Source organism: Chiloscyllium punctatum, chromosome 24 (assembly GCF_047496795.1).
Source record: "Chiloscyllium punctatum isolate Juve2018m chromosome 24, sChiPun1.3, whole genome shotgun sequence".
In the NCBI taxonomy this organism is placed as follows: domain Eukaryota; kingdom Metazoa; phylum Chordata; class Chondrichthyes; order Orectolobiformes; family Hemiscylliidae; genus Chiloscyllium; species Chiloscyllium punctatum.
In genome coordinates this window covers 37,626,075-37,677,786 of record NC_092762.1, presented here as the reverse complement: position 1 = coordinate 37,677,786, position 51,712 = coordinate 37,626,075, and the positions used below count along the sequence as shown (strand labels likewise).

The window sequence follows — 51,712 nt, the reverse complement described above, 5'->3', positions numbered from 1 at the left end:
TCACTTCCACCCTGAATTTCCAGTAATCCACAAAAATAGCACTATTTACACTGCACCACTCCTCAGTCAGCATTTATTTGCTTTATTCTAATATTCCTACCCTCACTAGCTTGTAGCACCAGGAGTAATCCAATATTACTACCCTCCAGGACCTCCTGCTGGACCCTCTCCTTTTGAGAATATTCTGCACCCTCCCTGGTACCAGGGAGGCAACACAACATTCTGACATCTCTCTACCTGGCTGCAGAAACCTCTCTGCACCTCTGACTCGAGTTCCCTGTAATAATCAATCGCTTGGAACCTGCTGTACCCCTCATTACATTAGAGCCGATCTTGATACCAGAAACCTGGCTGTTCATGTGACATTCCAGAATCCATCACCCCCTTTTATATTGTTTCACAAAATGGACTTGAGGTTGGGATCACCAGCCTCCTACACTACCTGTCTCCCCTTACTACCTTTCCTGGTGTAACCCAGCTACCTGACTGATCTGTGGCTTTTCTCCCTATATCTGCCATCCATCAATCCCTAGCTTGTGTAAATTCCTCATGCCCTTAACTGCAAATCCATGGGATCGGAGACTTTGCAACCCAAGGCACATCCTTTTCCTACCTTCCATATCGGGTTAGCAATATCTCGTTGTGAACCATAATTGTATCAAATTATACATGTCTGATTGGTAAATAGCTTATCCCTTTGCCTGTAACAGGCATTGGTTGAAAAAGGTACCACCACAATCAGCATTTGCTTGTACATCTTAAGTCATATTTGCCATGAGATGGTTCTGCTTTTGGACAATATTTAATAAATCCTGACTGTGCTATAAGAGGCAAACCAATTTAAGATTTAATTAGGCTTGCAGAATGAATCACCTCCACAACAGGCCTTGCTCAATACAGGCAAAGGAGAAATTCTGATCATTCCACTTTGAACCTTTGCCAAATAAGAAGCTGCCTGTTATGATCAGACCCACCGGTGAAGTTCCCAACTAATGACATTGTCAGCCAGGCTGTTCCAAAATTATTAACCCTCTACATGAAGAGGGGAACAACTGTCTTCCTTTATCTACTCATCTATTCTGCTGAGTTGAGTACAACATTATTCGTTTTTAAAAAGAAAAGCCCTTCCCTCATGGGTACGTTTCTCTCTAAAACAAAATGAACATTTCTTTTTAAAAGGTGTCCATTTAAATAGATTTTTGTGTATTAAGTTTATTAATAACTCAATGTGAGAGCTAGTAATAAAACAAGTAATTAAATTCAACTGGGTGATCTTCCAAAAAACAAATCTGCATTAGTCTCTGAATTGTTCAGAATGGACAGTTGACTGCTATAGGGAATGTTTTGTTTTACATTAATTACATACAGTGTGGAAACAGGCCCTTCAGCCTAACAAGGCCACACTGACCTGCAAACCACCCAGGTCCAGTCCCCTACACCTAACAATTTAACATAGCCAATTCACCTCACCTGCACATTTTTGGACTGTGTTAAGAGACCCACACAGACACTCCGAGAATTGCAAACTCCACACAGTCAGTCGCCTGAGGCAGGAATTGAACACAGGTCTCTCGCACTGTGAGGCAGCAGTACTAACCACTGTGCCACCGGGTTGGTGGGTGAATAGGTGGCTTCATAATCCTATGTTTTTGCAGATTGATTCTGTAGTTGTGACACAATCCAATGTGATGAATCCGTACTCCGTGAAACAGAGTCCTTTGTTCTCCATCATTTTATGGGATTTGTAGCTCTCAGGATCTTTAATTGAAATTCGATAACTAGGGGATAGTTCTTGGCTTGGGGCCATGTGACTGAGTAAGTCAAACCACTGAGGTATCAAAATGAAACTGAACAGACCACTTGATAATTACGTGACACTAGAAATGACACCAGATAAACTCTGCAAAAAAACAAAATGTGGATACTGGAAATTGGAACTAAATTATAAACTCAGCCCATTTAAACCTGCAAAGTCTTCCTTATCTCAGGGCTAGTGTCAACAGTGGGAGACTGGGCGCCTCCTAGCAGAGTGCTTCAGGGAACATCTCCGAGATACCCGCACCAATCAACCAAACCGCCCCGTGGCCCAACATTTCAACTCCCCCTCCCACTCTGCCGAGGACATGGAGGTCCTGGGCCTCTTTCAATGCCGCTCCCTCACCACCAGACGCCTGGAGGAAGATCGCCTCATCTTCTGCCTTGAAACACTTCCACCCCAGGGCATCAATGTGGACTTCAACAGCTTCCTCATTTCCCCTTCCCCCACCTCATCCTAGTTTCAAACTTCCAGTTCAGCACTGTCCCCTTGATTTGTCCGGACTTGTCTGACCTGCCTAGCTCCTTTTCCACCTATCCACTCCACCCTCCCCTCCCTGACCTATCACCTTCATCCCCTCACCCACTCACCCATTGTACTCTATGCTACTCTCTCCCCACCCCCACCCTCCTCTAGCTTATCTCTCCACGCTTCAGGCTCACTGCCTTTATTCCTGATGAAGGGCTTTTGCCCGAAATGTCGATTTTGCTGCTCGGATGCTGCCTGAACTGCTGTGCTCTTCCAGCACCACTGATCCAGAATTTGGTTTCCAGCATCTGCAGTTATTGTTTTTAACTCAACACTGGGAGAGTTGTCTCATAGTCAAGTAACAGCCTGATATACTCTTGGAATCATACCTTACAATGTTCTGGACATTACTGGGTACATCTTGTCTTGCTGGCAGAACAGGCCTAGCAAAGGTTGTAACACAATGGCATAGAGTCAGGAGGAAGCTATCCTGGGATTCCTCTGCATTGACTCCAGGTCCCACAAAGTCTCAGGGCATCAAGTCCTGAGCAAGGAACCTCCTTCTGATTACCATGTACTGTGCCCCACACCGAGGCTGCTGAAATCACATTCTTCTGTCTTCAACACCATTTGGGAAAAATCAGTGATGTTGGCACAGGTATACAATGTACTCTGAGTGAGCAATATCAGGAGGAGGAGGGTGGGGCTGGGGGAAGGTAGCTGAGGATGAGAAAGGTAGATGAAGTTGAGGGAGAAGGTGATAGGTCAGAAAGGAGGGTGGAGTCGGCAGGTGGGAAGGAAGAGGGACAGGATCAGCGTTACTGATCGAGTCCTAAAGGTTATCACTGCTAGACTGGGTCTGTAGCAGGTAGAGAGGGAAAAACTGTGTTTGAGATGAGATTGTCTTCTCATTAGACGCCAGGACTATGCCCTCCAGCACAGAGACCAAGGTGGCTATGTAGGTCACTCCCAGGAAAGAGGGTGGTGGCAGCAAATCTACCTGATGGATCTTACACCAAGATGAGCTATGGTGAGGACTCAGCTTACAGGACCACGCTCTGCAGTTGAGTTGAGCAGAAAAGTGGCACACTGTTGGTGCATCACCAGGTAGCATTCCTCCATCAAAAAAAATAACAGGAAGTCAGAAAAAAGCATTATTTTGTAGCAATTGTAAATAGTATGGTGTCTTGGAAATGAATGTTTTCTTTGTGGTGTGGCTTTAAGTCCAGTGAATGTTAATACTTAAGAACGTTGATGAAAAATTCTAATTCTGCTCCAGAGTGAGACCAAACAACCAATTTGTCAATACAAAAACAGATGGTATCATTATCTAATGTCACTTGCAAAATGAATGTGGGAATGAAAAAGTAGAAAAGGTCATAAGGAGTCCTCGATATGTGTCCAAATGCATTTTAAGTAAGAGGTTCTTGACCATTGGGGGCTCAGTAATGTATACTTTCCAACCAACCATTTGTATGCTGCCTGACATGCTGCGCTTTTCCAGCAGCACATTTTCAACCTACCCTGCGCTCCCTCAATAGCCAGAATGCCCTTCCTCAAATCTGGAGACCAAAACTGCACATAATACTCCAGGTGCAGTCTCACAAGGGCCCTGTACATCTGCAGAAGGATATCTTTGCTCCTATACCCAATTCCTCTTGTTCAGAAGGCCAGCATTCCATCAGCTTTCTTCATTGCCTGCTGTACCTACATGCTTGCTTTCATTGACTGATGTACAAGAACACCTAGATCTCATTGTACTTCCCCTTTACCTAACTTGACTCCATTTAGATAGTAATCTGTCTTCCTGTTCTTGCCACCAAAGAGGATAACCACACACTTATCCACATTAAACTGCATCTGCCATGTATCTGTCCACTCACCTCGCCTGTCCAATCACCTTGTATTCTCATAATATCCTTCTCACATTTCACTGTGCCACCCAGCTTTGTGTCATCAGCTATTTTGCAAACAATACTTTTCGTGCCTTCATCTATATCATTAATATATATTGTAAACAGCTGCGTTCAGCACCGATCCTTGTGGTACCCCACTGCTCACCGCCTGCCTTTCCAAAAGGGACCCAGTTATCGCTACTCTTTGCTTCCTCTCAGCCAGCCAATTTTCAATCCAAGTCAGTATTTTGCCCCCAATACCATGTGCCCGAATTTTATCCTATTAGCCTTACTAATCACCCATGTGGGACTTTATCAAAGGCTTTCTGAAAGTTCAGGTACACTACATCCACTGGCTCTCCTTTGTCCATCTTCATCGTTACATCCTCAAAAAATTCCAGAAGATTAGTCAAGCACGATTTCCCCTTTGTAAATCCATGTTGACTCTGACGTATCCTGTTACTGGGTTCCAAATGAGATGTAATTTCATCTTTTATAATTGGCTACAGCATCTTTTCCACCACTGATATCAGGCTAACAGGTCTATAATTCCCTGTTTTCTCTCTCCCTCCTTTCTTGAAAGGTGGGACAACACTAGCCACCCTCCAATCTGCAGGCACTGATCCTGAATCTATACAACATTGGAAAATGCATCCACAATTTCTCAAGCCACTTCTTTAATTACCTTGGGATGTAGACCATCAGGTCCCAGGGACTTATCAGCCTTCAGACCTAACAGTCTATCCAACACTACTTCCTGCCTAATATAAATTCTCTTCAGTTCATCCATTACCCTAGGTCCTTCAGCCACAATTACATCTGGGAGATTGCTTGTGTCTTCCCCAGTGAAGACAGATCCAAAGTACCTATTCAACTCTTCTGCCATTTCCTGTTCCCCATAATAAATTCACCCGTTTCTGTCTTCAAGGGCCCAGTGCTAACCACTGTGCCACCGTGCTGCCCACAATTTATCCTTACCACAAAATTTCTTCCCTGTCAAGGGCTATTGAGATCAGGTTGTTCAATGGAGGGAGACAGATTTTTAATCTGTAAATGATGGGGAAAGGAAGGAAAGTGGGGTTGAGGATATAGATTAGCCATTACAGACTGACTAGTCTACTTGTACCCTTAGGTCTTTTGTTCTTCATGTGTAAGACATGAAACGTTTGAGAAACATATGGATTAGTGTTACAGACTCACCAGTAACACCACAGTGTACAAAGAAAAATCAGGGATAAACTCCCACATGAAAATTCAAAGCTGACGTGTGAACCTGAAAAGCAGAGTCTTGACGAGAATAAAGCATCATGTTTCCAGTGTGAAGTACCATCATTCCAGAGGATAAAGCAATCTGTGGAAACAGTGAGCATAGAAAATTTGCACTGTCCAGGAAAAAAAAACTTGCTGATATATCCTTCCCAAGGAGGGGTTGATAGATTCGTAAAACCATAATGGATAGAAGCAAAATCAGGCCATTTAGCCCATCGATCTGCTTCACCATTCGATTGGAGCTAATATATACTCCATTCTTTTGCCTTCTCTCTGTAACCCTTTATCAAGGACCAGAGAGCGGTCCATCTTTCCTAGAACTTGAGTCAGTGATTCCGTCCATTTGTCCCTGAGACTGAGTGAGTGCTCCCTCACTCAGTCAAAAGCAGCCTTATTGTCGAGGGCCGTCCCTCTCCCATTCCCTCTGGAATTCAGCTCTTTTATCCATGTTTGAACCAAGGCTGTCATGAGGTCAGGAGCTGAGTGACCCTGGTGGGAGAGTAGCATGGGGAAACGTTAGCTCAATACCAAAGGACAAATTCTGAAGAGGGACCCTCCCAATGGACCTGTTTCCCCCATCTTTAATTTGCCTTTCACTGTCCACAGGTGAAGTTCAAATTGATAGACCTGGTGTTGAAAACCTGAATTAAATTATGCATTATCTGAAATATCAAGTTTAAAGAGTAGTAGGAACGGTTTGCCTAAACGAATGAGCAAATCAAATCACACAACCCACATAGTGTGGGAACAGGCCCAACAAGTTCACTACCCTAACTAATGCACCTAACCTAGACATCCCTGAACATATGGGCAATTTCACATGTCGCATTTACCTAACCTGCACATCTTTGGACAGTGGGAGAAAGCCCACCCAGAGATGGGAGAATATGTAAATCCCACACAGCCGAGGCTGGAATCGAACCCCAGTACCTTGGGCTGTGAGGCTATAGGACTAACCACCGAGTGACGGTGCCTCATGAAATGTTTAATAAACCGTATGTTCCCAGGCCACTCACAGATTGCAATAACCGGGACAGAAAGAATCGATTTATTGGGATGGGGAACCCCCCCGTGGGGCAGGGAGCTGCTGCACTGCGATTGGTTTCCTCACCAATTAGCGGCTATAAAGCGGGTTGGTGCTCAGGGGCGGGCACAGATTCAGGCAGCGCGATGGGACATTGGTTGGTTTGGTGTCTGTACCTTTGGGCCGCTCGGCCCTTCCTGGTCTCTGCTGTGTGTCCTCCGGAGCCGGGCTGGAGGCTGCCGTGTGGCCTGGCCACTATCAACAGCACTGAGTGCATCAAGCAGGGCTGCTGCTTTCAGTCCCCGAGTCTCAGTGGGCAATCCTGTTTCTACAACCTGAGAGACAGCCCAGGTAAGGAGCCCAGCCTCCTCCCGGAGAGGAGCCCACCCCGAATGGCCGAGTGTGGGGTTCGGGAGTTGAGGGGGACACTTCAACCTAATACTGAAGAAATAATCCGGGTTCTACTATTTTTGTTCTTCGATGTGGAGTTGTCTTGTTTGCCTTCTGCCCCTGCTCTCTACTGGGGGGGGGGGGGGGGGGGAAGAGTGCAGGGAAGAGTGGAAATACTGTTGGGGGCTAGCTTCTTATTCAAGTTAATCTTTCTTTACATCTGTTTTACTCTTGCATTCTGTTCCCTATATATTTATCATGGTTTGACTGGATAGTGTGCTGTCATATCTTACATGTGACAACAGTTTTTAAATTTAGGACTTGAACCTGTGATCTCTTGAGGGAACTTCAAGGGAGAAACTAACTAGTTGATGAAGAAATAATTGAAGATTTTGTTACTGTCCTGTTATACAATAGAGAATAGTGGGTATATAAACACCTCACTACAAATATCCCCTCAGCCTGTTCTGAGGAATTGACTTCAGCTCTGAAGACTGGACCTGTTTTTCTTGCTCTGCTTAAGGGTGTGGTTTTTTTGCCCCTAAAAACCATGGTTCTGAGCTAATTTATGGAGATTTCCAGGTTGATAAGATTAATGGTTCAAAGTAATTGTGGACTGTCTTTTTTTCTCCATTTACAGGAGTATATTCTAGTCATTGTAAATTTTGTTTTTGGCTTGACAAGGTGTGCGAAGGTGGTAATCTCCTCTGAATGTCATCTGGTTCCTCTCTAGAATGAAAGATCAAATTAGCTTTGATGTTAACATGTAGTAATACCTCACTACCTTGAGTGAATAACAAATGTTGCTTTATTCCCAGTAAGTCTTGCATGAAAGTAACTTTGTGAGCATGTTTTATGTGGCCAGCCAGTGATATCCATGTCCCATGAATGAATAACTGACTCCCTTTGGTGAGGTTTTTAAACAAATACTAAATCTGAAATCAGAAATAGACTGATGGAAAAACCTGCTGCTTGAGGAGCAATACTTGATTCCAGATCAATCAAGGAACCCTGAACTATGAAGATGCTCTCATGACTTGGCCTATTCCTGCTGAAGGGCTTTTGCCTGAAACACTTTTCCTGCTCCTCCGATGCTGTCTGACCTGCTATGCTTTTCCAGCACCACTCTAATCTAGACTCTGGTTTCCAGCATCTGCAATTGTTTTACCTAGTTGAATCTTATCTCTATCAACTTGAGGATTGGTGCTGGGTCCACTAGTTTGCTTTGCTTAATATAAATGATTTTGGCTTTAACTGAGGTATAGTTAATAAGCTTGCAGATAAAACTAAAGCTAGAAGTGTAGTGGACAACAAAGCAAGCTTACTTCTGATTTATAGTGGCCCATCTGATCAAGATCCTGATGGACTGGGGAGTGGCAGATGGAGTTGCATTCAGATAAAGGAGGGGCTGCATTTCTGTGACTATACAGGACATTGGTTAGGCCACTGTTGGAATATTGTGTGCGATTCTGGTCTCCATCCTATTGGAAGTTTCTGACACTGAGTGTTCAGAAAATACTTATCCTGTTGCCAGGATTGGAGGGTTTGAGCTATAGGTGGAGGCTGTTTTCCCTGGAGCATCAGTGGCTGAGGGGTGACCTTTTTAGAAGTCTCTAAAATAGGAGGGGCATGGATAAGAGACGAAGTCTCTCCTGTGGGGTTGGGGGAGTCCAGAACCAGAAGGCATAGATTTAGTGAGGTGGGGAAGGATGAGACCTACAGGGCAACATCTTTACACAAGGTGTTAAATGTATGGAATGAGCTGCCAGAGGAAGTGGTACAGTTGCAACCTTTTAAAGGAATCTGTATAGCTACATGAATAGGAAGGGTCTGGAGGGATATGGGCTGGGTGCTGGCAGGTGGGACTAACTGGTATGGGATATCTTGTCAGAATGTTCAAATTGGAGTGAAGGGTCTGTTTGTGCTGTATGTATGACTCCACATGGTGTGCTGTGCCCAGTTGTCTACAATATTTCATTTTAGATGGAGTCATACAGCATGGCAACAGACCCTTCAGCCCAAATTGTCCAACCTGACATTGCAATCTGGCCTGTATCCCTCTAAACCCTTTCATCATACTGCCATTCAGATGGTGTTAAATGTTGTGGAGGTGGGTACAGCTATTACTTCTCCTCTAGCTTGCACAATGCCCTCTGCATGAAAAAGCTACCTCCAGTCCCTTTTGAAGCCTTTCCCCTCAGCTTAGACCTAGGCCCTCTTGTTCTAGACATCAACCCAGGTACAAAGACCTTGACTAATCACCTTATTGATGCCCCTCTGAGATTATAAATGTAAAGTCTCCCTCTTTTTGAAGTAATACCCTTCAGAATCTCTTTGGAGTCGTTTGAAGACTAACAAATCCTTTCTACAGAAGTGACTAGAATTGTATGCATGTTCCAATCCTATACAGTCAAACATGGCATCCTAACTCCATACACAATGTTGTCTGAAGGCAAGCCTACCAAATGCCACCCTGTCTACCTGTGATGCATTTCAAGGAACTGTGTACCTGCACCCTAGGTCTGTTTGACAATACTCTACTGCCTTACTGTGCAAGGCAAACAAGGGCAGGACTTGCAAAAATGCAGCATCAGCTTGTTAAATTAAACAGCACTTGTCTATCCTTGGTCAATGAGATCCAGGTTCTGTTGTATTGAGGGGAATCTTCACTGTCCATGGCACTCTTCTGGTGTCAAACCCAGGTCTCCTGTATGCATGTCTGGATTAATTATATCAATGACAAAAAGCAGTGGGCCCTGCACTGATCACCACCTTGTCTGAAAAACATACCCTCTGTATCTACTTTCATACCAATTTGGTATACAATTGGCTAGCTGCACTGATCCCATGTAATCTAGCCTTGCTAACCAGTCTATCATGCAGCCTCGAGCTGATTCTTTGCTGAGGCTGCACAGACAACATTTGTCATTCTTTAATCTTTGCCACCTCTTCAAAAAAAGCTTAGTCAACATGACTGAAATTCTCACTATCCACAATAGTCATTCTTTCCAGAGATCTACATTTAATCACGTAGAATCCCCTTAACATATTGCTGTCCTGTTTGGCTCCATTCAGATTCCCTTTCTCTGACCCTGATTTCCCTTCAGTCTAGTTCCTAACTAGTTTGGTTTCACCAGCACGGCGACTGTAGAGCCCCTGTACACTGACCTTTCTGCAGTCCAATAAGGATTTTTTATTCAGTGAGTGAGACTACCAGCTTGAATTAGAACAGATTTATTGTCCTGACCTGTTGTATTCCACTGCAGTGTGCACAGCAGATGGCCAGTTCATTGTAGCAATCACCAGGAACCTGACCCGTCCTGCCCTCAACCTGTCATCTCTGTACGTGAAAGATGGACATGAAGCTGAGTGCAGGCCTAAGCTCGTCACAGCAGAACTTGTAGCCTTCCACTTCCCAATTACCTCTTGTGGCTCGATCCAGCGGGTGAGTATTGGAGGCTCCAGCATTCTGTCCCTTCTGAACGGGCCAGCTCCTTATTAAATAGTGTCTTCCCTTGTAGAAGGAGAATGGGAGCTTTGTGTATGAAACAGATGTCTTGGGGAAGAGGATGATTCAGAGGGGGCCACTGGGCTCAATAACCCGGGACAGCACCTTCAGGTGAGTGGGCAGTGGGATTTGTTGGTCTGGAAAGGGAAGTGTTACTGACTACAACTCCACTGCCTATTTCTGTCTCTCGACAGGCTGCACCTCCAGTGCAAGTACAAGGGGGAGCATGAGGCAGGCTTACAAATCAATGTCTCGGTTTACACCCTCCCTCCACCACTAGCTGCTTCTGAAGATGGGATCCTGAGGCTGGAGCTGCGAATAGCAACAGGTAGTGCTGCCCTGGTAATAGGAGCACTGGGAATTGTATCCCTTCAGGGGAGTGACTGTGTTTTGGTTTGTTCTCCTTTTATTTTGTCTGTTAGATGGCAGCTACAGCTGGTGGTACAGGGACAGTGACTACCCCATTCAGAGAATCCTTCAGGAGTCTGTGTTTGTTGAGGTTCGTGTGAAGGATCGCACTGACCCAATGATAGTCCTGAGACTGCGGGACTGCTGGGCAACTCCTGTGCCAGCCCCTGACCATGAGGTGCAGTGGAGTCTCCTGGTGGATGGGTAAGTAAATGGATAGGGTAATGGCTTTAGTTGATCAGACACAAGCATCATGCTACTCCCTGTCAGGGTTACTGGGTAAATGTTTCTATGTCCTCAGTCAAAGCCATTACACTAAAGCAATTGATCCAGTGAGTCATGAACTAATCTCCAACTATCAGCCTGCTTAATAGTGGCTGAATTGCAGTAGATCAGGGGCAGTTCAGTGGTTAGCACTGCTGTGTCTCAGCACCAGCATCCCAGGTTTGATTCCAGCCTCGGGTGACTGTCTGCATGGAGTTTGCACGATCTCCCCATGTCTCTGGGTTTTCTCTCAAATCCAAAGATGCGAAGGTCCGGTGAATTGGCCATGCTAAATTGCCCGTAGTATTAGGGGCATTAGTCAGCAGGAAATGGGTCTGTGTGGATTGGTTGGGCTTAAGGACCTGTTTCCACACTGTAGGGGATCTAATCAGCAACAGCAAAACTTTGCACTGAGTTGGGTCACGTTGTTAAAAACTAGTAATTGCTAATGTTCTCCTAGAATGAACATAGTGGAAGAACAGCTCAACTTGCTGTCTAGTCCAATAAAGTCCAACAATGGACACTGGAGAAACTGTCTGTAGCCTGAGATCCTTTGCAGTTCCTTGTAGTTTGTAATTGGACTCTGTCCTAGTAATGATCCTGACCCCACCCTGAATAGGTGTAACTTGGATGCAGACCACCATCCAAGTACGAAGGACACCACCATTGCCACTTAAAGGCTCTTGGAGCTGGTTAAGCCTGTGCATGAGTGCTCTGGAAAGACGAGTCAAATGTACTTTGGGGTCACTTGGAGCACTCCCTTCACATCTTATCACCTGACTTGTGCATCAGGGCATAAGTTGTCACAATTCTTAGTTCAGAATTTCCATTTAAAACTTCTTGATATCCCACATTCTTCACCCAGGAAGAACCAACTGGATTAGAACAAGGGAAAACTCTGCCTTTCAAAAGCTTCACTCTAGTCTTGGTTACTGCTGACTAATATTACCAAGATGGTATTGCAGTGGATCCCTCACTCCTGTCAGTGACTGAACCTTCCTGTTTCAGGTGTCCCTATGAAGGTGATGACTATCTGACCCTCCTACACCCAGTCGGTCTCTCTTCTGGCCTGCAGTTCCCAACCCATCACAAGCGGTTTGAAGTGAAGACGTTTGTTTTCTTGGATGGAGTGTCTGAGCAGCCCCTCTCTGGACAGGTAACCAAATGGAAAGAATGAGGCCGAGCTCATGAAATCCTCTTGCTGTCTCTGTACTACAACCTGGGCTATTGATCTATGGGAAGCTCCCATAACATCTCTCCTTCCTTTCTAGGTTTACTTGCACTGCAGTGCTGAGGTTTGCTCATCCTCTGCTCAGGACGACTGTACAACCATATGTGGTCCAAGTGAGTTCCTTGTTTTTTATTTGAGGACAAATGGTGTTTGGCCTTTGAGAATGTGGTGAGCTATGGTTCAAGATGACCTGTAGATGTCATATGACCTGAAGATGCCCCCATAAAGCTTATGAAAATTCCCAGTGCAGGGGTGTAATATGGGAAAAGGGCCTCTTTCTAAAACAAAAGCATGAATTGGTCATCTAAGCTAGCACAGTGGATGTTGGGATTCAGTTCATTAAATCCCTTGACTCCTCCATTTTCAGGTGACTGTGCAATAGCTAAATTTGAGTTGGGGAAATGGTGGCAGGTAATGTCACTGGCCTAGCAATTCAGAACTCCAGGCTAATGTTCTAATCTCAACAGTGATGAAACTGGATGTCAAGGAGGAGCTAGAATAAAAAGCTCCCTAATGGTGACCATCTAACTGCTGTCAACTTTTTTCAAAAAAGCTCTTGAGAAGGATGTCTCTCCTTGCGTGACCTGATGTTTGTTTGACTCTAGACCACTGGGATTAGTGATAAATTCAGGCCCAGCCTCAGATGCCCACATCCTCTGAACTGTCCATTTTTACAAAAGGATGTCATGTCAAGTGGGTAAGAATTAGTCAAGCACTGCAGAATGAGCTATCCTCCTTTAGCAGGAGTAGAAGTGACTTTTGTCAAGGAATAACAGCAGTGAGAGGATCTGTGTCTTATGGACCATGGTTGGTTTGCAGGTAGAGCAACTATTTGAATGAATGTACAGGAGCTTTCCCAACAGTTCTTCAAACCACACCTAAACAAACAATCTAGTCTAGGTGATCCTCTTTCTAGACACTATAGAAACAGGTCAAACTTCCTATTGACTCCTCGGAGTCAATGAGTGACCAAAAATAGTTGCGTCTCTCCTGAAAAGTTAGAATGAGATGATCATAGTGACTCCAAGGCTGGGTGGGGTCTGAAAAGGAGGCCGCTGAAGGATTCTTTCAGACAAGAGCTAGGTTCAGTTTAACAATGAGTTCTGAAGGTGAAGATTTCCTCCACGTTCAGTTCTGGGCATGATGGACTCCAGCAGCTCACATCACTGTTTTTCCCACCTAGGGATGGGTAATAAATGCTGACCAGTCAGCAATATCCATGTACTAGAAGTGACTCCACTCTGTTCAATCCAAACAGGCACCATGTTGCCAAATGGTAGAATAGGTTGAGGGGCTGCTGAATGCTTCAGAGGGACTGAACAGGAGGACAATGTTCAGCTTAGAATTTTGAGTAACTTGCTTGTTAAGGAGTTTCTAATAAGAGGCCTGATCCTGCTATATGTAAAAAGAAATGTAATCCATCTGAGCACTGACTTGTCCCCTTCAATACCCATAAGTAAACAGGCCTGCATTTAATGGTTGCAAAAATAGGAATGCATGCTACTGATCTGAGGAATCCCATTGGAGATGTAACTGTCTGGCAAGAACTCGTTCCTTCCCAAAGGGGAACATGAGCTTGAACAAGCTCCCAGCATGGAATTATGAATAAAAGCTAGCTTTGCGTATTAATGTTTACTAAATTAAACCTCCAGTTAGAACAAATTGGTGCTGAACACAAACCAGTACTTAATATTCCCTAACACCAATGTTGATTTAACAATGGTTATGTACACTTCAAGTCTGCCACTTTGTCATAATTACTAAAAGGTTTTCTCGATATCAATGGTTGAATTTCTTGTTTGGAGTCCTGTGCAGTCTGACTGAAATCAGCAACTTAAACCCTGCCAGTATCTGTTTTTTCACTAAATTCCAACTTTGAAGGGGGTAGGCAAGCATTTGCTAATTGCTACCTGTTGCAGAGCTGGATGATGTAGATGTTTCTCCACAGCCACGTTTCTGATCTTGGAGCAAGCTCTCATACTAACTCCCCTAGCTTGGGTCAGAACAGTCTAATCTTTGTCTCCAACAGGGCAGCGCAGGAGTACCCATGACCATGAGGGGACAGTAGTGAGTGCACCTGGCCCGATCCTCCTGGGAGGGAGCAGTTACATTGCAAAGAATCCACTTGAAGCAAATGGTGAGTGAAGCCTCTGCAATATGTCACCTGTGACCTCCAGCAAAAGAAACCATCCTCTGATCTCATTTTGTTTCTTCTCCTCTCTCCATAGATGTTGCTGGGACCCCTTGGGTTCTTCATGGAGCAGCTATTGGCTTCCTGATGGTGTCTCTATCCCTGCTGGTAGTGATGGTTGCAATGTACATGAGACCAAGAGCTGCTGCTGTTTTGCCATGTGATGAATTGTAAACCCTGAACAGAAATAAATCTGATGGGGAAATGTGTTAGGAGTCCTTTATGAACTGTCAAAGCAATCAGCAAATCCTGTTGGTGAGGGATGGGCTGAAACTATATCTGTTAGATATAGCAACATTCGATTCCAGTTTTAATTCTAAACATTAAACACCTTCCGTCAGCTTGGATTAGTTATTTGAATGGAGTTTTCCAAACTTACTTGCATCCAGCTTGATGATTTTCAGCTTGTATTTGAATGTGTTGCATTGTCAGGCCTACTCTGCCACTTGATATCATTTCTTGCTTGTCCTGAACCCTTCAGCCACTCCTCAGAATCTATCCACAATAACAGTTCCATTTCAGTTTAATCTTAAATTGCTAAATTACCCAAATGTGCTTCCTTTTACCCCCCCACCTCCAACACCTTAACCTACCCTTAACTTTCTGATTCACTTTCACACCAATCTTCTCTTCCCCTTCTTTTTTTTTCCCCCACCCACCTCAGTGTATACGGCCATCATGATTGTTATGTAGGAGTCTCATTTGAGATTGATCTTGCCCCCTTCCAAGCCTAGTGTATATGTGGAGGTGTTGGACAAGGTAAGTCATATGACACCAAATGTCTAGTCCAACAAGTTTACTTTAATCACTAAGCTTTTGAAGCACTGATTCTTCCAGCAGGAAGTCCAACTTCTGACCATGTCTCATGTAGCCTGAAAAGCCTTTTTAGCACTTTCCTATTAGCATAGACTAGCTTTGGGCTCACTCCTTAAGGACTCCCTACCTAGGCTACTCTTTATCCATTCTGCTCTGCAGCCTTTGTGTAAAATGAAGTCACTTGGGCTTCATTGCTCCTTGTAAAGTGCTCGCTATTGCTTTCTGCTCCACCTTACCAACAGAATACTGGTGGAAGTGGTCCATGCACCACTCAGTAACTCACCTCTATCTCACATGCATATCCTGGGTTTTACGTCTTCCTTCATCTCCTTACACAGGTCACTTCCACCCTGAATTTTCAGTAATCCAAAAAAAACCACTATTTACACTGCACCACTCCTCAGCCAGCATTTATTTGCTTTATTCTAATATTCCTACCCTCACTAGCTTGTAGCACCAGGAGTAATCCAATATTACGACCCTCCAGGACCTCCTGCTGGACCCTCCTCCCTTTGAGAATATTCTGCACCCTCCATGGCACCAGGGAGGCAACACAACATTCTGACATCTCTCTACCTGGCTGCAGAAACCTCTCTGCACCTCTGACTCGAGTTCCCTGTAATAATCAATCGCTTGGAACCTGTTATACCCCTCATTACATTAGAGCCGATCTTGATACCAGAAACTTGGCTGTTCATGTGACATTCCAGAGTCCAACACCCCCTTTTATATTGTTTCACAAAATGGACTTGAGGTTGGGATCACCAGCCTCCTACACTACCTGTCTCCCCTTACTACCTTTCCTGGTGTAACCCAGCTACCTGACTGATCTGTGGCTTTTCTCCCTTCTTATAACTGTCATCCATCAATCCCTAGCTTGTGTAAATTCCTCATGCCCTTAACTGCAAATCCATGGGATCTGAGCCTTTGCAACCCAAGGCACATCCTGCAGACATAATCAGTAATGTGGAAACTCTCTCCCTAATCTCCCATCTTACAGGAAGAGCACATCCCTGTACTTTGCTCACAAGCTAGACTGAAATAGCACCATATTACTCTTTTTTTTTTTTAGAAAAAAATCACTGTTTTTCAAGTTAACTTAGTACTTCTAGTTTTGACTTTTAAAACTTAATCAATAGACAGATCTCAACATATAATCAAAACCCCACTGTCTACTACTGTAGACCTGCAGCAAGGTTACACTTCAACTAGGAATTTCTGTTCCTCCAAGGTCAGCAGTTAATTTCACTGTTTATTTTTCCTAGATGTGCTCAGTTGTCCAGAGATATTGAACTCCAACTGCAAAGGCAGTAACTATGGAGATTCACTGCTGTCAGTTACTGTCTCTGACCATGTGGCCATGATCTTTTTGTCTGAATTCCTCTCGTGTAAACCCCTGCTGTGTTTCTCTTTTTCATTAAAGTTCCAAAACAATGCAACAGTAATTCCTCGTAGAATCTGAGGAACTCTCCCAACACCGTTTGGATGTAGAACTGGCTCAAAGGTAGAAGACCAAGGAGGGTGGTGGAGGGTTGTTTTTAGACTGGAGGCCTGTGCCCAGTAGAGTGCCACAAGGATCAATGCTGAATCCTCCACTTTTAGTCATTGACGTAAATGATTTGGATGTAAGCATAAGACTTGGTTAGTAAGCTCGCTGGTGACACAAAAAGTGGAAGTTAGTGTTCAGCCACAGGCCAGTGGGGTTGGTTCATGTGAGTGGCTGTCCTGACCTGCCAGCCTGTAGCTGAACACTTTAATTCCCCCTTCCACTCTGCCAAGGACATGCAGGCCCAGGGCCACCTCCACTGCCAAAGGCTGGGGGAAGAATGCCTATCTTCCATCTTGGGATCCTCTGATTCCATGTGGATTTCACCAGTTTTCTCATTCCCTTAACACCGCCCTCTTGACCTATCCCACCTGTCTGCTCCACCCTCCTCTCCAACCTATCTCCTTCTCCCCTAACTTCATCTACCTATCACATCCTTAGTTACCTCTGCACCCCTCCCCCCCGATGCCACCCTCCTCCCATTTATCTCCCAGCCTGCTTGGGCCACTCCCTCATTCCTGATGAAGAGTTTGTGCTTGAAACGTTGACTCTCCTGCTCCTCTGATGTGCTTTTCCAGTACTACACTCTTCAACTCTGATCTCCAGCATCACCAGTCCGCCCTTTCTTCCTGAGAATTATCAATGTCCATCAGCGAGTGGCTTTGCGGCAGCAGTGAAGAAGGTTACCTTGGATTACAACAGGATCTTGACCAGATCAGCCAATGGGCTGTGAAGTGGCAGATGGAGTCTAATTCAGATAAATGCAAGGTGCTGCATTTGGGAAAGCAAATCTTAGCAGGACTTATACACTTAATGGTAAGGTCCTAGGGAGTGTTGCTGAACAAAGAGACCTTGGAGTGCAGGTTCATAGCTCCTTGAAAGTGGAGTCACAGGTAGATAGGACAGTGAAGAAGGCATTTGGTATGCTTTCCTTTATTGGTCAGAGTATTGAGTATTCAAGTTGGGAGGTCATGTTGCAGCTGTTCAGGACATTGGTTAGGCCACTTTTGGAATATTGTGTGCAATTCTGGTCTCCTTCCTAGCAGAAAGATGTTGTGAAACTTGAAAGGGTTCAGAAAAGATTTACAAGGATGTTGTCAGGGTTGGAGGAGTTGAGCTGCTGGGCTGTTTTCCCTGGAGCATTAGAGGCTGAGGGGTGACCTTAATAGTGGTTTACGAAATTGAGGGATAAATAGACAAAGTCTTTTCCCTGGGGTGGGGGAGTCCAGAACTAGAGGGCATGGTTTAGGATGAGAGGGGAAAGACGCACGCACACGCCAAAGGGAGGGGTGGAGACTGGTACAACTTCAGCATTTAAAAGGCATTTGGATGGGTATATGAATAGCAAGGGTTTGGAGGGATATGGGCCGGGTGCTGGCAAGTGGGACTTGATTGGGATATCTGGTTGGCATGGATGCGTTGGACCGAAGGGTCTGTTTCCATGCTGTACATCTCGATGTCCTAGAATACCTCAAAAAAAGCAGCTCTTCAAGCCACAATTTTTTTCCTACCTTCCATATCGAGTTAGCAATATCTCGTTGTGAACCATAATTGTATCAAATTATACATGTCAGATTGGTAAGTAGCTTATCCCTTTGACTGTAACAGGCATTGGTTGAAAAAGGTACCACCACAATCAGCATTTGCTTGTACATCTTAAGTCATATTTGCCATGAGATGGTTCTGCTTTTGGACAATATTTAATAAATCCTGACTGTGCTATAAGAGGCAAACCAATTTAAGATTTAATTAGGCTTGCAGAATGATTCACTTACATAACAGGCCTTGCTCAATACAGGCAAAGGAGAAATTCTGATCATTCCACTTTGAACCTTTGCCAAATAAGAAGCTGCCTGTTATGATCAGACCCACCGGTGAAGTTCCCAACTAATGACATTGTCAGCCAGGCTGTTCCAAAATTATTAACCCTCTACATGAAGAGGGGAAAAACTGTCTTCCTTTATCTACTCATCTATTCTGCTGAGTTGAGTACAACATTATTTGTTTTTAAAAAGAAAAGCCCTTCCCTCATGGGTACGTTTCTCTCTAAAACAAAATGAACATTTCTTTTAAAAGGTGTCCATTTAAATAGATTTTTGTGAATTAAGTTTATTAATAACTCAATGTGAGAGCTAGTAATAAAACAAGTAATTAAATTCAAGGAGGTGATCTTCAAAAAAAAAATCTGCATTAGTCTCTGAATTGTTCAGAATGGACAGTTGATTGCTGTAGGGAATGTTTTGTTTTACATTAGATTACTTACAGTGTGGAAACAGGCCCTTCGGCCTAACAAGTCCACACTGACCTGCAAACCACCCAGGTCCATTCCCCTACACCTAACAATTTAACATAGCCAGTTCAACTCACCTGCACATTTTTGGACTGTGGTAAGAGACCCACACAGACACTGGGAGAATGTGCAAACTCCATACAGTCAGTCGCCTGAGGTAGGAATTGAACACAGGTCTCTAGCACTGTGAGGCAGCGGTACTAACCACTGTGCCACCGGGTTGGTGGGTGAATAGGTGGCTTCATAATCCTATGTTTTTGCAGATTGATTCTGTAGTTGTGACACAATCCAATGTGATGAATCAGTACTCAGTTAAACAGAGTCCTTTGTTCTCCATCATTTTATGGGATTTGTAGCTCACAGGATCTTTAATTGAAATTTGATAACTAGGGGATAGTTCTTGGGGCCATGTGACTGAGTAAGTCATTCGGTTGTTTCAAACCACTGAGGTATCAAAATGAAACTGAACAGACCACTTACTAATAATGTGACACTAGAAATGACACCAGATAAACTCTGCAAAAAAACTAAATGTGGATACTGGAAATTGGAACTAAATTATAAACTCAACCCATTTAAACCTGCAAAGTCTTCCTTATCTCAGGGCTAGTGTCAACAGTGGGAGAGTTGTCTCATAGTCAAGTAACAGCCTGATATACTCTTGGAATCATACCTTACAATGTTCTGGACATTACTGGGTACATCTTGTCTTGCTGGCAGAACAGGCCTAGCAAAGGTTGTAACACAATGGCATCGAGTCAGGAGGAAGCTATCCTGGGACTCCTCTGCATTGACTCCAGGTCCCGCAAAGTCTCAGGGCATCAAGTCAAACATGAACAAGGAACCTCCTACTGATTACCATGTACTGTGCCCCACACCTAGGCTGCTGAAATCACATTCTTCTGTCTTCGACACCATTTGGGAAAAATCAGTGATGTTGGCACATTTACTTTCTAAATGGTGAGAAAATTAATAAAGCCAAAGCACAAAGGGATCTGGGAGTGCTAGTCGAGGATTCTCTAAAGGGAAACATGCAGGTTGAGTCCATGATTAAGAAAGCGAATGCAATGTTGTCTCTTATCTCAAGAGGGTTGGAATATAAAAGCAGAGATGTACTACTAAGACTGTTTAAAGCTCTGGTTAGGCCCCATTTGGAGTACTGTGTCCAGTTTTGGTCCCCACACCTCAGGAAGGACATACTGGCACTGGAACGTGTCCAGCGGAGATTCACACAGATGATCCCTGGAATGACAGGTCTAGCATATGAGGAACGGCTGAGGATACTGGGATTGTATTTGTTGGAGTTTAGAAGATTAAGGGGAGACTTAATAGAGACGTACAAAATAATAAATGGCTTGGAAAAGGTGGATGCTAGGAAATTGTTTCCGTTAGACGAGGAGACTAGGACCCGTGGACACAGCCTTAGAATTAGAGGGGGTCATTTCAGAACAGAAATGCGGAGACATTTCTTCAGCCAGAGAGTGGTGGGCCTGTGGAATTCATTGCCACGGAGTGCAGTGGAAGCCGGGACGCTAAATGTCTTCAAGGCCGAGATTGATAGATTCTTGTTGTCTAGAGGAATTAAGGGCTACGGGGAGAACGCTGGTAAGTGGAGCGGAAATACGCATCAGCCATGATTGAATGGCGGAGTGGACTCGATGGGCCGAATGGCCTTACTTCCACTCCTATGTCTTATGGTCTTATGGAAAAACTGTGTTTGAGATGAGATTGTCTTCTCATTAGATGCCAGGACTATGCCCTCCAGCACAGAGACCAAGGTGGCTATGTCGGTCACTCCCAGGAAAGGGGGTGGTGGCAGCAAATCTACCTGATGGATCTTACACCAAAATGAGCTGTGGTGAGGGCTCAGCTTACAATAACCTGCTGCTTCAGGACCACGCTCTGCAGTTGAGTTGAGCAGAAAAGTGGCACACTGTTGGTGCATCCCCAGGTACCATTCCTGCATCAAAACAAATAACAGGAAGTGGGGAAACAGCATTATCTTATAGCAATTGTAAATAGTATGGTGTCTTGGAAATGAATGTTTTCTTTGTGGTGTGGCTTTAAGTCCAGTGGATGTTAATAATTGAGAATGTTGATGAAAAATTCTAATTCTGCTCCAGAGTGAGACCAAACAACCAATTAGTCAATACAAAAACAGAAGGTATCATTATCTAATGTCACTTGCAAAATGAATGTGGGAATGAAAAAGTAGAAAAGGTCATAAGGAGTCCTCGATATGTGTCCAAATGCGTTTTAAGTAAGAGGGTCTTGACCATTGGGGGCTCAGGAATGCATACTTTCCAATCAACCATTTGGATGCTGCCTGACCTGCTGCGCTTTTCCAGCAACACATTTTCAACCTACCCTGCACTCCCTCAATAGCCAGAATGCCCTTTCTCAAATCTGGAGACCAAAACTGCACATAATACTCCAGGTGCAGTCTCACAAGGGCCCTGTACATCTGCAGAAGGATATCTTTGCTCCTATACCCAATTCCTCTTGTTCTGAAGGTCAGCATTCCATTAGCTTTCTTCATTGCCTGCTGTACCTGCATGCTTGCTTTCATTGACTGATGTACAAGAACACTTAGATCTCATTGTCCTTCCCCTTTACCTGACTTGACTCCATTTAGATAGTAATCTGTCTTCCTGTTCTTGCCACCAAAGAGGATAACCACACATTTATCCACGTTAAACTGCATCTGCCATGTATCTGTCCACTCACCTAGCCTGTCCAATCCTCATAACATCCTTCTCACATTTCACCGTGCCACCCAGCTTTGTGTCATCAGCTATTTTGCAAACAATACTTTTCGTGCCTTCATCTATATCATTAATATATATTGTAAACAGCTGCGGTCAGCACCGATCCTTGTGGTACCCCACTGCTCACCGCCTGCCATTCCAAAAGGGACCCAGTTATCGCTACTCTTTGCTTCCTGTCAGCCAGCCAATTTTCAATCCAAGTCAGTATTTTGCCCCCAATACCATGTGCCCTAATTTTATCCTATTAGCCTTACTAATCACCCATGTGGGACTTTATCAAAGGCTTTCTGAAAGTTCAGGTACACTATATCCACTGGCTCTCCTTTGTCCATCTTCATCGTTACATCCTCAAAAAATTCCAGAAGATTAGTCAAGCACGATTTCCCCTTCGTAAATCCATGTTGACTCTGACATATCCTGTTACTGGGTTCCAAATGAGTTGTAATGTCATCTTTTATAATTGGCTACAGCATCTTTTCCACCACTGACATCAGGCTAACAGGTCTATAATTCCCTGTTTTCTCTCTCCCTCCTTTCTTGAAAAGTGGGACAACACTAGCCACCCTCCAATCTGCAGGAACTGATCCTGAATCTATAGAACATTGGAAAATGCATCCACAATTTCTCAAGCCACTTCTTTAATTACCCTGGGATGTAGACCATCAGGTCCCAGGGACTTATCAGCCTTCAGACCTAACAGTCTATCCAACACTACTTCCTGCCTAATATAAATTCTCTTCAGTTCATCCATTACCCTAGGTCCTTCAGCCACAATTACATCTGGGAGATTGCTTGTGTCTTCCCCAGTGAAGACAGATCCAAAGTACCTATTCAACTCTTCTGCCATTTCCTGTTCCCCATAATAAATTCACCCGTTTCTGTCTTCAAGGGCCCAATTTTAGTCTTAAACATTGTTTTCTTTTCACATACCTTAAACAGCTTTTACTATCCTCCTTTATATTTCTGGCCAGTTTGCCTTCGTAACTCTTTTTTTTCCATGTATTGCCTTTTTAGTTATCCTCTGTTGCTTTTTGAAAGTTTCCCAGTCCTCCAGCTTCCCGCTCACCTTTGCTATGTTATTCTTCTTCTCTTTTATCTTTATACAGTCCATAACTTCCCTCGTCAACCTTGGCTGCCCCTGCCTCCCCATAGGGTCTTTCTTCCTCTTTGGAATGAACTGATCCTGCACCTTAGGCATTATATCCAGAAATACCTGCCATTGTTGTTCCACTGCCATCCTTGCTAAGGTATTGAACCATTGATCTTTGGCCAGCTCCTCCCTCACAGCTCCATAGTTCCCTTTGTTCAACTGCAATACTGACACTTCTGATTCTCCCTTCTTCCTCTCAAATTGCAGATTAAGACTTCTCATATTATGGTCACTACCTCCCAATGGCTCCTTTACTTCAAGGTCCCTGATCAAATCCGGTTCGTTGCACAACACCAGATCCAGAATTGCTTTCTCCCTGGTAGGCTCCAGTACAAGCTGTTCTAAGAATCCATCTTGGAGGCACTCCACAAACTCCCTTCCTTGGGGTCCAGTACCTTCCTGATTCTCCTAGTCTACCTGCATGTTGAAATCCCCCATAACAACTGTAGCAATACCTTTGCAACAGGCCAATTTCAACTCCTTATTCAACTTACACTCTACATCTGGACTACTGTCTGGGGGCTTGTAGATAAGGGTTTTTCTACCCTTCGAATTTCTCAGCTCTATCCATACTGACTCTACATCTCCTGATTCTATATCCCCCTTTGCAAGGGACTGAATATCATTCCTCACCAACAGGGCCACCCCACCCCTTCGACCCGTCAGTCTGTCCTTTTGATAGCACGTGTAGCCTTGAATATTTATTTCCCAGGCCCTGTCCACTTGAAGCCACGTCTCAGTTATCCTCGCAACATTGTGCCTGCTAATTTCCAATTGAGCCTCAAGCTCAACCACCTTATTTCTTATGCTTCATGCATTCATATATAACATTTTAAATTTGTTACTCCCCACACTCTTCCTTTCAATCCCTGTTTCACATGGCCATACTATAGGATCCCTTCTTGAGTCTTCGACTCCATTGGTTCTGTTGTCTTCTCTTATTCTCACATTCCCTTTAACTTCCTTCTTGAACTTCCAGTTTATCTCCCCCTCCCCCCCTCGCCCTCCCCCTCGCCCCCCCCCCCCCACTACCTCTGTTGCGGTGGCAGATCTGCCTGCCAGAATCATGGTCTCCCACCTATTAAGGTGCGACCTGTCCCTCTTGTATAATTTATCCTTACCACAAAATTTCTTCCCTGTCAAGGGCTATTCAGATCAGGTTGTTCAATGGAGGGAGACAGATTTTTAATCTGTAAATGATGGGGAAAGGCAGGAAAGTGGAGTTGAAGATATAGATTAGCCATTACAGACTGACTAGTCTACTTGTACCCTTAGGCCTTTTGTTCTTCATGTGTAAGACATGAAATGTTTGAAAAACATATGGATTAGTGTTACAGACTCACCAGTAACACCACAGTGTACAAAGAAAAATCAGGGATAAACTCCCACATGAAAATTCAAAGCTGACGTGTGAACCTGAAAAGCAGAGTCTTGACTAGAATAAAGCATGATGTTTCCAGTGTGAAGTACCATCATTCCAGAGGATAAAGCAATCTGTGGAAACAGTGAGCATAGAAAATTTGCACTGTCCAGGAAAAAAACTTGCTGATATATCCTTCCCAAGGAGGGGTTGATAGATTCGTAAAACCATAATGGATAGAAGCAGAATCAGGCCATTTAGCCCATCGATCTGCTTCACCATTTGATTGTAGCTAATATGTACTCCATTCTTTTGCCTTCTCTCTGTAACCCTTTATCAAGGACCAGAGAGCGGTCCATCTTTCCCAGAACTTGAGTCAGTGATTCCGTCCATTTGTCCCTGAGACTGAGTGAGTGCTCCCTCACTCAGTCAAAAGCAGCCTTATTGTCGAGGGCCGTCCCTCTCCCCTTCCCTCTGGAATTCAGCTCTTTTATCCATGTTTGAACCAAGGCTGTCATGAGGTCACGATCTGAGTGACCCTGGTGGGAGAGTAGCATGGGGAAACGTTAGCTCAATACCAAAGGACAAATTCTGAAGAGGGACCCTCCCAATGGACCTGTTTCCCCCATCTTTAATTTGCCTTTCGCTGTCCACAGGTGAAGTTCAAATTGATAGACCTGGTGTTGAAAACCTGAATTAAATTGTGCATTATCTGAAATATCAAGTTTAAAGAGTAGTAGGAACGGTTTGCCTAAACGAATGAGCAAATCAAATCACACAACCCACATAGTGTGGGAACAGGCCCAACAACTTCACTACCCTAACTAATGCACCTAACCTAGACATCCCTGAACATATGGGCAATTTCATATGTCGCATTTACCTAACCTGCACATCTTTGGAGAAAGCCCACCCAGATATGGGAGAATATGCAAACTCCACACAGCCGAGGCTGGAATCGAACCCCAGTACCTTGGTCTGTGAGGCTACAGGACTAACCATTGAGTCACGGTGCCTCATGAAATGTTCAATAAGCCGTATGTTCCCAGGCCACTCACAGATTGCAATAACCAGGACGGAAAGAATCGATTTATTGGGATGGGGAACCCCCCCGTGGGGCAGGGAGCTGCTGCACTGCGATTGGTTTCCTCACCAATTAGCGGCTATAAAGCGGGTTGGTGCTCAGGGGCAGGCACAGATTCAGGCAGCGCGATGGGACATTGGTTGGTTTGGGGTCTGTACCTTTGGGCCGCTCGGCCCTTCTTGGTCTCTGCTGTGTGTCCTCCGGAGCCGGGCTGGAGGCTGCCGTGTGGCCTGGCCACTATCAACAGCACTGAGTGCATCAAGCAGGGCTGCTGCTTTCAGTCCCCGAGTCTCAGTGGGCAATCCTGTTTCTACAACCTGAGAGACAGCCCAGGTAAGGAGACCAGCCTCCTCCCGGAGAGGAGCCCACCCCGAATGGCCGTGTCTGGGGTTCGGGAGTTGAGGGGGACACTTCAACCTAATACTGAAGAAATAATCCGGGTTATACTATTTTTGTTCTTCGATGTGGAGTTGTCTTGTTTGCCTTCTGCCCCTGCTCTCTACTGGGGGGGGGGGGGGGGGATTGCAGGGAAGAGTGGAAATACTGTTGGGGGCTAGCTCCTTATTCAAGTTAATCTTTCTTAACATCTGTTTTACTCTTGCATTCTGTTCCCTATATATTTATAATGGCTTGACTGGATAGTGTGCTGTCATATCTTACATGTGACAACAGTAACTTTGTTTTAAATTTAGGACTTGAACCTGTGATCTCCTTGCGGGAACTTCAAGGGGGAAACTAACTAGTTGATGAGGAAATAATGGAAGATTTTGTTACTGTCCTGTTATACAATAGAGAATAGTGGGTATGTAAACACTTCACTACAAATATCCCCTCAGCCTGTTCTGAGGAATTGACTTCAGCTGTGAAGGCTCGACCTGTTTTTCTTTCTCTGCTTAAGGGTGTGTTTTTTCCCCTAAAAACATGATTCTGATCTAATTTATGGAGATTTCCAGGTTGATGAGATTAATGGTTCAAAGTAATTGTGGACTGTCTCTTTTTTCTCCATTACAGGAGTATGTTCTAGCCAAAAAAAAACAAATTGACAATGACTTGTCATGGTGTGCTAAGGTGGTGGTCTCCTCTGGATGTCATCTTGAGAAAGATCAAACTAGCTTTGATGTTAACATGTAGTAATACCTCACTACCTTGAGTGAATAACAAATGTTGCTTTATTCCCAGTAAGTCTTGCATGAAAGTAACTTCACTTTGTATGTGGCCAGCCAGTGATATCCATGTCCCATGAATGAATAACTGACTCCCTTTGAGGTTTTTAAACAAAAATGAAATCAGAAATAGACTGATGGAAAAACCTGCTGCTTGAGGAGCAATACTTGATTCCAGATCAATCAAGGAACCCTGAACTATGAAGATGCTCTCATGACTTGGCCTATTCCTGCTGAAGGGCTTTTGCCTGAAACACTTTTCCTGCTCCTCCGATGCTGTCTGACCTGCTATGCTTTTCCAGCACCACTCTAATCTAGACTCTGGTTTCCAGCATCTGCAATTGTTTTACCTAGTTGAATCTTATCTCTATCAACTTGAGGATTGGTGCTGGGTCCACTAGTTTGCTTTGCTTAATATAAATGATTTTGGCTTTAACTGAGGTATAGTTAATAAGCTTGCAGATAAAACTAAAGCTAGAAGTGTAGTGGACAACAAAGCAAGTTTACCTCTGATTAGTAGCCCATCTGATCAAGATCCTGATGGACTGGGGAGTGGCAGATGGAGTTGCATTCAGATAAAGGAGGGGCTGCATTTCTGTGACTATACAGGACATTGGTTAGGCCACTGTTGGAATATTGTGTGCAATTCTGGTCTCCATCCTATTGGAAGGATGTGAAACTGTGTTTAGAAAATACTTATCCTGTTGCCAGGATTGGAGGGTTTGAGCTATAGGTGGAGGCTGTTTTCCCTGGAGCATCAGTGGCTGAGGGGTGACCTTTTTAGAAGTCTCTAAAATAGGAGGGGCATGGATAAGAGACGAAGTCTCTCCTGTGGGGTTGGGGGAGTCCAGAACCAGAAGGCATAGATTTAGTGAGGTGGGGAAGGATGAGACCTACAAGGCAACATCTTTACACAAGGTGGTAAATGTATGGAATGAGCTGCCAGAGGAAGTGGTACAATTGCAACCTTTTAAAGGAATCTGTATGGCTACATGAATAGGAAGGGTCTGGAGGGATATGGGCTGGGTGCTGGCAGGTGGGACTAACTGGTTTGGGATATCTTGTCAGCATGTTCAAATTGGAGCGAAGGGTCTGTTTCTGTGCTGTATGTATGACTCCACATGGTGTGCTGTGCCCAGTTGTGTACAATATTTCATTTTAGATTGAGCCATACAGCATGGCAACAGACCCTTCAGCCCAAATTGTCCAACCTGACATTGCAATCTGGCCTGTATCCCTCTTAAACCCTTTCATCATACTGCCATTCAGATGGTGTTAAATGTTGTGGAGGTGTGTACAGCTATTACTTCTCCTCTAGCTTGCACAATGCCCTCTGCATGAAAAAGCTACCTCCAGTCCCTTTTGAAGCCTTTCCCCTCAGCTTAGACCTAGGCCCTCTTGTTCTAGACATCAACCCAGGTACAAAGACCTTGACTAATCACCTTATTGATGCCCCTCTGATTATAAATCTATAGTCTCCCTCTTTTTGAAGTAACGCCCTTCAGACTCTCTTCGGCGTCTTCTGAAGACTAACAAATCCTTTCTACAGAAGTGACCATAATTGTATGCATGTTCCAAAAGTAGCCTCACCAATCCTATACAGTCAAACATGGCATCCTAACTCCATATGCAATGTTGTCTGAAGGCAAGCCTACCAAATGCCACCCTGTCTACCTGTGATGCATTTCAAGGAACTGTGTACCTGCACCCTAGGTCTGTTTGACAATACTCTACTGCCTTACTGTGCAAGGCAAACAAGGGCAGGACTTGCAAAAATGCAGCATCAGCTTGTTAAATTAAACAGCACTTGTCTATCCTTGGTCAATGAGATCCAGGTTCTGTTACATTGAGGGGAATCTTCACTGTCCATGGCATTCTTCTGGTGTCAAACCCAAGTCTCCTGTATGCATGTCTGGATTAATTATATCAATAACAAAGCAGTGGACCCTGCACTGATCACCACCTTGTCTGAAAAACATACCCTCTGTATCTACTTTCATACCAATTTGGTATCCAATTGGCTAGCTGCACGGGATCCCATGTAATCTAGCCTTGCTAACCAGTCTATCATGCAGACTCTAGCTGATTCTTTGCTGAGGCTGCACAGACAACATTTGCCATTCTTTAATCTTTGCCACCTCTTCAAAAAAAAGCTTAGTCACCATGACTGAAATTCTCACTATCCCCAATAGTCATTCTTTCCAGAGATCTACATTTTATCACATAGAATCCCCTTAACATATTGCTGTCCTGTTTGGCTCAGTTCAGATTCCCTTTCTCTGACCCTCTGATTTCCCTTCAGTCTAGTTCCTAACTAGTTTGGTTTCACCAGCACGGCTACTGTAGAGCCCCTGTACACTGACCTTTCTGCAGTCCAAAAGGATTTTTATTCAGTGAGTGAGACTACCAGCTTGGATTAGAACAGATTTATTGTCCTGACCTGTTGTATTCCACTGCAGTGTGCACAGCAGATAGCCAGTTCATTGTAGCAATCACCAGGAACCTGACCTGTCCTGCCCTCAACCTGTCATCTCTGTACATGAAAGATGGACATGAAGCTGAGTGCAGGCCTAAGCTCATCACAGCAGAACTTGTAGCCTTCCAGTTTCCAATTACCTCTTGTGGCTCGACCCAGCGGGTGAGTATTGGAGGCTCCAGCATTCTGTCCCTTTTGAACGGGCCAGCTCCCTATGAAACAGTGTCTTCCCTTGCAGGAGGAGAATGGGAGCTTTGTGTATGAAACAGATGTCTTGGGGAAGAGGATGATTCAGAGGGGGCCACTGGGCTCAATAACCCAGGACAGTACCTTCAGGTGAGTGGGCAGTGGGATTTGTGGTCTGGACAGGGACATGTTACTGACTGAAACTCCACTGCCTATTTGTCTCTCGACAGGCTGCACATCCAGTGCAAGTACAAGGGGGAGCATGAGGCAGGCTTACAAATCAATGTCTCTGTTTACACCCTCCCTCCACCACTAGCTGCTTCTGAAGATGGGATCCTGAGGCTGGAGCTGCGAATAGCAACAGGTAGTGCTGTCCTGGTAATAGGAGCCCTGGGAATTGTATCCCTTCAGGGGAGTGACTGTGTTTTGGTTTGTTCTCCTTTTTATTTTTGTCTGTTAGATGGCAGCTACAGCTGGTGGTACAGGGACAGTGACTACCCCATTCAGAGAATCCTTCAGGAGTCTGTGTTTGTTGAGGTTCGTGTGAAGGATCGCACTGACCCAATGATAGTCCTGAGCCTGCGGGACTGCTGGGCAACTCCTGTGCCAGCCCCTGACCATGAGGTGCAGTGGAGTCTCCTGGTGGATGGGTAAGTAAATGGATAGGCTAATGGCTTTAGTTCATCAGACGCCAACATCATGCTACTCCCTGTCAGGGTTACTGGGTAAATGTTTCTATGTCCTCAGTCAAAGCCATTACACTAAAGCAATTGATCCAGTGAGTCATGAACTAATCTCCAACTATCAGCCTGCTTAATAGTGGCTGAATTGCAGTAGATCAGGGGCAGTTCAGTGGTTAGCACTGCTGTGTCTCAGCACCAGCATCCCAGGTTTGATTCCAGCCTCGGGTGACTGTCTGCATGGAGTTTGCACAATCTCCCCATGTCTCTGGGTTTCCCCTCAAATCCAAAGATGTGGAGGTCTGGTGAATTGGCAATGCTAAATTGCCCATAGTATTAGGGGCATTAGTCAGCAGGAAATGGGTCTGTGTGGATTGGTTGGGCTTAAGGACCTGTTTCCACACTGTAGGGGATCTAATCTAGATCTGATCTAATCAGCAACAGCAAAACTTTGCACCGAATCGGGTCACATTTTTAAAAACTAGCAACTGCTCATGTTCTCCTGGAATGAACATCGAGTGGAAGAACAGCTCAACTTGCTGTCTAGCCCAATAAAGACCAGGAACAATGGACACTGGAGAAACTCTGTAACCTGAGATCCTTTGCAGTTCCTTGTAGTTGTAATTGGACTCTGTCCTACTAATGATCCTGACCCGACCCTGAATAGGTATAACTTGGATGCAGACCACCATCCCACTACTAAGGACACCACCATTGCCACTTAAAGGCTCTTGTAGCTGGCTAAGCCTGTGCATGAGTGCTCTGGAAAGACGAGTCAAATGTACTTTGGGGTCACTTGGAGCACTCACTTCACATCTTATCACCTGACGTGTGCATCAGGGCATAAGTTGTAACAATTCTTAGTTCAGAATTTCCATTTAAAACTTCTTGATATCCCACATTCTTCACCCAGGAAGAACCAACTGGGTTAGAACAAGGGAAAACTCTGCCTTTCAAAAGCATCACTCTAGTCTTGGTTACTGCTGACTAATATTACCAAGATGGTCTTGCAGTGGATCACTCACTCCTGTCAGTGACTAAACCTTCCTGTTTCAGGTGTCCCTAATGAAGGTGATGACTATCTGACCCTCCTACACCCAGTAGGTCTCTTCTGGCCTGCAGTTCCCAACCCATCACAAGCGGTTTGAAGTGAAGACGTTTGTTTTCTTGGATGGAGTGTCTGAGCAGCCCCTCTCTGGACAGGTAACCAAATGGAAGGAATGAGGCCAAGCTCATGAAATCCTCTTGCTGTCTCTGTACTACAACCTGGGCTATTGATCTATGGGACGCTCCCATAACATCTCTCCTTCCTTACTAGGTTTACTTGCACTGCAGTGCTGAGGTTTGCTCCCTCTCTGCTCAGGATGACTGTACACCCATATGTGGTCCAAGTGAGTTCCTTCTTCTTTTTATTTAAAGACAAATGGTGTTTGGCCTTTGAGAATGTGGTGAGCTATGGGTCAAGATGACCTGTAGATATCATATGACCTGAAGATGCCCCAATAAAGCTTATCAAACTTCCCAGTGCAGGGGTGTAATATAGGAAAAGGGCCTTTTTTAAAACAAAGCATGAATTGGTCATCTAAGCTAGCACTAAGTGGATGTTGGGATTCAGTTCATTAAATCCCTTGACTCCTCCATTTCAGGTGACTGTGCAATAGCTAAATTTGAGTTGGGTAAAAGGTGTGAAGAGAGAAATGGTGGCGGGTAATGTCACTGGCCTAGCAATTCAGACCTCCAGGCTAATGTTCTAATCTCAACAGTGATGAAACTGGATGTCAAGGAGGAGCTAGAATAAAAAGCTCCCTAATGGTGACCATCTAACTGCTGTCAACTTTGTTTTTCAAAAAAGCTCTTGAGAAGGATGTCTCTCTTTGCGTGACCTGATGTTTGTTTGACTCTAGACCACTGGGATTAGTGATAAATCCTGGCCCAGCCTGAGATGCCCACATCCTCTGAACTGTCCATTTTTACAAAAGGATGTAACGCCCAGTGGGTAAGAATTAGTAGTCCTCTTTCAAGACACTATAGAAACAGGTCAAACTTCCTATTGACTCCTAGGATAATGAGTGATCAAAAATAGTTGCGTCTCTCCTGAAAAGTTAGAATGAGATGATCATAGTGACTGTAAGGCTGGGTGGGGTCTGAAAAGGAGGCCGCTGAAGGATTCTTTCAGACAAGAGCTAGGTTCAGTTTAACAATGAGTTCTGAAGGTGAAGATTTCCTCCATGTTCAGTTCTGGGCATGATGGACTACAGCAGCTCACATCACTGTTTTTCCCACCTAGGGATGGGTAATAAATGCTGACCAGTCAGCAATATCCATGTACTAGAAGTGACTCCACTCCATTCAATCCAAACAGCCACCGTGTTGCCAAATGGTAGAATAGGTTGAGGGGCTGCTGAATGTCCTCCTGTTCAGTCCCTCTGAAGCAATGTTCAGCTTGGAATTTTGAGTAACTTGCTTGTTAAGGAGTTTCTAATGACAGAGGCCTGATCCTGCTATATGTAAAAAGAAATGTAATCCATCTGACCACTGACATGTCCCCTTCAATACCCATAAGTAAACAGGCCTGCATTTAATGGTTGCAAAAATAGGAATGCATGCTACTGATCTGAGGAATCCCATTGGAGATGTAACTGTCTGGCAGGAACTTGTTCCTTCCCAAAGGGGAACATGAGCTTGAACAAGCTCCCAGCATGGAATTGAATAAAAGCTGGTCTGCCTATTTTTTACTAAATTAACCCTCATGGTCAAACAAATTGAATGAATGGTGTTGAACATGAACCAGTACTCAACCAATGTTGATTAACAAATGTTATGTACACTAAGTCTGTCACTTGTCATAATTACAAGGGTTTTCTCAATATCAATGGTTGAATTTCTTGTTTGGAGTCCTGTGCAGTCTGACTGAAATCGCAACTTAACTCTGCCAGTATCTGTTTTTTCACTAAATTCCAACTTTGGAGGAGGTAGGCAAGCATTTTCTAATTGCTACCTGTTGCAGAGCTGGATGATGTAGATGTTTCTCCACAGCCACGTTTCTGATCTTGGAGCAAGCTCTCATACTAACTCCCCTAGCTTGGGTCAGAACAGTCTAATCTTTGTCTCCAACAGGGCAGCGCAGGAGTACCCATGACCATGAGGGGACAGTAGTGAGTGCACCTGGCCCGATCCTCCTGGGAGGGAGCAGTTACATTGCAAAGAATCCACTTGAAGCAAATGGTGAGTGAAGCCTCTGCAATAGGTCACCTGTGACCTCTAGCAAAGGAAACCATCCTCTGATCTCATTTTGTTTCTTCTCCTCTCTCCATAGATGTTGCTGGGACCCCTTGGGTTCTTCATGGAGCAGCTATTGGCCTCCTGATGGTGTCTCTATCCCTGCTGGTAGTGATGGTTGCAATGTACATGAGACAAAGAGCTGCTGCTATTTCTCCATGTGATGAATTGTAAACCCTGAACAGAAATAAATCTGATGGGGAAATGTGTTAGGAGTCCTTTATGAACTGTCAAAGCAATCAGCAAATCCTGTTGGTGAGGGATGGGCTGAAACTATACCTCTATTAGATATAGCAACATTCTATTCCAGTTTTAATTCTAAACGTTAAACACCTTCAGACAGCTTGGATTAGTTATTTGAATGGAGTTTTCCAAACTTGCATCCAGCTTGATGATTTTCAGCTTGTATTTGAATGTGTTGCACTGTCAGGCCTACTCTGTCCCTTGATATCATTCTTGCTTGTCCTGAACCCCCAGCCACTCCTCAGAATCTATCCACAATAACAGTTCCATTTCAATTTAATCTTTAAATTGCTAAATTACCCAAGTGTGCTTCCTTTCTTCCCCCCCCCCTCAGTGTATACAGCCATCATGATTGATGTTATGTAGGAGTCTCATTTGAGATTGATCTTGCCCCCTGCCAAGCCTAGTGTATATGTGGAGGTGCTGGTGTTAGACAAGGTAAGTCATATGACACCAAATGTCTCGTCCAACAAGTTTACTTTAATCACTAAGCTTTGGAAGCACTGACGCTTCCAGCAGGAAGTCCAACTTCTGACCATGTCTCGTGTAGCCTGAAAAGCCTTTTTAGCACTTTCCGATTAGCATAGACTAGCTTTGGGCTCACTTGAGGACTCCCTACCTAGGCTACTCTTTATTCATTCTACTCTGCAGCCTTTGTGTAAAATGAAGTCACTTGGGCTTCATTGCCCCTTGCAAAGTGCTCGCTATTGCTTTCTGCTCCACCTTACCAACAGAATACTGTTGGAAGTGGTCCATGCACCACTCAGTAACTCACCTCTATCTAACATGCATATCCTGGGTTTTTAAGCCCTCCTTAGTCTACTTACTCAGGCCACTTCCACCCTGAATTTCCAATAATCCAAAATAATAACACTTTTTACACTGCACCACTCCTCAGTCAGCATTTATTTGCTTTATTCTAATATTCCTACCCTCACTAGCTTGTAGCACCAGGAGTAATCCAATATTACTACCCTCCAGGTCCTCCTGCTGGACCCTCTCCTTTTGAGAATATTTTTCACCCTCTCTGGCACCAGGGATGCAACACAACATTCTGACATCTCTCTCTCTCCCTGGCTGCAGAAACCTCTCTGCATCTCTGACTTGAGTCCCCTGTAATAATTGATCGCTTGGAACCTGCTATACCCCTCATTGGCTCCTATGTGATCTTGATACCAGAAACTTGGCTGTTCATGTGACATTCCAGAGTCCAACACCCCCTTTTATATTGTTTCACAAAATGGACTTGAGGTTGGGATCACCAGCCTCCTACACTACCTGTCTCCCCTTACTACCTTTCCTGGTGTAACCCAGCTACCTGACTGATCTGTGGCTTTTCTCCCTTCCGAAAACTACCATGTTCAATCCCTAGCTTGTGTAAATTCCTCATGCCCTTAACTGCAAATCCATGGGATCGGAGCCTTTGCAACCCAAGGCACATCCTGCAGACATAATCAGTCATGTGGGAACTCTCTCTCCCTAATCTCCCATCTTACAGGAAGAGTGCATCCCTGTACTTTGCTCACAAGCTAGACTGAAATAGCACCATATTACACTTTTTTTAAAAAAAAAATCACTGTTCCAAGTTAACTTAGTACTTCTAGTTTTGATTTTTAAAACTTAATCAATACACAGATCTCAACATATAATCAAATCCCCCCTGTCTGCTACTGTAGACTTGCAGCAAGGTTACACTTCAACTAGGAATTTCTGTTCCTCCAAGGTCAGCAGTTAATTTCACTGTTTTATTTTTCCTAGATGCACTCGGGATGTCCAGAGATATTGAACTCCAACTGCAAAGGCAGTAACTATGGAGATTCACTGCTGTCAGTTACTGTCTCTGACCATGTGGTTATGATCTTTTTGTCTGAATTCCTCTCGTGTAAACCCCTGCTGTGTTTCTCCTTTTCATTAAAGTTTCAAAACAATGCAACAGTAATTCCTCATAGAAGCTGAGGAACTCTCCCAACGCCATTTGGATGTAGAACTGGCTCAAAGGTAGAAGACCAAGGAGGGTGGTGGAGGGTTGTTTTTAGACTGGGGGCCTGTGCCCAGTAGAGTGCCACAAGGATCAATGCTGAATCCTCCACTTTTTGTCATTGACGTAAATGATTTAGATGTGAGCATAAGACTTGGTTCGTAAGCTTGCAGATGACACAAAAAGTGGAAGTTAGTGTTCAGCCACAGGCCAGTGGGGTTGGTTCATGTGTGTGTGGTTCGTTGTCCTGCCAGCCTGTAGCTGAACACTTTAATTCCCCCTTCCACTCTGCCAAGGACATGCAGGCCCAGGGCCACCTCCACTGCCAAAGCCTGGGGGAAGAATGCCTATCTTCCATCTTGGGATCCTCTGATTCCATGTGGATTTCACTAGTTTTCTCATTCCCTTAACATTGCCCTCTTGACCTATCCCACCTGTCTGTTCCACCCTCCTCTCCAACCTATCATCTCCTCCCCTAACTTCATCTACCTATCACATCCTTAGTTACCTCTGCACCCTCCTCCCATTTATCTCTCAGCCTGCTTGGGCCACTCCCTCATTCCAGATGAAGAGTTTGTGCTTGAAACGTTGACTCTCCTGCTCCTCTGATGTGCTTTTCCAGTACTACACTCTTCAACTCTGATCTCCAGCATCACCAGTCCGCCCTTTTTTCCTACCTTCCATATCGGGTTAGCAATATCTCGCTGTGAACCATAATTGTATCAAATTATACATGTCAGATTGGTAAATAGCTTATCCCTTTGACTGTAACAGGCATTGGTTGAAAAAGGTACCACCACAATCAGCATTTGCTTGTACATCTTAAGTCATATTTGCTATGAGATGGTTCTGCTTTTGGACAATATTTAATAAATCCTGACTGTGCTATAAGAGACAAACCAATTTAAGATTTAATTAGGCTTGCAGAATGATTCACTTACATAACAGGCCTTGCTCAATACAGGCAAAGGAGAAATTCTGATCATTCCACTTTGAACCTTTGCCAAATAAGAAGCTGCCTGTTATGATCAGACCCACCGGTGAAGTTCCCAACTAAGGACATTGACAGCCAGGCTGTTCCAAAATTATTACCCCTCTACATGAAGAGGGGAAAAACTGGCTTCCTTTACCGACTCATCTATTCTGCTGAGTTGAGCACAACATTATTCGTTTTTAAAAAGAAAAGCCCTTCCCTCATGGCTACGTTTCTCTCTAAAACAAAATGAACATTTCTTTTTAAAAGGTGTCCATTTAAATAGATTTTTGTGAATTAAGTTTATTAATAACTCAATGTGAGGGCTAGTAATAAAACAAGTAATTAAATTCAAGTAGGTGATCTTTAAAAAAAAATCAGCATTAGTCTCTGAATTGTTCAGAATGGACAGTTGATTGCTGTAGGGAATGTTTTGTTTTACATTAGATTACTTACAGTGTGGAAACAGGCCCTTCGGCCTAACAAGGCCACACTGACCTGCAAACCACCCAGGTCCATTCCCCTACACCTAACAATTTAGCATAGCCAATTCAACTCACCTGCACATTTTTGGACTGTGGTAAGAGACCCACACAGACACTGGGAGAATGTGCAAACTCCACACAGTCAGTCGCCTGAGGCAGGAATTGAACACAGGTCTCTAGCACGATGAGGCAGCAGTACTGACCACTGTGCCACCAAGTTGATGAGTGAATAGGTGGCTTCATAATCCTATGTTTTTGCAGATTGATTCTGTAGTTGTGACACAATCCAATGTGATGAATCAGTACTCAGTGAAACAGAGTCCTGTGTTCTCCATCATTTTATGGGATTTGTAGCTCACAGGATCTTTAATTGAAATTTGATAACTAGGGGATAGTTCTTGGGGCCATGTGACTGAGTAAGTCATTCGGTTGTTTCAAACCACTGAGGTATCAAAATGAAACTGAACAGACCACTTACTAATAATGTGACACTAGAAATGACACCAGATAAACTCTGCAAAAAAACAAAATGTGGATACTGGAAATTGGAACTAAATTATAAACTCAGCCCATTTAAACCTGCAAAGTCTTCCTTATCTCAGGGCTAGTGTCAACAGTGGGAGAGTTGTCTCATAGTCAAGTAACAGCCTGATATACTCTTGGAATCATACCTTACAATGTTCTGGACAATACTGGGTACATCCTGTCTTGCTGGCAGAACAGGCCTAGCAAAGGTGGCAACACAATGGCATAGAGTCAGGAGGAAGCTATCCTGGGACTCCTCTGCATTGACTCCAGGTCCCACAAAGTCTCAGGGCATCAAGTCAAACATGAGCAAGGAACCTCCTACTGATTACCATGTACTGTGCCCCACACCTAGGCTGCTGAAATCACATTCTTCTGTCTTCGACACCATTTGGGAAAAATCAGTGATGTTGGCACAGGTATACAATGTACTCTGAGTGAGCAATATCAGGAGGAGGAGGGTGGGGCTGGGGGAAGGTAGCTGAGGATGAGAAAGGTAGATGAAGTTGAGGGAGAAGGTGATAGGTCAGAAAGGAGGGTGGAGTCGGCAGGTGGGAAGGAAGAAGGACAGGATCAGCGTTACTGATCGAGTCTTAAAGGTTATCACTACTAGACTGGGTCTGTAGCAGGTAGAGAGGGAAAAACAGTGTTTGAGATGAGATTGTCTTCTCATTAGATGTTAGGACTATGCCCTCCAGCACAGAGACCAAGGTGGCTATGTAGGTCACTCCCAGGAAAGAGGGTGGTGGCAGCAAATCTACCTGATGGTTCTTACACCAAGATGAGCTGTGGTGAGGACTCAGCTTACAATAACCTGCTGCTTCAGGACCACGCTCTGCAGTTGAGTTGAGCAGAAAAGTGGCACACTGTTGGTGCATCACCAGGTACCATTCCTGCATCAAAAAAAATAACCGGAAGTCAGAAAACAGCATTATCTTGTAGCAATTGTAAATAGTATGGTGTCTTGGAAATGAATGTTTTCTTTGTGGTGTGGCTTTAAGTCCAGTGGATGTTAATAATTAAGAACGTTGATGAAAAATTTTAATTCTGCTCCAGAGTGAGACCAAACAACCAATTTGTCAATACAAAAACAGAAGGTATCATCTTATGTCACTTGCAAAATGAATGTGGGAATGAAAAAGTAGAAAAGGTCATAAGGAGTCCTTGATATGTGTCCAAATGCATTTTAAGTAAGAGGTTCTTGACCATTGGGGGCTCAGGAATGTATACTTTCCAACCAACCATTTGGATGCTGCCTGACCTGCTGCGCTTTTCCAGCAACACATTTGCAACCTACCCTGCACTCCCTCAATAGCCAGAATGCCCTTCCTCAAATCTGGAGACCAAAACTGCACATAATACTCCAGGTGCAGTCTCACAAGGGCCCTGTACATCTGCAGGAGGATATCTTTGCTCCTATACCCAATTCCTCTTGTTCTGAAGGTCAGCATTCCATTAGCTTTCTTCATTGCCTGCTGTACCTGCATGCTTGCTTTCATTGACTGATGTACAAGAACACCTAGATCTCATTGTCCTTCCCCTTTACCTGACTTGACTCCATTGAGATAGTAATCTGTCTTCCTGTTCCTGCCACCAAAGAGGATAACCACACACTTATCCACATTGAACTGCATCTGCCATGTATCTGTCCACTCACCTCACCTGTCCAAGTCACCTTGTATTCTCATAACATCCTTCTCATATTTCACCGTGCCACCCAGCTTTGTGTCATCAGCTATTTTGCTAACAATACTTTTCGTGCCTTCATCCATATCATTAATATATATTGTAAACAGCTGCGGTCAGCACCGATCCTTGTGGTACCCCACTGCTCACCGCCTGCCATTCCAAAAGGGACCCAGTTATCGCTACTCTTTGCTTCCTCTCAGCCAGCCAATTTTCAATCCAAGTCAGTATTTTGCCCCCAATACCATGTGCCCTAATTTTATCCTATTAGCCTTACTAATCACCCATGTGGGACTTTATCAAAGGCTTTCTGAAAGTCCAGGTACACTACATCCACTGGCTCTCCTTTGTCCATCTTCATCGTTACATCCTCAAAAAATTCCAGAAGATTAGTCAAGCACGATTTCCCCTTCGTAAATCCATGTTGACTCTGACATATCCTGTTACTGGGTTCCAAATGAGTTGTAATTTCATCTTTTATAATTGGCTACAGCATCTTTTCCACCACTGACTACAGGCTAACAGGTCTATAATTCCCTGTTTTCTCTCTCCCTCCATTCTTGAAAAGTGGGACAACACTAGCCACCCTCCAATCTGCAGGAACTGATCCTGAATCTATATAACATTGGAAAATGCATCCACAATTTCTCAAGCCACTTCTTTAATTACCCTGGGATGTAGACCATCAGGTCCCAGGGACTTATCAGCCTTCAGACCTAACAGTCTATCCAACACTACTTCCTGCCTAATATAAATTCTCTTCAGTTCATCCATTACCCTAGGACCTTCAGCCACAATTACATCTGGGAGATTGCTTGTGTCTTCCCCAGTGAAGACAGATCCAAAGTACCTATTCAACTCTTCTGCCATTTCCTGTTCCCCATAATAAATTCACCTGTTTCTGTCTTCAAGGGCCCAATTTTAGTCTTAAACATTGTTTTCTTTTCACATACCTTAAACAGCTTTTACTATCCTCCTTTATATTTCTGGCCAGTTTGCCTTCGTACCTCATTTTTTTTTCCATGTATTGCCTTTTTAGTTATCCTCTGTTGCTTTTTAAAAGTTTCCCAGTCCTCCAGCTTCCCGCTCACCTTTGCTATGTTATTCTTCTTCTCTTTTATCTTTATACAGTCCTTAACTTCCCTCGTCAACCATGGCCGTCCCTACCTCCCCATAGGGTCTTTCTTCCTCTTTGGAATGAACTGATCCTGTACCTTCTGCATTATACCCTGAAATACCTGCCATTGTTGTTCCACTGCCATCCTTGCTAAGGTATTGAACCACTGATCTTTGGCCAGCTCCTCCCTCACAGCTCCATAGTTCCCTTTGTTCAACTGCAATACTGACACTTCTGATTCTCCCTTCTCGCTCTCAAATTGCAGATTAAGACTTCTCATATTATGGTCACTACCTCCCAATGGCTCCTTTACTTCAAGGGCACTGATCAAATCCGGTTCGTTGCACAACACCAGATCCAGAATTGCTTTCTCCCTGGTAGGCTCCAGTACAAGCTGTTCTAAGAATCCATCTTGGAGGCACTCCACAAACTCCCTTCCTTGGAATCCAGTACCATCCTGATTCTCCTAGTCTACCTGCATGTTGAAATCCCCCATAACAACTGTAGTAATACCTTTGCAACAGGCCAATTTCAACTCCTTATTCAACTTACACTCTACAGCTAGACTACTGTCTGGGGGCTTGTAGATAAGGGTTTTTCTACCCTTCGAATTTCTCAGCTCTATCCATACTGACTCTACATCTCCTGATCTATATCCCCCTTTGCAAGGGACTGAATATCATTCCTCACTAACAGGGCCACCCCACCCCTTCGGCCCATCAGTCTGTCCTCTTGATAGCACGTGTAGCCTTGAATATTTATTTCCCAGGCCCTGTCCACTTGAAGCCACGTCTCAGTTTTCCCCGCAACATTGTGCCTGCCAATTTCCAAATGAGCCTGAAGCTCAACCACCTTATTTCTTATGCTTCAGGCATTCATATATAACATTTTAAATTTGTTACTCCCCACACTCTTCCTTTCAATTCCTGTTTCACTTGACCAGACTATAGGATCCCTTCTTGAATCTTCTACTCCATTGGTTCTGTTGTCTTCTCTTATTCTCACATTCCCTTTAACTTCCTTCTTGAATTTCCAGTTTATCTTCTCCCCCCCCCACCCCCCCCCCCCCCCCCCCCCCCGCCCCAATACCTCTGTTGCAGTGGCAGATCTGCCTGCCAGAATCATGGTCTCCCACCTATTAAGGTGCGACCTGTCCCTCTTGTATAATTTATCCTTACCACAAAATTTCTTCCCTGTCAAGGGCTATTGAGATCAGGTTGTTCAATGGAGGGAGACAGATTTTTAATCTGTAAATGATGGGGAAAGGCAGGAAAGTGGGGTTGAGGATATAGATTAGCCATTACAGACTGACTAGTCTTCTTGTACCCTTAGGCCTTTTGTTCTTCGTGTGTAAGACATGAAATGTTTGAGAAACATGTATCTGTCTATGGATTAGTGTTACAGACTCACCAGTAACACCACAGTGTACAAAGAAAAATCAGGGATAAACTCCCACATGAAAATTCAAAGCTCACGTGTGAACCTGAAAAGCAGAGTCTTGACTAGAATAAAGCATGATGTTTCCAGTGTGAAGTACCATCATTCCAGAGGATAAAGCAATCTGTGGAAACAGTGAGCATAGAAAATTTGCACTGTCCAGGAAAAAAACTTGCTGATATATCCTTCCCAAGGAGGGGTTGATAGATTCGTAAAACCATAATGGATAGAAGCAGAATCAGGCCATTTAGCCCATCGATCTGCTTCACCATTCGATTGTAGCTAATATGTACTCCATTCTTTTGCCTTTTCTCTGTAACCCTTTATCAAGGACCAGAGAGCGGACCATCTTTCCCAGAACTTGAGTCAGTGATTCCGTCCATTTGTCCCTGAGACTGAGTGAGTGCTCCCTCACTCAGTCAAAAGCAGCCTTATTGTCGAGGGCCGTCCCTCTCCCATTCCCTCTGGAATTCAGCTCTTTTATCCATGTTTGAACCAAGGCTGTCATGAGGTCAGGAGCTGAGTGACCCTGGTGGGAGAGTAGCATGGGGAAACGTTAGCTCAATACCAAAGGACAAATTCTGAAGAGGGACCCTCCCAATGGACCTGTTTCCCCCATCTTTAATTTGCCTTTCGCTGTCCACAGGTGAAGTTCAAATTGATAGACCTGGTGTTGAAAACCTGAATTAAATTATGCATTATCTGAAATATCAAGTTTAAAGTGTAGTAGGAACGGTTTGCCTAAACGAATGAGCAAATCAAATCACACAACCCACATAGTGTGGGAACAGGCCCAACAACTTCACTACCCTAACTAATGCACCTAACCTAGACATCCCTGAACATATGGGCAATTTCACATGTCGCATTTACCTAACCTGCACATCTTTGGACAGTGGGAGAAAGCCCACCCAGAGATGGGAGAATATGTAAATCCCACACAGCCGAGGCTGGAATCGAACCCCAGTACCTTGGGCTGTGAGGCTATAGGACTAACCACCGAGTGACGGTGCCTCATGAAATGTTTAATAAACCGTATGTTCCCAGGCCACTCACAGATTGCAATAACCGGGACAGAAAGAATCGATTTATTGGGATGGGGAACCCCCCCGTGGGGCAGGGAGCTGCTGCACTGCGATTGGTTTCCTCACCAATTAGCGGCTATAAAGCGGGTTGGTGCTCAGGGGCGGGCACAGATTCAGGCAGCGCGATGGGACATTGGTTGGTTTGGTGTCTGTACCTTTGGGCCGCTCGGCCCTTCCTGGTCTCTGCTGTGTGTCCTCCGGAGCCGGGCTGGAGGCTGCCGTGTGGCCTGGCCACTATCAACAGCACTGAGTGCATCAAGCAGGGCTGCTGCTTTCAGTCCCCGAGTCTCAGTGGGCAATCCTGTTTCTACAACCTGAGAGACAGCCCAGGTAAGGAGACCAGCCTCCTCCCGGAGAGGAGCCCACCCCGAATGGCCGTGTCTGGGGTTCGGGAGTTGAGCAACAAATCCTCCTGGGATTGAGGAAATAACCCGCCATTCTTTATTAGATAAAGGGTGCATACGGGATTGAATGGGCGAGAAAGCGACGCTCTTTCTGCAGATAGGGAAATAACCCAGTTGTCTTTTTGCTGTATAATCAAAACATGAGATAGTGATGTTCACACCTAGTGTAATAGTTGGACTAAAATCTGGTTTACTTGTATTAACTTTGAGAAACAAAGCTCACTCACTTCAATAATTTCAGTTTGAGACGAGATCTGAAACAGTAGTGTCATTTATTTCACACTTGCAAGTGGGTGTGATGTCCAGAGGACATACACACACCAAATTCAATTCATACACTATTTATATAATTTTGGTTTCTTTTGTTTTAGCTAGCTCCTCCCCTGGTTACATCCTCCACTTCCCTAAGACTAGCCCCATTACTCCTGTTTATCTCTTGCCTTGTCTGTGACAAAATGCTTATTTCTGGCCTCATGGCTGTTTGACCTCATCCCACTGTAGGTCATTGTTAGGCATATTCGTTCTTCATCATTATCTACCCCCTCCATCTGTACCTTTCCCTCACAGCATCTTATCACTAAGCCCTTTTAATTGGGGTTTGTTCCTGTGTTTCTGTAGAAGTGGGAAACAGATGTTTATGCCAACTGTTTGTACAGGTGTATCTGGCTTAACTGTTACTCTTGCTCCTATCCAGAATCCTTGTTGCATCTCCCAGGACTATTCAGAGGCCTATGGGAAACTCTCTCAACAGGGTGACCTCTTTCCTGTTTCTAACTTCAGCCCATACTACTCAGTAGAAAAGTCCTCCAATGTCCCTTCTGCCTCTGTACTACTGCTAGTCACTGACAATGCCATGCCTCCCCCCTCTTTTACCACCTTTCCTGTTTTTATTGAATGTCTAAAATTCCAGAACCTGCAACAACCCTCTCCTTGTCTCTAAAATAGTCACAACATCTTAGTCCCAGGTACCCAACCATGCTGCCAGGTCAAGATGTTCCTGACATTGAAGTAGGCACAATTCAAACCACCTTCCACACTTCAAACACAGCCTCAACCTTATTTCTGACCTCACCACTGAACTTTCTGTGCACCAGTGAGAATTTGGGTTTCTTTCCCCTGCTGAATTAGTTTAAATCTTCCTGAAAAGCATTATCCAATTTCCCCTGATCAGGATATGGGTACCACTTGGTCAGATCTCTACCATGCCACTTGTAGAGGCTCCACCTACCCTGAATGAGCCCAATATCCAAGTATCTGGAAACCTCCAGCACCATCCCTGTAGCCATTTGTTCAACTCTCCCTATTCCCCTCACTAGAACATGGCACAGTTAACAACCAGAACTTTGTAGCTAAGCTTTCACCCTAGCTTCCCAAATTTGTCTTGCATCCACATTCCCTTCCTACCTTTTTTCCTATGTGGAACACAACTTGGGGCTGCTCTCTTCCCTTAAGGATCCTGAAAATCTGATCCGATATCAGACCCTGACACCTGGGAGGCAACATCCCAACCCTCCGTCTCTCTGGTTCCCACAAATCTCCCATGTGTCCCCCTAACTAGTCCCCAATGACTAATGTTCTCCTCTCCCATTCTGAGAAACAGGGACAGATTGTGTGCCAGAGAGCTGTACCCCATGCCCCATGGCTTACCCTGATAAGTCTCCATCTTCTTTCTTCTTCCCCCCCCCCCCCCCCCCACCCACCCCCCCCCCCCCCACGGCCACAGGGATCCCTGCACTCTACCTGTTTTTCCATCCCCTTGTGAACCCATCTACCATTTCCTGTATGAGGTGTAACTCAACCCATCTCAATTACTGCCCCACCCACCCCCCCCCTTAGCCTCCTGAATGATCTGAAGTCCATCAGCTCCAGTTCTCTGGTTTCAGAGGAGCTGGGTGCACTTGCTGCAGATGAAGTCAGTGGAGGCACTGGTAACCCTTGCCTCTTGCTTCTCCTATAGAAGCATTCAACTGCTTGAAATCTATTCCAAAGTGCTTTTTTTTTTTAAAAGAAAGCTGTGTACCTAAGCAATCCAGTACACAAACATTTTTTGATTGGAGGATGGTTAGGAGATACCATCTAAAGTGTTTCAGGTAATGCAACCACACAAATTATACTCAACAGTTCTGTCAGTCCCTCTTCCTTTTGAGGAGAGTTTACCTTCCTAGCAGCTGCCAACCCCCTCTCTCCACTCTGCTGCTGAGAAATGTAGGCTACTGACCCTTGAGGTAAGCCTCTATCGGGCTCTATTTTGAAGCCAACTTGGCATTGTATTGTCTTTATTCCATGTGATCTAACCTTGGTAACATGACTACCACATGAACCTTAGTAAAAGCTTACAATGGTAGACATTAACACACTTCAATCTTCAGTCTCTTGTCACCTCTTCAATAAAGTCAAGTTAGTGAGAACTTTCCACAAAGCCATGCTGACCATCTCGAATAGTCTTTCCTTTCCGAATGCATACAAATCTTGTCCCTCTGAATCCCGTCCAACAGTTTTAGCCTCCCTCCAGCTCTGTTCTGATCCAGACTTTTTAGAAACTGAGACTCCATGCTCTACGGTGACTTTCCCACCTTCAAACAATTTCCAATTAGTCCTGGTTTTACCCAGCACTGCTTGGTGCAGGTCTCTGTACAATTCCAGACCAGTATGGTTTTCTCTGGGTGAGACAGTTACAGACTTCAATTCAGAATAATTATTTATCTCTTGTATTTCATTGCAGTGTGCACAGCAGATGGCCAGTTCACTGTAGCAATCACCAGGAACCTGACCCGTCCTGCCCTCAACCTGTCATCTCTGTACGTGAAAGATGGACATGAAGCTGAGTGCAGGCCTAAGCTCGTCACAGCAGAACTTGTAGCCTTCCGCTTCCCAATTACCTCTTGTGGCTCGATCCAGCGGGTGAGTATTGGAGGCTCCAGCATTCTGTCCCTTTTGAACGGGCCAGCTCCCTATTAAACAGTGTCTTCTCTTGCAGGAGGAGAATGGGAGCTTTGTGTATGAAACAGATGTCTTGGGGAAGAGGATGATTCAGAGGGAGCCACTGGGCTCAATAACCCGGGACAGCACCTTCAGGTGAGTGGGCAGTGGGATTTGTTGGTATGAAGAGGGAAGTGTTACTGACTACAACTCCACTGCCTATTTCTGTCTCTCGACAGGCTGCACCTCCAGTGCAAGTACAAGGGGGAGCATGAGGCAGGCTTACAAATCAATGTCTCTGTTTACACCCTCCCTCCACCACTAGCTGCTTCTGAAGATGGGATCCTGAGGCTGGAGCTGCGAATAGCAACAGGTAGTGCTGCCCTGGTAATAGGAGCCCTGGGAATTGTATCCCTTCAGGGGAGTGACTGTGTTTTGGTTTGTTCTCCTTTTATTTTTGTCTGTTAGATGGCAGCTACAGCTGGTGGTACAGGGACAGTGACTACCCCATTCAGAGAATCCTTAAGGAGTCGGTGTTTGTTGAGATTCGTGTGAAGGATCGCACTGACCCAATGATAGTCCTGAGACTGCGTGACTGCTGGGCAACTCCTGTGCCAGCCCCTGACCATGAGGTGCAGTGGAGTCTCCTGGTGGATGGGTAAGGACTCTGAATGAATGGAGTGATGTGCATTCTTGTAATTGTCACTAAAATGTGTATAACATTATGTACAGTGTCGATACTTGTGCCTTTTCTTCCAATCATCGTTCATTTGTGAATTCCACTTGCTATTTGATCTTCCTTCATGATCTTGGACTTGTCCTTTTAAGAATGTGCTTTAATGTTGCCAAGGCCTTTCCTCTTTGGAAGAGGATTGTAAGATTGACTGACAGCTCAACCTCCTGCCCCACCTTCAATAGAATACTCCTCGTTCCTCCCTTATTTTAGGGACACTCAAGCAACATCTCTTCAACATTCATTTTGTGAAGTCTCCTATGATTCTCAGATCAAATCCATCTTCCCTCCACTGACTGAAGGCCCTGCTCTTTCAACCTGATGGGTCAGCTGACCAAACATTTATCTTGGTTAATGTTGCCCCTACACTGACACCTTGTCAAATAGTTTCTAGAAATCTCTCCACAATCACAGGTTTCCTATCAGTGCTATTTCATGTTTCCTCCAATGACTAATCCATTTCTGTTGTGGATTGCAACGAAGGACTCTAACTTTAGTTCTGTCAAAATGAGCTGAAAGATAACTGGCCTGTCCACTTTGAGCTTTTCAATATGCTTGATGTTCTAAAAGTCTATGACAAAGTAGATCTCAAGACCCAAGACCAGGTCCATTACTTCCTGGTGGAAGATGGGATTGTGATATTTTTGCCCCTCCTTGCAGTTGCTACCTGGTTTTTTATTTGCAGTCTATTTCTGGTTTAAGCCTCTTGGTCACCTGACCATCTTGTGTTTCAGGTGTCCCTATGAAGGTGATGACTATCTGACCCTCCTACACCCAGTAGGTCTCTCTTCTGGCCTGCAGTTCCCAACCCACCACAAGCGGTTTGAAGTGAAGACGTTTGTTTTCTTGGATGGAGTGTCTGAGCAGCCCCTCTCTGGACAGGTAACCAAATGGAAGGAATGAGGCCAAGCTCATGAAATCCTCTCGCTGTCTCTGTATTACAACCTGGGCTATTGATCTATGGAAAGCTCCCATAACATCTCTCCTTCCTTTCTAGGTTTACTTACACTGCAGTGCTGAGGTTTGCACCCCCTCCACTCAAGATGACTGTACAACCAGATGTGGCCCAAGTGAGTTCCTTGATGCTCTCTTTATTAAGCTGAGACCCACCCCTCCATCCTGATCTGAACATCCCCTATATCCAATTACCAAGGATACAGCATCCTGGCTGTAGTGTCAACATGGATTCTAACCATCTCCTGTCCCCCTCCAACAGGGACACGCAGGAGTGCTCTCCTCCATGAGGGGACCTTGGTAAGTGCTCCTGGTCCAGTTGTTCTCCTGGAAGTTGAGAACAGCCAGTCGAAGCTGCTGCTTAATGAGAATGGTAAGTGATGTTCCTTGTTTAGTTCACTGAGCATCTTTTCCAATATCTGAACCCCCTTCCTCCTTTCCCCATAGGTGCTGCTGGATCTCCTGTTCTGATTGGAGTAGCTGTTGGGTTTCTGGTGTTCCTGTTGATGCTGATGGCTGCAGTGTACAGAATGAAGAACCCAACCCAGTCTGTCCCCAGTGTCATGAGATTGAACTGTCGGCCTTGAATACAAATAAACCAGACAGAAACCAGTCCCTGGTGTGTGTCTATAACAAAGCTGTGCAGTCTTGTTGGAAGTGAGTTTGAATTGTGGTTCAGTATTTAGGGAAGGGACAGCAATTAGTTGTCAAACCAAATGGTGAGTGGTTTGGAGTTACCCAACTGGAATTCCCAGCCTTGCCATGTTCTTGTAGCAACATGCTTGTGGTTCTGATCAGTGGTGATCCCCTAGAGTGGCTGATATTCAGCAATGTTAGTACCAGCTAATCTGGCTCAATAGGTTGGAGGTTATTCCCCACTCGAGTGCTCCTTTTTCCTGCCTTAGCTTGTTCTAACTTGCTGTCCAAACCTGACTGAATTTTTTGAATATTTTTTTCCTTCCTGGACCATTTGTGGGTGAATGGGTGAGACCCTGTCTAATATTTCTTGTCACTGGTCACATGACCATCCCAACACTGCCCGCCCATCCCCCCCCACTCCAGGACTTGGCTCTGAACACTTGGATGAATATACCTGGACTCTTCACTGACCCTCTAGTTGTGCCAATCTACACTGGCTAAATGCTCAACTTCAATTGACAAACCCTCCTTTTCATAACCACACTGCATTTACCAATGCCCCCACACCAGCTGAAAGCTGGCCAGCCTGCAGGTTGAGTTTTTGCTTAACATCACTGGCAGTGGTGCTAATTGTTTTGAATTCCACAATGGGTGTGCACTTGATGTTATTTGCCACGAACCATATTCCCTGATTAGTAGTTTTAGTCCTGACTATCTAGAATCAGATGTCACTCCCTGAAGGATACCTAATTGGTCACTTTAAGATCAAGGTCCAGGGAAATGGCTCACCACTTGGGTGGGGGGCTAGAGAATTTTTTTCTCAGCAGTTGAGACCAAAACATTGAGATGGTTCTCTGAAAGCTGAAGGGTAGAGGAAGAAAATGGGAGCATGATATGGAGTCATATGATCTGAGCCTGTCCCAGTATCTTAGGCTGAATGGCCTACTGTGCTTGTTTATTCTTAGGCTAATGTCTGTCCTGTGTTCATACACACCAAATTGACTCTGGCTTCACTTGCTTCATGCAGCTGTGTCCTTCAGGATAGCAATTCCTTTCCCAGTTGGTGTGAGGAACAGATACCTGAACTTGCTGAGGCTTTATTCTGATCTGACCTTGTTGGGGCTTGACTGGAGTGGTATATTCTGGCTTTGTTAATGCCCTGTACTACTCCATTTGAGTTGGTTCAGTCATCAGTACAGGGGTAACCTGGTGATAAACCATAGACTCCACTCCAATCTGTTTCTGGGTCTAGTTATGGCATAGGCCCAGAACTGCATTCTCTCCTGATTTGGTTAAATATCACCATTGCCTTGTCTAGTCAGGAATGTGTATGGTCTCCTTTTTTTAGAAGGTAGGAAAATTTTGTTGTGGCTTTATTTAACACTTCAAATTCCTTCTGTAGGCCTGTTTGCCATACAGCAAGCTGTGCTGCAGATGTCCTGCAGGAGGAAGCAACAATTAGTTTTATAACCTCCTATCCCTTAGGAAAAGACCTTCATACTCTCTAGGATTATGACTATCTTTGATCACCCCCATACTGCAGTGCATGCTGGGATAATGAACCTACTCATTAAGAGGTTGGAGGGTTATGGGAAATGGGCAGAAAAATGGAGTTGAGGCCAAGATAGGGCCAGCTGTTATTACAGATTGCTACAAAGCAGGCTCAAAATGGAATAGCCTACCACTATTCCAAGGCTCAGGATCTGCCCTAATAGAGGTGATGCCTAGAGATTGCAATACCAGGTCACTATGGAGTGGCTAGAGCAAGCCCTGACTCAATCTTCTTACTCCAAAAAAATTAATTGAATATAGTCCCTAAAGAAACATATCTGAGATTGAACTGACATATCTAATTACACTGAGCTAGTCTTTTAACATCCCCCAGGGATGAGATGTGTCCACAAAGGCTGTCTTGTTCCTCTATGCTACTCTGTATCCTCCTATTTACTGAGTCCCTGTGCCTGGGTGTTTCTTGCCTCCAACACAGGCACATGTTTTAAGAGCAGGAGGGAAGCATTTGGTAAGATTGCTGATCTAATTGTGGTTTCAACTCTAGTTTCCTCCCTAGTCCTGATACACTGTCTCCCTTGGTATTCAAAAAAAATCACTCCTCCACCCTCATGAAACTAGTCAATGACCAACCTTTCCCTGAAGATAATTCAACCCTAAAGAGAAAAACCTCATTCCTAATCTCCATCTTAACTAGAGGGCCCCTATTTTAACACATCTCCTCACTCTCGTCTTTTCCATGAAAGGAAACATTCTTTCAGTGCTGACACTGTCATGTCCCCTCAGCATCTCTTTTCTAATTGCCTCTAACTTTTCTAAACATGGGAAGAAATGCTTTCCCTGTTCAACCTTTCCCCAAATCACCTCACTCCAAGAATCCAGTGAGTGAACACTGTACACTCTCAGTAAGGTGAGAGGGGAAAGTGTAGGTGTTTTTCCTATACCTCTTTCCCCCAAGAGGATGGTTGGTGGCTAGGAAACGTACCACTGCTGTTGCTCCCATACCTACTTTCAATGTTAAGGGCCATCTTGATCCTCACACAGACAGGAGGTGAATAGAGGGAGAGCAACCATGAATTGTGGGCCAAAAATCATCAGCATTGGGAATCAGTGCAAGTGTGGTGGGCTGAACAGCCTGGTCCTGTGATATATTGTATACATTGGCCAAAACTCTGCAGAGTAATCTGAATGCAGTCTCTCCAATGCCCTGTACATGTTTACCATATTCCATTCCCTTTGAAGAAAAGTGGGCTGTTTATTAAAATGTTTCTGTGCCAAAGCCATAGAAATGATACAGCGCAGAAGGGTACATGCAGTCCATGTGACCCTATTGCCCCAAAGACACTAGGTGCCCTTTTCTAGTCCCATCTTCCTGAACAAAACAGGTCTTACTGCAGCTTACAACACTGGTGAAGATACAGGTACTTTGTAAAATAGCTTAGAGTCTCTGCCTCCACTGGTAACTCGGCCAGTGACCTCCAGACACCCACCACCATCTGCAGAAAATGTTTTTACTCAGGTCCTCTCAGCTTGAATCTATAATCCCTGGTTTTTGGAACTCTCTGCCAATGAAAACAGGCTCCTCCTGTTCACCCTTTCTACCCCTTACAACTTTGTATGCATCAATCTTGTCACATCCTCAGCCTTCTCTATTCCAAGGAAACAACCCCAACCTCTCCAGTCTCCTATTGTCATGACAATTCTCCAGCCCTGGTAATGTTCTTGTAAATCCTCCTTTCCTCCTCCTCCCTTCGCTTTCTCCC

At 44.6% G+C, this 51,712-nt stretch overlaps 2 protein-coding genes and 1 pseudogene across 2 annotated transcripts; all 3 read left to right on the top strand.

The window, feature by feature from the left end:
• The first annotated feature begins 6,483 nt into the window (after nucleotides 1–6,483).
• Nucleotides 6,484–14,825, top strand: LOC140494386 (zona pellucida sperm-binding protein 4-like). Its single transcript, XM_072593578.1, has 9 exons — nucleotides 6,484–6,823; nucleotides 10,129–10,307; nucleotides 10,384–10,481; nucleotides 10,565–10,698; nucleotides 10,793–10,982; nucleotides 12,051–12,198; nucleotides 12,314–12,386; nucleotides 14,303–14,410; nucleotides 14,502–14,825. Exons 1-9 carry the CDS (start codon nucleotides 6,505–6,507, stop codon nucleotides 14,636–14,638), a joined length of 1,386 nt encoding a protein of 461 aa, XP_072449679.1. The 5' UTR covers nucleotides 6,484–6,504; the 3' UTR covers nucleotides 14,639–14,825.
• A 10,667-nt stretch (nucleotides 14,826–25,492) lies between these two features.
• On the top strand, nucleotides 25,493–33,436 carry LOC140494868 (zona pellucida sperm-binding protein 4-like; annotated as a pseudogene).
• A 9,327-nt stretch (nucleotides 33,437–42,763) lies between these two features.
• LOC140494867 (zona pellucida sperm-binding protein 4-like) lies at nucleotides 42,764–48,388 on the top strand. The gene is made up of 9 exons (XM_072594541.1): nucleotides 42,764–43,121; nucleotides 45,918–46,096; nucleotides 46,173–46,270; nucleotides 46,354–46,487; nucleotides 46,583–46,772; nucleotides 47,582–47,729; nucleotides 47,845–47,917; nucleotides 48,064–48,174; nucleotides 48,249–48,388. Exons 1-9 carry the CDS (start codon nucleotides 42,803–42,805, stop codon nucleotides 48,386–48,388), a joined length of 1,392 nt encoding a protein of 463 aa, XP_072450642.1. The 5' UTR covers nucleotides 42,764–42,802.
• Nucleotides 48,389–51,712: the final 3,324 nt, after the last annotated feature.

Bases quoted from the DNA above. Each gene is read 5' to 3' on its own strand.
- LOC140494867 (XM_072594541.1), top strand. From the start codon at position 42,803: ATGGGGAACCCCCCCGTGGGGCAGGGAGCTGCTGCACTGCGATTGGTT. The intron at 47,918-48,063 runs GTGAGTTCCTTG...CCCCTCCAACAG, and splicing joins TACAACCAGATGTGGCCCAA to GGACACGCAGGAGTGCTCTC. The intron at 48,175-48,248 runs GTAAGTGATGTT...CTTTCCCCATAG, and splicing joins GCTGCTGCTTAATGAGAATG to GTGCTGCTGGATCTCCTGTT.
- LOC140494386 (XM_072593578.1), top strand. From the start codon at position 6,505: ATGGGGAACCCCCCCGTGGGGCAGGGAGCTGCTGCACTGCGATTGGTT. The intron at 10,482-10,564 runs GTGAGTGGGCAG...GTCTCTCGACAG, and splicing joins ACCCGGGACAGCACCTTCAG to GCTGCACCTCCAGTGCAAGT. The intron at 14,411-14,501 runs GTGAGTGAAGCC...CTCTCTCCATAG, and splicing joins GAATCCACTTGAAGCAAATG to ATGTTGCTGGGACCCCTTGG.